This window comes from Lemur catta, chromosome 6, assembly GCF_020740605.2.
Source record: "Lemur catta isolate mLemCat1 chromosome 6, mLemCat1.pri, whole genome shotgun sequence".
Lineage (NCBI taxonomy): Eukaryota > Metazoa > Chordata > Mammalia > Primates > Lemuridae > Lemur > Lemur catta.
Genome location: NC_059133.1, coordinates 5,842,961 through 5,914,764, shown reverse-complemented (window position 1 = coordinate 5,914,764; position 71,804 = coordinate 5,842,961). Strand labels below are relative to the sequence as shown.

At 47.3% G+C, this 71,804-nt stretch overlaps 1 protein-coding gene across 1 annotated transcript; it reads right to left on the bottom strand.

Moving 5' to 3' along the window:
- Window positions 1–19,165: 19,165 nt before the first annotated feature.
- ARFGAP3 (ADP ribosylation factor GTPase activating protein 3) lies at window positions 19,166–68,987 on the bottom strand. The gene is made up of 16 exons (XM_045554742.1): window positions 68,747–68,987; window positions 63,737–63,855; window positions 57,416–57,488; window positions 55,034–55,165; window positions 53,577–53,660; window positions 49,630–49,717; window positions 44,550–44,609; window positions 43,120–43,166; window positions 42,009–42,151; window positions 37,378–37,506; window positions 36,781–36,903; window positions 31,232–31,363; window positions 29,568–29,691; window positions 28,067–28,157; window positions 22,107–22,228; window positions 19,166–20,253 (listed from the first exon to the last, which is right to left on the bottom strand). The coding sequence occupies exons 1-16, from the start codon at window positions 68,813–68,815 to the stop codon at window positions 20,236–20,238; spliced, it is 1,554 nt and encodes a 517-aa protein (XP_045410698.1). The 5' UTR covers window positions 68,816–68,987; the 3' UTR covers window positions 19,166–20,235.
- Window positions 68,988–71,804: the final 2,817 nt, after the last annotated feature.

The window sequence follows — 71,804 nt, the reverse complement described above, 5'->3', positions numbered from 1 at the left end:
CGGTGGCTCACACCTGTAATCCTAGCACTCTGGGAGGCCGAGGCAGGAGGATCGTTTGAGCTCAGGAGTTTGAGACCAGCCTGAGCAAGAGCGAGACCCTGTCTCTACTAAAAAAATAGAAAGAAATTAGCTGGACATCTACAAATATATATAGAAAAAATTAGCCTTGCATTGTGGCAGATGACTGTAGTCCCAGCTACTTGGGAGGCTGAGGCAGGAGGATTGCTCGAGCACAGAAGTTTGAGGTTGCAGTGAGCTATAGTGATGCCACGGCACTCTAGCCCAAGCGATAGAGCAAGACTCTGTCTCAAAAAAAAAAAAAAAATCTATGAATGTAATTCACCACATAAATTGATTAAAGGAAAAATCATGTGGTGCAGGAAAAAGCATCAGATAAAATTCAACAGCAATTCATAATTTAAAACACAAAACAAAACTAAACAGCTATTAGCCAAATTAGAAATACTATACTGGGAATGTCCAAACCCAGGCTGACTGCAGAAGCCATGTCTTCCGGGCTAGCCAGCAGGAAGGCCAATCCCAGTTATTCTCGAGAAGAGGGGATTTGTTTTCCCTACCCACCCTGCGTTGCATCTTATACAAACTAGAGAATTGATGAGGGACGCTTGATCTACAATGGTGTACACTGGCCCTTGGTCTCTGCTGACACATTTCTTGTCTAGACCCTGGCATGTGACTCTCTTAGGGCTGGAGTCTTGGCTGAGGCTGGGACCTGTGTGCCCAGGGTTTGGCTATCCTGGACTGCCCCGCAGCCATCCCGTCCAGGGCCTGCCGTCTCGGACTAGGAAGGGCCTCATCCCTTCCCACACTTGGGTGAAGAGGCCTCAGATCCCTGTCCTCTGGCTGGACCTGCCTCTTCCTCACTGCCCTCCAGGTCAGCCTGGCCTAACCCTCTTAGGGAGCCCCAGTTTCTGCCAACCTAGGACGTGAGGGTGCCAGTTGGGGAGGCTGTGCCACCATATCTGCTTTCAGGGGACAAGTGAGCTGAAGTCCACACTTCTGGGTTGGCCTGGGAAAGAGAGATGCCCCAGTTACAGGGTTAAAAGTTAATTAAACCAAAGGGCTACTGTAACCTCACAGTTAACAATGTAACAATGCTGGGAAGATTAACCTGTGGTCTGCTTGTGCTGGTTTGTTCATTCTCTTCTCACTGCAGCGGGTGGCTCAGCGGCTCAGCGGTCACAGGACGAATGGTGGAGAAACTGCAAGATTAGATCAGATGAGGAACAACTGAGCCACCAGGGCCGTGGGGACAGTGTGCGGCACAGATCACAAAGACCCTCAGTTAAGTAAACGACTGAGTACCTATAAAAGAGCCTAAACTCCTGTCAACAGGACGGCTGGTTCTTTAAGACGAGAGTCTGCCATCCTCCTCATTTGCTGGCAAATAATGAATCTTCCTTTCCTTTCTCCTCAACCCACTTGTTCTCATTTTTTTATTCGGCTTTGAGACAAGGTACCAAGCTTCCGGTGCCATCCCCAGCCATGCAGGCAAATGCTCCCTTAGTCACGCCCAGCTCAGCCGGCTTCACGGTCCGCAGGATGCAGGGGGACTTGCAGAGGACACAGCACCAGCTGCATCATGCCCTCCTGGCAGCTGCTTGTCACCCTGCCCAGCCATGTGGTCCAGGCCTGGCATTTACCCCTCCCGTGCTGGGGAGAGGTGCCCCTGCATTGCCGCCCAGACCTCGGGCTGACCCACCACTCCTGTGGTCCCTCTGTCTTCTGGGTCACGTCCCACTGCACTGTTCCCTGTGTGGCCCTGACCAAGTCGCTTGCCCTCCCTGGGCCTTAGGTTTCTCCTCTGGAAGGTGGAATTAGGCTCCCTGCCTGTGAGCTCACAGGGCTGTGGCGGCACAACTCCGGGGCAGCTGCAGGCCCCCAGGGAGGTTTTGATTCTCTGCTCAGGGAGGCGGAGGGGCTGCTCCAGGCCCTTCCCTCGGGGCTTAAAATTCTCCCCTCCTGCCCAGGCGTGGGCTGGCTGGGCGGGGCTGCGGGAGGAGCCTTTGGCCTTGTCCCCTTCCAGTGTCCACCGGCACCGCCCTCCAGCCCTGGGCCCCTCCCGTCTCCCGCAGGCCAGCAGCCAAGGAAGGCGGGCTCTGGTCCCGCCCCAGCACGGGGGCAGAAGTGGCATCAGTGCTGGACACGGCTCCTTCCCCGGGACGCGGGAGCGCCTGGCTCCGGTAGACACTCAACACACGAAGCTTTTATTCTTCCCTCCTTCCTTACAGCATGTGCCTCACAGCGTTGCTCTCAAGACAAAACGGGATCTCCCTGTGCAGCTCAGGGGCTGGCCCAGGGGTTCACCTGGACTGTCACCTCTGCATCCCCCACATGCAGGTGGCGTCGGCGGGGAGGGTGATGCTGAGCATGGCCCGTGCGGTGTCCAGCCTTCTCTCGAGACAGCTCGTCATTTCTCTCCGGGAAGACAAGCGTGTCCCCAGCGTGTCCTGTCTCACTGGGGTGGTCTCTCCAGGTGCCCGACTGCCCCGTCAGAGGGCGGGCAGACGTGGCCAGGCATCTCCAGGGTGTAGACCCATAGCTGATGATCGATGGCCTCAGCTTGTCACCCAGAGAGCCTGTCCATTGTCACTCTGACCTGCACCCCCCATGAGTCCCTGCTCTCCCACGGGCTGGGGCTGTGGCTCCTGTGAGAGTCCTGGCTCCGGGCCACTGAGCAGCTACGGGGCTGGCTGTGTCCCAAGGGCTCTGTGCGTCCACTCGATGAGTGGGAGAGTCTGGGAGGGGAAACCAGGAAGGCGACATGAAGGGAGCGTGACGCCTGGTCGTCTCGCCCTCACCACTGCCTCGCCAGGTGTGTGGGGGGGACGACCGTCTCCATTTGCAGGCGGGGACCAGCAGCAGCAGGGCTGCAGGGCTTTGGGGTCCAGGCTAGGGCGTAGGGGCAAGGTGCGGCCCCCGGGCTCTGTGAGGAAGCCAAGGGCCAAGCCCTTTTTCCTAACAGGGACCAGCAGGACCAAAGGAGGCCGTCCACGCCCCGCACTCCCCATTAGGAAACTCCTAGACTCGGCTTCCTCCCAAGGGCCGGGCCTCACCCCTCCCCAAGATCCTGGAACAAAGGGCAGGGGGTGCCTGTCCCCCCAGTGCCCCAAGTGGCTCCCTCCGGAACCCAGCGGTCTGTGGGAGGCCTCGGGCCGGGCTACTCTGCTCTGTCCTGTTTCAGCACCAGGAGGAATTACCGCCCCTGGGTCACACCTGACTCTGACTCCACAGTCTGAGCCAGCGGCCCTGACCTGTTATTTGAAGTAAAACGAAACAAAACAAAACAATCAGGAGCTAGAAATAGTCCCCACCCGCCCCAACTTAAAAGTGGTTCCTCAGGAAAGCAGAACAAAGGACAGTGCTGCCCACAGTGGGGTCAACAGGACTTTGAATTGTCCCTTGAATCACAGACACACGTGACAGGTGTCCCGGTAGCTCTCAGGCAGCACTGAGAAAAATCCAGCTCCCTGGACTGAATCTGTCCCTGGAGGGGAAGTGAGAAATACCAGGGCCCTTCAGTCCCTCCAGGCTGGAGGAGAAAGTGAGAGGAAGGGGCCGAAGGCCACAGCGGCGTCCCCCTGCCACCCCATGGTCCTCCTCCCTGAGCCACTTCCTAGCCCCCCACTCTTGCTGGTCTCCTCTTGGTCAGCTGTAGCAAGTCCCCAGGAAGTGACCTGGTCAGATGCCTGCCAAGGGCTCCAAAGGGGGTCTCTGGAAAGGGGGCCACCAGGCACTGCAAGGGATCCGCGGGAAGAGGGGCCTGGGGAGGGGCGGCCAGGATCTGCTCAGAGCCCCATTCCACGGCAGTGCTCGCCAGGCCGCGCCCACGCCAAGGGGCAGACCAGGCTGTGGACTCTGACAGCCCTGGGTTAGTGTCTTCCGGCTGCTCGCTCTCCAAGAGCCCTCAGTTTCCTCATCTAGGAGGAGTGGCTTGGGGTGACACACCAGTTACCTGGGCGTCTGCATAGTGGGAGTCTCCAAACCCCTGCCAGACAAGTGGGCTTGTGGTTCCGAGCCTGTGGCCCCTTCTGCCACCCGCCTAGGACACGGGTCAGGCTCCGCTCCAGCCCTAACGAAATCATCGGGGCATCTGGCTCCAGTCCCCGCAGATTCTCTCGCGCCACCCCTCCCCAAACAACGGGGCCAGCAGGTCAGAGATCAATCACACCCCGGTGACAATGGCTGGGTTCTCCTGGCCTGAAGTGGGATTTTCCTAAGTGAGAGGGAGAAGTCAGAGGCAGACCCCCGCCATTTCCAAAGCACCTGTGGGGTTCTGGGGAGTTCCAGGGAGACTTTTCTCACTCAAAATAGCACTGGGGGCCGGGTAGGAGCACAAGCTTTGAAGCCAGACCTGTCTGGATTGAAGTCCCAGTCTCCTTTGCTCTCTGAGCCTCCGTTTCCTCCCCTGCAGAAGGGGATTGACAGCAGGCTGGGTGAGCTCTGAGTGGGACAGTGAGTGGGTGGCCTGGCATGTGGCCGCCACCCTGCAGGGGGCAGCCCCTCCGCTATTGTCTCCCCAGCCCTGGCAGCACTCATGGTCCTTTGGTTTTAATTTTTTCCCATTTTTTTTTGAGACTGAGTCTTGCTGTGTCTCCCAGGCTGGAGTGCAGTGGCACGATCACAGCTCACTGCAGCCTCCAGCTCCTGGGCTCAAGCGATCCTCCCACCTCAGCTTCACAAGTAGCTGGGACTTCACAAGTAGGTGCATGCACCATGTCTGGCTAATTTTCAAATTTTTGTAGAGACAGGGGTCTCCCTATGTTGTCCAGGTGAGCCACCACACCCGGCCCCCCAGTTTTAAGTTTTCAAGAAGGCTCACATTGTTAAAAGAGCCATTGAGCTTCACTGCCTGCCGCCCACCGCGCCCTCCACCCGCTGATGGTCCACGGAAAAATTGTCTTCCATGAAACTCAGGAAGCAGGTGTTCACAGCCACGCCCCATCACTGCATCCCCGCTGTCGCTGGTGCCCAAAAGGCTGGGAAACGCGACCCTACAGTCATCTTTATCTGGCTTTACGACGATGTGGAGCTATAGATCATGATATTAATAGATCATGTTGACACAGGAGTGTGACTCCCAATGCTGAGAATCACTTGAAGTCCAAGTGGGTCCTTGGTTTCACACAAGAAAGAATTCAGGAGCCAGCGAACGGTGTCAAGTGAAAGTGAGATTTATTCAGAAACTATAGAAAATCTACTCCACAGACAGGGCAGAGGCCAGTGCTCCCTGTGGAGGGGACCCGGCCCCATGGCTCCTGTAGCCCCTCTGTTTATGCCGTGGCTTAATTATAGGCTAAACGGGGGAGGGCTATTCATGTATGTCTTGGAAAGGGGTGGTGTTTCCCTAGAATTAGGGTGACGCCCTCCTTGTCACTAAATACGGTCAAACCAGAAGCACCATGGTGTCAGGTGCATGATGGGAGAGGGAGGTTCCCTAGACACTTTCGTGGTAATGAGGTATATAATGATGTTGCAAGGTTGACAGGGGGCGATTTCTCCACCATCTTTGTCCTAACTGGTTGGAGCTTGTCCTGCCTCCAGCTTGCTTTGCTCAGGGTAGTTGGAGACTTCGGAGACTTCCTGACTCGGGCAGGGCCTGCCAGTTCCCGGTCTCGGTGCAGTTTCTGATGCTTCACTCCCACTAGACTGGGAAATCCTGACTCCATTTGTAGCTATCGGGTTGGCCCGGGGGCCTGTGTGGTCAGTTTGATTTGCTCGCCCCTAACCAGGTGCTGCTGTGAGGGGATGTGGTAGGCGTGATCAACGTCAGGACCAGCTGGCTCGTGTAAAGGAGATTACCCCGGAGTGTCCTGACCGTGTCTCCCGAAAGGCAAGGCTGAGGTTCCCCGAGGAGGAAGGAGCTCCGTCTGCGGACGGCAGCGTCGCGCCTGGCCAGGAGCTCCGCCTGCCCTTGGGGAAGGGCTGCCAGCACAGCGGGGTTGCGGGCCCTGACTGACACACGGCCTACTGCGGACTGAACATCTGTGTCCCCCAGATTCATATGTTGAAACCCTGACCTCCAAGGCGATGGCCTGAGGTGGGGGCTTTGGGAGGTGGTTAGGTCACGAGGGTAGAGCCCTTGGACAGCATTAGTGCCCTTATAAAAGAGGCCCGAGAAAGCTCCCTTGCCCCTTCCACTATGTGAGGACACAGCAAAACGACTAACTCTATGACCTGGGCGTGGTGATGCCCAGCTGCAGGCCCAGCTACTTGAGAGGCTGAGGTGGGAGGATCACTTGAGGCCAGGAGTTTGAGGCCAGCCTGGGCAACAAAGTGAGACCCTTCTTTCCAAAAAAAATAAATAAATAAACAAACAATAAATAACAAGACTGTCAGACTGAATTCGGAGGCCAGTGGAAAAGTCCCTGGGGGCTTGCCGTTTGGACCCTCAACCCTTCCCCCACTTTGGGGCCCTAGTGCATAAACAGCCAAAACTCGGTATCCTGCTCTTGCAAGGCATTCCGGCTTCTGCAGGATAGTCCCGCACTCCCCTTGCCGGGGCAGGCCGCCCAAATCGCCCATAAGAAACACGAACACTCCCCATTTCAGGACTGATGCCATCTTGGACTCAGCCCGTCTGTACGCAGACATTAAAATAAACTTTTCACGTAGCCCGGCCTCGTGCGTTCCTAACATTGGTGCTGAAACCAGGGAGGGCTTCCTGAGGGAAAGGACAGCAGAGCAGAGCAGCAGGCAGCGGTGGCTCGTGCTGGGCTGACCCCAATCCTGCCCTGTGCTGTGGGGTCGCCTGTATCGCTCCCCCCCCCCCCACCGCAGCCCTCCCGAGCCGGACGCAGGGCATCCCGCCTTTCCACCGCTCACCTTGCATCCCACAGCGGCCCCTCCTGGGCGAGGGCCCCTGCCCTCTCCCTCCCTCCCTCTCGCAGCTTCCCGCTTGCCCTCGCTCGCAAGTCCTAGCGTCTGTATAGATTCTCCAGACTCTGAGGACGGCCAGTCTCACTCTTTTGGAATCTCGCATCTGCAGGACACTTGCACATGAGAGAGTCCCTGGGGGTAGGAAGGTCTGTCTGTCACCCGCACACTCAGTGTCCTCTCGCCTCTATGACGGGCAGCAGCCAGCCCGCCCCTCCAAACACCACCCCGCTCGGTGTCTCCTCCGGACCCTCGATAAACTCAGTCTCAGGAAAGACATTAAACCCAAACGATTAATATTTTATTGTAACATGGCCTGGCCACTATATAAATTAGACAATGGCTCTCAATGGCCCCAAAATGACGCCTTTGATTTTAACACATTACGAGACTTAGACAATTGTCACCATGATAGAAAATGGTGCGAAGTTCCTTATGTCTGGGCCTTCTTTACCCTCAGACCTCACCCCTCTTTCCAGTCTTGCCCGACCTGCCCGACCTGCCAGGTCCTACTCTTATCCTCCAGCGCCCCCTTCCCCCTCCCCACCCCCGCCCAACTCAGTGAAGGCTTCCATCCCGCCTCCCCCACCAAGCTTCATCCCCGGAAACCCCCCAAATCTAGCCCCAGCCACCCCAGTCCCCCACAAGTCCCCTTCCTCATACCCCTCCCCCCGGGCCGGGACTGTCCGCCACCCTTCGTCTCTGAGAGGTGGCGGGGCAGAGGGTATCGTTCGGGTTGGTGTCCCTTTCTTTGTGTCTGACCTTTCTCAAATAGAGAAGAGATTAGGTTCCTTTTCCACACCTCGCTACTTACACCGAAGAATTCGAATACCTCACCCTGTCCCATGACATGACGTGACAGGACCTCCTTGTCATCCTCTCCCCTACCTTAACCCCAGAGAAGGGAAGGGCCTGGATGGCTGCCCAGGCCCATCTGGTGATACCCATCGGCAGGGCTGCGCCCCGGGAAGACCCCGGTGGGGACTGTCACACTGGAGCACATGGCCGCCGCCACGGGCCCACGCGACCTCACGCCTTATCGCAGGCCTTGGAAAGGCTGGTCGAAAGGCCGTCAGTCATGAAAAACTTAAAGAAGTCAGCCCAAACCCAGACGAAACCCTGCTCTTTTCTGATCTCGCCTAACGGAGGCCCTACTAACATACACCACCATAAACCCGACCTCGGCAGAGGGACCTTAGTTTCAAATATGCATTTTATCTCCCAATCCGCTCCAGATATAAGACGTAAACTCCAAAAATTAGCCGTAGGCCCTCAAACCCCACAAAAGGGTCTCCTAAACCTGGCCTTCAGGGTCTTTAATAACCGAGACCAGGAAGAAAAATTGGAGAAACAAGAGAGGGACAGAGCTAGAGACCAGCTGCCGGCGGCAGCACCTGGGGCTCCACCAGCAAGGCGCCCGTCCGTAAAGGCACAAGGGCCAAAGCACCCGGGACAAAAATGCCACCTGTACCGTGCTTCAGATGTGGTAAAGGGGTCACTGGGCAAAAGCTTGCCCCGACCCTAGGCCTCCCCCTGGCCCCTGTCCTAACTGTGGCAAAAATGGCCCCTGGAGGATGGACTGTGACCAAAGCTCTCATGGTAGAGACCCATCCCCTCCCTCTGGACAACAGGACTCCCCGGCCTCGACCTTCCTGACCTTAGCTTAGCCTCTGAGGACTGAGGCTGCCCGGGTGACACAGCCCCAGCAGAATAACTCCAGGGAGCCCAGCGTGACACTGACAGTGGCAGCGAGGTCAATTTCCCTTCTAACAGATCCAGGCACAACGTACTCTGCCCCCTGCAAATACAGGCCCCACCTGCCCTTCAAAGACAGCCACCGTGGGGGTTCCCTTCTCCACTCCACCTCCCCACCGCTCACTCCTAACCCGCCCTTCGCCCAGTCCTTTTTAATCATCCCCAGCTGCCCAACCCCTGCTCTAGGCTGAGCTATCTTATCCAAGTTCCCAGCCTCCCTACGCTCACCCCCTTATCACACCCCCTTATCACATAGCCCAGACCTCTCCCTCCTCCTCCTCCTCCTCCTCCTCCACTTCCTCCTCCTCCTCCTCCTCCTCCTCCTCACCACACCTGGCTCAAAAGAACCTCCTCTTCCCTCCTCTCTAGTTATCCCTATAGTCCGGGACACCTAGTCCAGATCCACCTAAAGGACCCCACCTCTTACCCCTTCCTACGAGGGACAACCCAACACAACTCCTTCCCAAGCCGATGTCAGGAAAAGCGAGAGAATACCTTGGTGTGTTCCCAGCCACCCTCAAGTTGGCTCCCACATTGCCCGGGGCCATCAGAGGCCCCATGGGCACCAACACCCACAGTAAGTCCCAAGCCCCTCTCTGTCCTTCCCGCACACAGCCATGGGACGGTCAGTTGGCTCCCTCAGCACACGAGCTTGCAACGTAACTATCACCATCACTTCCCCTCAGGTCGCAATACCCCTTCCTCCACGCCGGCACGCCGGGTTTACCACCTGCTACGCTATGCCTCTCCACCGTCCCTCTCTGCTCCGGCAACCCATTCTACGAAGTCTTTCTTCTGTCAAGGACAAAAGCCCAAACCTATTAACCTTCCCCCTTGGCTTTTATCTTCTGGAGACATTGGTATCACTCGTCTTTCACTACCTGTCCCCACTGACTCCACTTGCTTCTATTTAGACACTCACAAATTTTTCCTCTTCACGGATGTGTCAAACCAAGCCCTACCCTGCAGGCCCTCGCTGGGGCCACCCTAGCTGGCTCCTTCTCTCTCCGGGACAAAGAACCTCTCCAGGAAAACAGTGGAACACTGGCTCAGCTCTCTCCATGGATTTTGCAACGCTACACCACGTAGAAGGTCAATCAGGTTCTCTAGCGCCAGTGGTCCTACGAAGCCGTAGGGGACTAGACCTCCTAACAGTGGGACGGGGGTCTTTGCATCTTCCCGAGGGAAGATGCTGTTTCTACACCAATAAATCAGGCTTAGTCAGGGAAGCACTTACCAAGTTGTGAGAACAAGCTCAAAATCTCCTAGACAGAAAAATACCACCTGGACTAACCCCCTTCTGGAGGGATGGCTGCCCTGGCTCTTACCCTTCTCGGGATCTTTAATCATCACAATTCTCACATTAATGTTTGGTCCCTGTATCCTCCAACGTTTCTCTAAATTGCTTTAAAATAAAATTCAAACCTTTACTAATCAATCTTTGGGAGAAATGATGTTGTTACAGGCCTCAACTCCATACCAGACGCTAATCCAGTCCACGAAGATCAATATCACCAGCCTACCGAGGGCTGCCTGCCCCTTCCTGCCAATGCCCCTGTTCAGCAGGAAGCAATTACAGAAGAAGAGACATCCGACCTGATTCCATAAAAAGAAAAGGCTGGAATGTTAGGCTGAATTCGGAGGCCAGTGGAAAATTCTATGGGGGCTTAACCTTTGGACCCTGAACCCTTCCCCCACTTTGGGGCCCTTCTTTGTAAACAGCCAAAACTTGGTATCCTGCTATTTCAAGGTATTTCCCGCTTATGCAAGGTAGCCCCGCACTCCCTTTAGTGGGGAGGGGAGGCCTCCCAAATCCCAGAGCACTCGACATTTTGGGGCTGATGCCATCTTGGACTCAGCCCGTCTGTACGCAGATGTTAAAATAAACTTCTTTTCACTTAGCCTGGCCTCGTGCATTTTCTAACAAAGACTAGCTCTATGAACCAGATGCTGAATCTGCCAGTGCCTTGATCTTGGACTTCCCAGCCTCTAGAACTGTGAGAAATAAACATCTGTTGTTTATAAGCTGCCCAGTCTGTGCTATTTGTTATAGCAGCCCGAATGGACTAAGTCAGGGCCCTTCTGGGTGTTCGGGTCAAACCCGGCCTCAGTAGCTGGTGACGCTTTCTCAGAAGACAGCCTGGGGTGTGGCCCTGGGTGCCACATCAACAACATGTCACCCTCCTGACCTGGGTATGTCTCTGACAAGCAGACTTTTAAGCTTCTCTTGTGGCATTTGGGTTTGGAGAAGGTTCCTTCTTCTGCCACAGCATTTAGATACAGCTAAGAATGTCATTAACTCGCTCCTCGGCCCGGTAAACAAAACCAAGAAGTAACACTTGTGCTGTTGGGGACAGGTGGCCTGGGTCCCTGTCCTGGGAGCCCACGTAGCCATCGAGTGTCCGTGGGCTGCTCCATGCCTGTGGCCTCATCTCCCTCGGCCTGGAAATCAGGGTAAAAGCACCCACCTCAAACACGCATGGTAAGGACTAAATGAGCACAAAAATATAAGGCGCTTAAAACATGCCTGGCTCGTAGTGAGGCCTTGCTAAATTTTACCTATTATGTTGTTTTACCTTTATTATAGCAAAGTATCTGGGAAACAGCCCAACTTCAGTTACTGAGCTGTCTGCCTCACACAGCAGTTTTCTAGAGGTCTTTGTAGCTTCCCTTTACATGAAAGTTGTGATATTTGGCTATAAAATAAATTTGTGCTAAACAACATACTGTTAGAAATGTCATGTTGGCAAACCGCTTAAAATCAGAGAAATGGCTTTTACTGGAATTATCAGTGTCAGGAAGAAAAAAATACCACATCCTTAATGTCACAGCGTCCCATGCAAGGCTCAGTCCCACACGTGCGAACCATCGGGGCCTCCCGAGGAACAGAATCAGTGGGACGTATGTGCACACACACCAGGAGATTTCCTGTGGGAACTGGCTCACTGCGTGCCGGGCCGGGGGGTCCCGGGGTGTCTTACCTGCAAGCTGGAGTGGCCGGCGAGCCGGCCGAGTAATTCCGTCTGGGTCTGAGGGCCCGAGAACCAGGAGCTCTGACGTCTGAGGGCAGAAGATAGACATCCCGGCTCAGGGAGAGAGAGAGACTTCTCCCTTCTTCCATCTCTTATTTCCGTTTGGGCCCTCAAAGGACGAGATGGTGCCCGTCCACACTGGTGAGGGCAGGTCTTCTTTACTCAGTCTCCTGATTCCAATGCCAACCTCGTTCAGAAACACCCTCACGGACACACCCAGAAATAATGTCTTACCAGTTACCTGGGCATCCTGTAGCCCAGTCAAGTTGACAGATACAATTAGCCGCCACAATGTGGAAATTGTGGGCCATTTTAGCACGCAAAGAAAACGTGTCCTTAGTGGCTACAATTGGATTCATCCACAGTCTTCCCTGTTTTCTTCACCAGACCAAGGTGAGGTGTATATCCTTGCCTGCCAACAGGTCTCCGTGAACAACAGGATGGGGGAGACATGCGCACATGAGATCTCACCGAATGGACCCGTGCATGTCGTTGGTGACCCCCCGAACTGACGTCAAAGTGTCTTTTCCTGTTTCCAAAGGACGACGAGGCAATTAACACACACGTGCAGACCCGTCTCCACCCCTGCGCCCTGGTGTCCGGTGACAAGCAGAGCAAAGGGCTGCCCGGGCCTGAGCGCTGAGACCTCGGTGGCTTCATCCGAACGGCAAACAAAATGTCAACTAGTCCCTTCCTGTGGCCTTGACCGCTGTTCTTCCTGGAGGGTAGTTGACATTCTGTGACCTCCAACCTTGTCTTTCAATCAAGGGATTTTGCCGAGAGCATGTCGTGCTTTCTGAACAGAGCATCTGACGTGACCTCTGCAGCATCATGTTATTTTGCTTGGGCTGCCGTAACAGAATGCCACAGGCAGAGTGGCTTGGACAACAGAAAGGTCTTTTCTTACAATTCTGGAGGCTGGAAGTCTGAGATCAAGGTGTGGGCAGGGCTGGTTTCTTTGGAGCCCCTTCTCCTTGGCTCGTAGATGCCACCTTCTCCTCCTTGTGTCCTCACAGGGTCATCCTCCTTGTGTCTTCACATGGTTGTCCCCCTGTGTGTGTCTGTGTCCTAATCTCTTCTTATAAGGACACACGTCCTATTGGATTAGGGCCCACCCATACGGCCTCAGTTAACTTATTATAATTAGCTCTTTACCATATCCCCAAATACAGCCACCTGCCAAGATACTGGGGGTTGGGATTTCAACACGAGGCCCCGGGGCTACCCAATTCAGTCCATGAGGAGCAGGTTTTCCTACCTTTTCAGCAACAGCCTGCGGTTTCTCTGTTCCTGTAGAGGAAGAGAGCACTGAATACTGCCTCTCTCTTCTCTTCCTGTAGTGTCAAAATTAATCGGTTTTATACTGACAAGAATTATTTTTTGCTGGTTCTGGAAAAAACAAAACACCCTATGGATTTACCTGGAGAAGCCAAGGTTAGGTCTTCTAACTGGCAAAGCGGCCTCGTAGTCACTGCTCCAGGCCGGGGCTGGGAGCTCCAACAGTCAAGGTCGACCCTGCCCCGAGGTCGCGGTGGACCCTGCCATCCCTGCCTGGCGCCTGCGGCCTGGCTCTGGGCATTTGCATCTTCCTGGCCCTGGTGTTGTGTTTACAACCTCTCCCAAGTCACTGGGGCCACATGACTCCTTTCTGTCTCTGTGAGTCATTTGGAGCTGTGTATTCCAGCTGAGTTTTGGGGAGAAAATGCAACACCATAATAACAAAGAAAATGCAAATGTAACACATGTACACTGTGAGAGGCAAATGACATGCAAATGCACCGGCTCAGGTGAGCTGGCCTGGACGGCCTCGCAGCTCAACCTAGGGGCAGGCGGTGACTGTGCCGAAGGCGGGCGGCTTCTGGGAATCTCCATGATCAACCTCACTGTGCGCGTCTGTGAAATTGAGTCACAAGTGGGCTTGTGGCTCTTTCCTCTGTCGATGCAAACGCCCCGGAGGACCCCTCGACAGATGGCCAGGGCCTCTCAGACCAGCGACCGCACTCCAGCCTGGGTGACAGAGCAAGACCCCGTCTCAAAAAATAATAAATAAATAAATAAATAAATAAGTGAATGAAAGCTTGATGAATGCACGCAAATGTGTGACAGCCACTCTTACCGTCTGCCATGCAAGGAGATGGGGCCTTTCCGGAAGGTTCTGTGGGCAGATGGGGAAGATCATATTACACCCACCCACTGCCCCCAGCAGCTTCCCTCAGCTTCTTCCTAGGGCCTCCCCCCTCCAGTGACCACCCCCTCCCGGGGAGCCGGACTCTGGCACCCGCTTCTCTCTGACCCTGGCTCCGGCCCTGGGGCCTTTGACCTTCACTTACAGGATAAGCCCAAGCTCCTCTCCTGTGTTCCTGGGGAGCAACTATCACCTGGCCCCCTGGACACAGCCTGCCAGGGGCTTGGCCACGGGAGGCCCGAGAAACACGCGTCCCAGGAAGAGCCGGGAGCCCTGGGTTCCTCCCGGCCGGGCAAACCTTTCTCTAGGCTTCTGGTTTAGCTCCTGAGAGAGCAGAGGGCACGCAGACCCCTCCCAGCCCGGCAGCAAGGGGCAAGGGGAGGCCCCCGCGTGGAGGCGGGAGGGGAGGCTGAGGGAGGATCAGAGCTGAGGGGGCGCACCACACCCCCACGCCCCCACGGTCACCGCAGTCCATGGCCCCAGCCAGAGCTCAGCCCTGAGCCTGGGAGAAGCGGTTTCTTGTGTTGGCCAAGACAGAGTCTGGGCAGGGTACTGGGGTCGTCTGTGTGACTGTGAGCAGCCTCCTTAATAGCTGGGAACCTCAGTTTCCCCATCTGTGACATGGGGAGTTGCCGCTGCCTCTGTGGAGTTCCTGTGGAGGTTAAACGGGATCTGCGTGTACTGCCCTTTACGGCTGCGGTGGGGGCTGTCGCATGCCTGGCACTGTTCACCTGTTCTTTGCTAACAGAACAAGGAGTACCTTCGTCCTGGAACGTAATGTAGCCGGCTCAATAACAGTATTTTCTAATCCCCCTTGCCACTCAGAGTGGACCTGTGACAATTTCTGACCATTAAGATGCAAAAGGCAAAGGTTAGGGATCTGACACATACTCTTTTGTCCCTTCGTCCTTCCCTTCATCCTTCCTGGAATGCAAACTTGGTGGCTGGAGCTAGGGCAGCCACCTTGAGAGCATGTGGATGAAGGTCATGCCATGAAGTGAGCAGAGAAAAGGATTCCAAGCAGGGCCTGGTCCCTGATGTCACTGCGGTGTCACCTCATCAACCCCAGACGGCTCACTTTGAGGTGCTGTGATGTGGAAGAAAACAAACAAACCGTTCTGTACCTGGAGACAGTTTGGGGCCTTCTGTTACCAGCAACTGACACAAACCTTAACTGACACGTCGTACTGCTCAACTAATGGCAGCACTGTTTTGGCTTTGCTGGACCCCATGGGGAGATGGGTTTAGACTTTATTTAAATATCATTTACTGTCCTGGAACATTCGAAGCCTTCCTCACTCGGCCCTGGGCTGGGACTCCTCTGTGTCTGGACTTCTCCCCTTGGCTTGTCCTCTGTCCCCCTTGCTGTGTCCTCCTTGTCTCCTGACCTCTAAATAGGTGGATTCCATGGTCTCTCCTTGCTGTCTACACCCCCGCGCTGGGTGATCCCCCAGCCATGTCTACCCTGAGGGCTCCCAGAAGGGACCTCCAGCCCTGCCGCCGCCTGAGCTCCCGACTCACAGACCCCCTTGGGTACTTAGCAGCATCTCAGGCTGACACACCCACAGCCAAGCTCCCGTTTCCCTCCCAGCCCCGCTGGCCTCTGCGTCTGCCCCATCCCCGCCGTCCTGCGCCTGGAGTCAGCCCCGACTCCGCTCACCCGCCGAGTCCGCAGGTCCCACTGGCTCAAGGTCCAAAACAGAGCCGGACTCAGCCGCCCCTCCCACCTGTCCACCAGCCCTGGCGTCACCATCAACTGTCTTCCCCGGGCCATGGCGGGGCCTTCTCACCGGTCCCCACCCGTGCCACCCCTGCGGGCTGTGACGGCAAACCCTGCGTTTCCAGTGACCCCCCAGCGCTCCCGCGGACCAGGCGTGGGTGTCGCTGCCCAGAGCCTGTTAGCCTGCAGAACCTGCTCTTCACGCCAGGCTCCTCGGGGCAGAGGCGAGGCCCGGCAGCCCCTGGGCCTCAAAGGGCAAAGGGTGAGGGGGTGCCGGGGTGGGCTGGAGACCCTCGGGGGTGCTGAGGAGCTCAGGACAGCAGCTGAGGAGCAATGGGTGGAGGCCACGGGGCTGGGGACCCAGGGGGAGGATCTGCAGGCCTGCTGGCTCTCTGCATGTGGGCAGTGAGGGGCGGCACCTTGGCGGGGGCTGGGCAGGGGCAGGTGGGGGCTGCCTCTCACGGAGGCCACGGCCCCATGGGCAGCTGGCTTGGGGCGAGGTGGGGTGAGGGGGGCAGCCCGTGCTGAGCTGCTGGGGCTGTCTGGCATCCCCACAGGAACATCAGAGCTGGACTCCAGGGACAGTGATGCTTGACTCACACCGAGCCCTGGTGTCCCTGCAAACAGAGACCGGACGGTGCAGCCGAGGGCGCAGCTGACCACAGGAGGAGGAGGAAGGTCATGGGGTGGGAGAGGGTGACCGAGGCTTGGGGGAGCAAGGTCATGTCTGGTGCAGGGGCAGCAGGGTGCCCAGGGCCTGGGGAGTCAGCACCAGGCCCCAGGGCACAGATGGGGTTCCCAGCCTGTGGGCAGCACCCTCCCTGCTGCCCCACGCCCCTGCACGACCCCATGCCTCGGTGGGACCAGCAGAGGGAGCCAGAGGGAAGGGCCCACATATGGCAATGCCGCCACTGTGCTTTTGTTTTAGGCAAGACAAAGGACCTGGCAGAAGAATAAGAACTACAAACAGAGGGACATGCCAGAGTGGAAGGAGAATGCACGTGGCCCTGTGTAAACTGACCCCAGGACATAGTGCAAACAATGACTCTGAGAGACCACGGGAGGCAGCCCCCTCCCGCAGCAGCCTGACACACAGCAGTCTGACCCTGGGAGGTCACAGTCACCCCAGTCCCCAAGGCAGGCCCAGAAACCATAGTTGGGGTGCTTGAGCCATCGTCCTGCCCCTGACACCATCCCCCACGAGGATGCCCTTGCTGGCCCACTGGAGCCACCTGCCTTTTATGGCACTGGATGTCCATGCATGTCGGGGCGGGGCAGGGACAGGGAAAGGGACCACGTGAGCATAGGGCTAACAAAAGCGCCTGGAACAAGAGTGAGGGGTAACTGCGGCTCCGGGCGGGCTCGGCCCCGGCGTCCTGCCGGCCATCCTCCGGCCTGTCTTTGCCACCCCTGCACATCAGCCTCCGCTGGCTGGGAGGACAACATTCCTCCACTGGAAATACTCTCTGAGGATCCACTGTGTGCTGGGCACACTTCCGGGCAGCACCGGTGAGCAGGCGTGTCACAGGGCGCTTGTGTTCCGGGCAAGGAGGGCAATGGGCAGAGGACCAGCGAGGAGCTGAGTGGCAGGAGGGGCACAGGCAGGGCGGGCGGAAGTGCCAGGAGGGCTGCAGCTTCACGGGGAGACCAGGGCCATTGCGTGAACTGAGGTGGGAGCCCTGGCACCTCCGAGAACTCCCGGGAGGCCAGTGTGGCCAGGGAGGGGGCAGGACCTCAGTGTGTGCTCTGAACAGGGCCCTGCAGGTTCTGGAAATGATGTGCCCTGACCCTCTGGCCACAGCGAGGAGAGGGCAGGGGTCAGCAAGGAGGCACCAGCTCTGGCGTGGTGGCATGTGGTGGCCTGTGGTGGCCAACGCTGGGCGCACTCCGGGGGTGGTGCCCACAGGGATGCAGCCTAAGCGTCGCGAAGAGTGGGAGGACAAGGGTCGGGGAGCAGGTGCTCGGCGTGTCGGTCTGTGGCTGTCCCAGGCCTTCAAGCCGGGAGTGGGGACTGTGGTGCAGGGGTTGTGGGGGTGGGGGCAGTTGAGGGGCCTCAGTTTCCCTGGGGCGGGAAGCCCTGGCCTCCCGGTTGTCAGAGTCGCTGGCTCCTCTCTCCGTCCTGCGGGTCCAGGCGCACAGGGAAGGCTCTGAGGCAGCGCCCACGGCTCCCGTTACGCCTGTTAGCCGTTACCTACCTTCCCAGCAGCACTTTAAGGCGATTTTAAGAGAATTTATTCTGGGAAAGGCTGTAAATCAACCCCACCCCCTTTGCCCAGTCCCTCTAGGCACAGAGGTCCAGAGCCACCACCGGCCCCCACTGGCTTCGTTCTCAGGAACAAACGCACGATAAGCACCACTTGTGGGTGGGGAACCTGCGGCCTTGGGGCCACACGTGGCCTCTGGATCCTTGAGTGTGGCCTTTTGACTGAATCCAAATTTTACAGAACACATCCTTTTAACAAGGCCGGTTTCCACCAGGTCCTTGGATTGTTACTTCACCATTTTCTTCTTTAATCAATAGACCAAAATGTATTTTGATACAAATATTAACTAACATCTTTAATAATATGAAGCACTCATGAAAAACGATTACATAATAAAACAAAACACGGCCCAAGGATAAGTGGACCAAGAACACAAATTCTCTCTCTCTCTCCCTCTCACACACACACACACACACACACACACACACACACACACACACACACACACGTGCGTGCACACTTGCACCTGCGGGACCGTGCCAGCCCCTGCCCCGCAGCGGAGGGAGCCCCCTGCACAGTCCAGCACTTGGCCCCGCGTCCTCTGAAATGCCTGTCAATGCCGGACCCTGAAGACATTGGATAGAAAGCTCTGGAAAGGTGTCCCTGCAAGGCCTGGGGGCGGCAGGGCTGCCCAGCCCCTCTGTGAAACGGGAATATTATTGACACTGCTCGGAGGGTTTCTGGGAGAGAGAACGAGAACATGGGCAACAGGCCGAGCCCAGGCCCAGCCTGGAGCTGGGCTACCCCGTGTGCTACGGAGGGAACTGTGTCCTCAACCCCACCCCAAAGTCACATGTGGAAGATCTAACCCCCAACATGACTGTATTTGGCAATAAGGCCTTTGCGGAGGTGATTAAGGTTAAATGAGGCCATAAGGGTGAGAGAGACTCCAGAGACCTCTCTTTCCCCCTCGAGCACACAGAGGAAAGGCCCCGTAAGTGGCGCCGCCTACAAGTCAAGAGGAGGCCTCGCCAGAAACCCACCCTGACGCACCTTCGTCTTGGACTTCCAGCCTCTAAAATGGGGAAAATCAATTCCTGCTGTTGAAGCCGCCCAGTCTGCAGTATCTCTCTCTAGCGGCCCTCCTCCCAGGAGACTGACTCACACACTCTTTTTCAACGAGGGCACCCACCGTGCCACTGATACCAGCAACATCCCAGCTCACGACAACGGCACTTCAGGCCCCAGACATACAGTAAGGACAGATCCATCTGTAATTGAATAATTCAAATGTATGGCAGTGTTATACTGTGAACCCTGAGTTACCATGATTTATCACCAAAGCTTCTGCAAGAAAACAAAGGCAACACAATCTGCTGCAACTGTTTATTATATTTAGAAGTCTACAAATTCGAGCTTTTAAGAAAGATTCACAAAATATTCATTTGAAACCACATTTTTGCTTCATCAAATTTCAAATATATTTTACTGTGCTGAACAATATATTCTAATGCTGTCTAAAACACAGCCAAATTATTTTTCTTTATTCATTTATACATTCTATAATTTTTTGCAAACCAAGATTAAGATAAAAAATATTAACAAAACTACCCAATTATAATTACTATTTTCCCATACACTGAACTATTTTCTGTAGCTTTATCTCTTACCTTATTCAGTTTTAATTCTGTACACTATATCGATTTATAAACACACTTAGGGAATTCTCATCTTACATTTCTCATAAATTCAAACAGCAACACCTTGTCAAAAGATAAAATTAATTCCCTTGGCAATGTGGAAGCTTAGGTTTGTTAAAAGCACTTACTAAAAAATACTTTTAAATTTATAGATCATACAAAATAAACAATTTACAAAGGGACAAATAACTTTAAACATTATTTTGAAATCACCTTAGTATGCAGAAACAGAAATGAAGCCATCTATCCAATCAGACACCAGTCATGTTTGGTCTGTTGTTGTTATTCTTTGCTCGCTTTCTAATGACGTGTGTGTGATCAATGTCGTTTCTGCAGGCCCATCTAGCATCAGATGAGCTGGTGGCCCATGTGTCACCTGGAGACCTCTCCTCCCCCACACGGAGCCTCTCAGTCCCTAGAGAGGTGAGAGGAGCCGGTGCCTCCAGGCCCGGCTGCTGGAACTAAGGACTCCAGGACCATAAAGCAGGACATGCCCGGCTGTGCCAAAAGCAGGGCGCCGAAGGGAGTAACGCAAAATAGAAATTACAACAAAGCCTCTACTACATCAAAAATAAGAATTTCTCCGAAGAAATATTAAAAATCAGAAACGTACATAAACCATGTGAAAAAGTAGCAAAACAATCTGCAAAACTGTCTGGTCTTCATCGCAGCCCGTGACGTGGTTGCTGCTTCATTTAAAGAGGAGGAATTTCTCCAGGAAACACACATCATGACATCAATATTAAGAACCATAGCGATCCTAAGGAGAGAACCAAAGCGAAAGTTTATCAGCACTCAGCATCAATCCCTCGTTCCCACAATGAATGCTCAGCATCCCCAAAGCTGACACTGAATGGCACAGAGCACCCCACGTCCGGCCCTGACGCAGCGCTGCATCCTGAGGGTGCACGTGGCTGCATGTTGGCACCGCCGCAGCGTCCCAAGGCTGAGGACCGCGCTTGGGCTTTGGGACCCGCCTGGGATTCACATCTTGCCTCTGGCACCGAGCCACGGCCCTGGGCTGTTGTGCAGGGAGCAGAGCACCTGGGCGAGCAGCGGCGCCGAGCAGGCCCAAGGCCACATGCGGAACCCTCTGAGAAGCAAGTGTGATGGGAGGACAGAGGAACAAATCGGAGTTAGAAACTAAAATTTTGGCTCAGCTGGTGATCTTGTGGAAGTGACTTAACCTCTCTGTGCCTCCATTTCTTCACCTGTAAAATGGGGATATTTTAATAAAAAGGGAGTAACCTATAAAATGGAGATGATTGTCTATAAAATAGGGATGTTTCTACCTGGAAGGACTGACATGGGCTCAGCTGACTTAAGGGACATGAAAGAGCAGCGTGTGTCTGGGGTTGGGGGCACGCCCACGGCAGGAAGCGCCTCCACACGCCGCCAGCCCACAGCCGGGGCCCCACCACCCAGGACGGAGCCTCCCCTCCCTCTAGCCACTGTTTGCACTTGTAACAGAAGCCTGCAAATGACTCCACGGAGACAACAAGGTGCAGGAAACAAGCCTTTTGTACGTACAAGTATGTCCCCTCTTCCTTTTTTCTCTTTTTTTTGCAAGTGTGAAATGACATTTATTGAGGAAGGACAAGATAGATTTACAGAGTGAGAGCAAGGTACATTCACCACACAATGGCAAACAGGCCTCTTGTCCTAACAAAAATGCCCCATCGTCCCTTATTTAAAAGACTGAAATACAATCTAAATGCCCAACTTGGGGAGTAGATAAATTACATGTATTTTCACTCAAAATGTCATTTCAGAAGATTTTTTAATTATATGAAAATGCTCATAACATTATGGAGAAAAGTGAGATATAAAACCACATATACAATATAATGGCTTTTTAATTTTAAGAAGATAGGTATAGAAAGATATGCTTAGAAATCTATTTTTTTGCCAGGTGCAGTGCTTCACAACTGTAATCCCAGTGCTCTGGGAGGCCAAGGTGGGAAGATCACTTGAGGTCAGGAATTTGAGACCAGTCTGAGCAAGAGTGTGACCCTATCTTTACAAAAAATAGAAAAATTAGCCAGGCGTGGTGGTGTGCGCCTGTAGTCCCAGCTACTTGGGAGGCTGAGGCAGGAGGATCACTTGAGCACAGGAGTTTGACGCTGCAGTGAGCTGCGATGACGCCACAGTACTCCAGCCTGGGAGACAGAGGAGACTCTGTCTCAAGAAAACCCACAAAACTATTTTTTTCTTTTTTTATTTTATTTATTTTTAAAGAGCTGAAAGAAAATCTTTTTTAGATATGCTTAGAAATCTACAACTAAAAATATAGCAAAATATTAACAGAAGTTATCCCTGTAAAGTGGGATTATAAATAATTTAAATTTTCTTCTTAATACTTCTGTGTTCCAATTTAGAAAAAAGTGGGATAATGATCAATTCCTGTAATAATTCCCCTAGAGTCATAAATTAGAAAATTTTAAACATATATAAAATTGTAATTTCTGACTTTCATAATGTCCTGGGTTATACTGTAGTGAACACATAATATGCAATTTAATTTTCCAGCAGTGGAAGAGTAGGCTAAATTAAATCTCATTTTCAAAATGATGAACCGTCACACTCAGTGAGCGCCACCCCCGTTTCACTGACCTGAATTGAAGTCATGACTCCGTTCGCAAAGACAGAGAGTTTTCCAGCAACAGACCTCACTCCTTGCTTGAACTGCGCCATGTCGGGGGCGTTGGGCAGCACATTGGAGAGGCTGTAGTTCCCTGCACACAGAGAGCAGACGCTGGCGTCACTGCCAGGGCACTCGATGGCTTCAGAGAACCCAGATCCCACCCCTCCTGCTTCCTCACAAGCAGCGGCTGTGGCTGAGGAAGAGGGGCCCCACAGTGGGGTCAGGCCTGGGGTTGAAGTGCCAGCCCAACCCCGAACTACCTGCGAGACCCCATGCGAGAGAAGGGGTAGTACAGGGGTCTTAACACCACCATGGGTTCAAATCCTGGCACTGCCTCTGAAGAACTTCCTTGCTGGCTCAGGGCCTGTTTCCTCAAGGTGCTTTGCACAGTCCTGGCAGGTAAGGACTCCCCAGGGGCAGACGGGCAGATATTGATGGCTTCAGTCTGCTCAGCATTGCTTCCTCCTCCTTTAGGTAAAAGTACTCTTCACCTCCTCTAGGGACCCCCCTCCCCTCTCCCCTTCCATAGGGGTGGGCACATGATCCAGGCCTGACCAATCAGAGCCTTCCCTGGGATTCATGTATACTCAAAGGAGAGGAGCCATTTGTTTGCTCTGGGGTTACCGGCAGGGACAAAGCGAAGCTGCAGCTGTCTGTGACTATAGCTGCCTCCCTCCCACTCACTCAGACAGAGGAAGCTTCTACAAGTGAATGAGGCTCATCCTGGGAGGTGAGCCAAATAAGCGAGTCTGTCCCCTTGATGCTGTATGACTGTGACTCGGTAGCCAGACTTCCCAAGCACTGAAGTCCACACTTCTGCCTTCTTTACTCAGGCTAGTGTTAGCTGGGTTTCTCTTGCTTATGTTTTGGTTGCCCTGACATAAACATCACCGTTATTGCCACCAACGTAGGTAAAGCTTGTCAGTGTCATCACACATAACCAAGGTTCATAATAAACTTCTGTCACACAGTTGTCAGATGCGAGAAGGGCTCAGCGACTGTGAGCTGAATGCAAGTCCTGGAGGCCCTCAGGGGTAGCCAAGCCCAGCTCTCCCCTGGGCCCCACACGACACCACCTGCCCCGTACAGAACAGAAACCCTCGGCCAGGTCTCTTGCTAAGAACAAAACAGAACCAACGGGTTAACCTTCAGCACTGATCTCGCCTGGAAGAGACAGTGTACCCCTCACAGCACCGTGCCCAGGCCCACCACAGCCGCGGGGCCCTCTCCTCCCCACCTCCGGCTGACGGCTTACAATTTCGCAGGCCTTTGCCAATGACAGCACAAGCCCAGCACCGTTCACAGGCTCTGGGTGCTGTCTCTCCTGAGGGCTGCGCAGGCAGGCTGCAGGGGACACGTGGCAGCAAAGACAGCCCAAGTGCATTTGGGTTCTACAATGGCCTCTGGGAAATGACACCTCCAGCCACCTGCTCGGGAAAAGGGTCGCTGACCTGTCCCCATAATGCCTGCAGTGTGCCGGGTACTGAGGACACCGCCACAGGTCTGCTTTTCCATGGCCCACCACCCACTGGGGAAAACGACAATGAACTGATAACATCACTCGAGCATGACCTGTGTTGTCCAGAAGGGACACAGAGCAAACACAGGCGGGCAGCTGGGAGGCAGCTGCAGGGGTCCAGGCAGGTGGGGCGGTAGCTGAGCCTAAGCAGTTGCAGGTGGCAGTGGGATCAGGAGTGAACAGGTCTGCGTGTCCTGAGGAGGCAGCTGTCACGGGGTGCACTGACCAGGTGGCAGAGGGAGGCTGGGAAGGACAGAGATTACGGATGGTTCCCAGGGTTCTGGTTTGAGTCCCCAGGAAGATGGGGGCTCCTTTCTCTGAGACGGAGGGGAAGCTGAGCCCCGCAGTGGTTGGCAGCTGGGGGGAAGGCTCTGCATCAGTCAGGACAGGACAGGTGACACCGCACTAACAAAAAACTGCAGCTGAAGTTTGCTGTGCCCAATATGAGTCGGCAGGGGTTCTGCTTGTCACAATCACTTGGGATCCAGGCCCATGGGGCCACCTCTTAATTCGAGCTTCCTTGGCAACCACACAGGGAAGAAACATGGTAACACACACACTAGCTCTTAAAGCTCGTGCAGGAAGCGGAACACGTCATCACTGCAGCCTGGCCGGGGCCACGAGACCAGCCTGCGCTGGATGGTAGGCAGGCCCCTGCTCAGCGAGACCCTTGGTTCATCTGTCACCACCCATCCCTGCATTCACCAAACGCTTGCTGGGGGCTTCCTCCACCGGGCTGTGGGGTGCCAAGGGCACAGAAATGAAGAGGGCACAGGTCCCACACCCAGAGAACTCCCAGTCCAGCTGGGGGAGACAGTTGTTGGTGGCCTCACTGCCAGGGTGAGGCACAGGCTGGCACAAAGGGCTTAGCCGGCCCGGGTGCGGGGGTGCAGCTGTCTGGATAGATGGGGAGGAGCGTTTCAGGCTCTGAGGCCCAAGAGAGCCCAGTGTGCCATAAACTCAAGCCACCAAGCTGGAGCCAGCCACAGGCAGCAAACCACGATAACGATAACGAGGCTGGAAAGGCCAACGGCAAGATGGTCCTGAAAGACAGGTGCTGGGCGGGGAGCCGCGTTCCAGCCCAAGGGCGGGGCCTGGACTGCGCTCTGGAAGACCCCACTGGGAGGAGTGAGGAGAGGGGTTGGGGGCAGGCAGGATGGAGCAGGAGGACCAAGCAGGGGGCTGTGGCCATAGTGCAGGCAGGTGTGGGGACTCATTGACGCCTGGGAGCGACGCAGAGGCCTGTGGTGTGCTGGCGGTGGGTGGAGGGGGGAGCAGTCCAGGAGGACTCCCAGGCTCCTTAAAATATGAATTTTTAATGGATACCATGTTCCAATTTCCCTGAAATGGAGACAAATCAAGAGAAAAAGTATTTCCAAGATTATGAGAATAACAAGTTTAGTAACGAACAAAAGCTCTCTAATGGCTACTTCTGCGACAGGTGTAACAGACAGCCACTTGCTGAACCCGAAGAACCTGCACCTCAGCTGCCAAGGCCACGCACAGCCCTGATGTCTGACAAGCGCGTGCAGCAGCAGCCAAACCAATCACCCGGCTGCAGACGAGCGCGGTGCTTCGGGGGCCTGGAGCCCGCAGAGGCATGCTCCCGGACTCTGGGCCACAGCAGGGAGACAGGGAGTGTCCAAGGGGCCCTCGAGATGCAGGGGACAAATGCAACAACCCGCCGCGTGCCCAGGAAGGAAGGGTCTGCGGCGCCTCTGGCTCTCCCAGGCAGACTGGAAGGAGACGTACGGAGGGGCAGCTGGGTTTCAAGCTTCTTTGTTGTGATGTGGCTCTCACCAAGCTACCTCTGCTCTGTCACCTGGGGCCCGAGTGCCCCCTCCCCACCCGCCTGAGCAGTCCCCCGGCCCCCGCCAACCCTGCTCCCTGGAGTGACCACACGGGCTGCCGCTGGGCCAGGCCGGCTGTGGGCACTTACACGCATGTCCCACTCGGGCCTTCAGCGACTCTGAAGGGCATGACCGTGCTCCTGGGTTAGACCACATCCCCAGAAAGCATCTTACCTTACCAAAAGGCATTTCAAATTGGAACTTCCTTTTTTATTTCTTCCCCTTCAAAGGAATTATAAAGGTCTACTATGATCTACTTAATGATACTGACATTTCACACACAAGGGGAACATTCAAAGATTAGGAACACAGAATAGTTTCAGAATAGTGTCTAAAGACCAGCTTTTGCTCTTTGCTGAAATGCACTCTAAATAAAAAGTAAATATTTAATAAAGGCTGTTGATGTGCTTACATTTCCGGCGGTTACTAAAGCGTCTTTTTTGATGACCCCCCTCCACCCCCCCACGGAAGACGCAGCAAGAGGACAGTACAGTCTGAACCGTTAGGGTCTGGGATGGAGGCAGGGGAGGGAGGACGAGCCCTGCCAGGCAACCGACTGGCCGGCAGGGGCAGGGGACAAGGTCTCTGGATGGCCTCGCACCCCACTGACCAGAGTTTGTCTGGGACCCACACATGGTCAAAACACTTAACAGACCTTTGTTTTCTACTGTTCCCTCCAAGGGAAGAGGAGGGTAAACACAGGCTGGCCACAGCTTTCCTCCGACAACTGGGAAGGCTGCTCTCATTTGATCCCTAACCTTTTTTTTGTTTTGTTTTAAACAAATAATAATGTTTCAGAGTAAAACTCCCAGCGACTTGAATTACAAAAGCATGCACCGAGGAGGTGGATTTTCTACAACACAGGTCTCTGGACTGACCTGTCAGCTACCCCAGGGCTCTGCGAGGTGGCCCAGCACTGACCCCTGGGGACAGCGGGGCTGGGAGTGGGGTCCCTCTGAAGGCAGCCAGAGCATCTCTTTGTATGGGGTGGTCACAAAAGACTGACATCCTGACAAAATGCCAGGGTACGGAAAATTTGGAGATGAGAACACAAGCCAATGAGCCTCACTGTCCCCACCAAGACGCAGGGAATGCCCAGTTGGCACACGGCTGACCAAGGGCAACAGGTCCTTCTGCTTGAGGTTGGGGGTGGGGAAGAAGGCACAGGGTGTGCGCCTGCCCAGAGAGTGGCTCACAGGAGCCATGGCCTTGGCTGTCCCCCCTGTACCCCCCACCCGCCCACACTGGTCGCAGACATGCTGAGCTTGCCCACTGGCCCGGGTCCCTGGCTCCTTGAAGGGCCACCTGCCTCTCTGCCCACCGGCTGTTCACTCTGGCAGCTGCTCTGCTAGTACACAGCCCTGGTTCCCCGGGTGCCACCCAGCTAGAACACTCCCTCCCACTGTAGCACGGCAACCTGGCGGTGCACGCCACAGCCACACGGGTCTCTAACATCCCAAACCTCAACACAGAATGTCCCAGACACTCAGACCTTCTCTGCTGAGGCTGTTTCTCTTTGGGCTCAGAAAACAGTTGTTTTCTGTGCTGTAAGGCCAAGTGGTGTCCACGTTGGCCACCTTATGGCCTTCCTAGAGCCACACCCAGCTCTTGGGCTGGAAACAAGGGGCGCAGAGGGCACCAGGCCCAGAATGCCTGGCTCCTGAGTCCTCCCTCCCCTTGGCTCTCCTGCTGACAAGTGGATTCCTGAAATGACCTCAGAGGGCGCTGCCCCTTTAATGTCAACCACAGAGCTCCCTCACCCCTGCAGCCTGGAAGGTGGGTGTGGGGCCCTCTCTCAAGGCCTTCCTGACTCTAGGGGACGCCGAGGTGCAAGAAGAGGGTGGTGCAGGTGTGTGAGGGGCCTGCGCTCAGAGGACCCCACCTGGGCTCACAGGCCGCTTCATCCTTGCCCAGCCCTGGGATGCCCAGACACCAGCTCACTGGGGTCTGAACCCTAGAGAGGGATGGGGGAGACAGGCAATTCCTCTCCGCCTGCCCACTTCCAAAGCTGTGTCCTGCCTTCTCTGGAGGACTGACCCTGGTGGAGTCACCTCTGTCCAGCCTTGGTGCCTACGAGGGAGGCACCTGCCGTGTGCCAGACACAGGGCGGGACACTTTACACACAGCATCTCACCTAAGCCTCACAACCCTGCGCCGTAGGCATCATCCCCCCACCTTACAGAGGAGGAGACTGAGGCTAAAAGTGCCATGACACCCTCCAGCACTCACAGCTGTGGAGTGGTTGGCGTCACTGGGAGCCCGGGGCCACCCACCTCCAACGCTAAGACACTACGTGGGACGTGATACCACGTTCACGCTATGGCAGAAAACACTCATCTCTGACAATGACTTGCCAGGTCACGCTGGGGATATTGCTTAAATTTCATGGTTTGGTCTCCTCACGCGTGAAGCCTGGAATACTAACTTCTGCTCTACCTGACTTACAGCAGAGATAAGAGCATCAAGTAACGGCTGCTAAAATGTCCTGGAAAAGGGAAAAGTCCCATCCAAACCAATGTGTTCATGCTGCAGACCAACCCCCACCCGGTGCCCCCATCACCTGCTGGCTGCTTCCTCTGCTCATCGAACAGGTCAGCCGAGCTTATGGAGGAACTCGCCGAGAGCCGCTCCAGCCGGGCCCTGGTTTCATACTGGAAAAGACAAGGAAAAGGAAACATTAGAATCCAAAAACTCATGAGCAGTCTTACAAAGAGAATCACCAAAGAGCTGTCATTTGAAATATTTGTCCTCCTAGGCTCTCTCTCTCCAACAGTTAGTGAATGCCAACCCCACGGCCAGGCCCTGGGGACAGCACGAAGCTCACGTCCTAGACAGGAGGCAGGTCACAGGTGGACAGATCACCATACCACACCCAGCCAACAGCGCTCGGTGTGAGCGGGGAGCATGGCATCTCTCTCCTGTGCTGCTTCCAGCAGCTGCCAGGAAAGGCCACTCCCAGGCTCTCTTCCAAGCCTCACCACAGTATTTTATAACTGAACTTGAATGTTATCACCCTTAAAACAAGGCAAATTATAGGGGCTGGAGGAATGGCCAAGAGGCAACTCTATCCACAGAATGATGGTGAAAGTTCTACTGCTGCAAAATACACCCAGTACACGTTAGGAAATCATTCTCCGTGTAGTCTTCGAAGCCTGGCAGTAACACGTGTCTCCAGGAGTTCTGCATGAGCACGCCAGTGCTGCAGGGTGAGAGGGGAACCCGCACCTTTCCATGTCCACTTGAGTCTTACAGTATAGCAAGACTCCACTAAGACGAACTCATTAACATTTCTGAGAAAAGACATCCACCTGAAAATAAATATATCTACTCCCAAAAAACGTATCTGGCTGGGCACGGTGGCTCATGTCTGTAACCCTAGTACTTTGAGAAGCTGAGGTGGGAGGATTGCCTGAAACCAGAAGTTTGAGACCAGCCTGAGCAAAGTGAGATCTGTTTATACAAAAAAAAAAATAAAAATTTTTTTTTGAGACGGAGTCTTGCTTTGTTGCCCAGGCTACAGTGTCTCGGCGTCAGCCTAGCTCACAGCAACCTCAAACTAAATTCCTGGGCTCAAGCAATTCTCCGGCCTCAGCCCCTAAGTAACTGGGGCTACAGGCACAAGCCACCACACCTGACTAATTTTTTCTATTTTCAGTAGAGACGGGGTCTCACTCTTGCTCAGGCTGAAAAAATTTTTTAAAAGGAAAACATCTGTGTGCTTCATTTAACTATGCTTAAAAAATTATTAAATCACAGCTGTATCACTGTATCAAAAATCACCCACAATCTGCTCAGAAGATACTGAATAATGGCTACACTGAGAGAGGAGTAAGAGAACGATGAGACTCGGTCCCTGCCTCCCAAGCTCTCCTCTTGCCGAGGCGACAGGTAGAGGATCAGTCAGACAGACCTGGGTTCGAGTCCTGGCTCCAGCACTCTCCAGCCAGGGGTCTCCAGCAGCCTGAGCCCGTCTCACGCAGGGTCCCCTCCTCCCACAACGCCCACACCCACACTTCCTTCATGCTCCATGGGGCCCCCACAGAAACTCTCTGGACCCTTACGTCAGCCTGGGCTTGCCTTCCAAAGTACATATCTGAGGAAATGGCCTTGACGTTTCCAAATTTCTTCTGGGCCTCATCTGTGTTTTCAACTGGCTCATGATCTGGCTTGCGGCGAGCAGTAGGTCTACGGTGAAAAACAGCCAACGTAGGTCAAACTCATTTCAAGTGAGGCAAATGTGCTTCTCATTTATAGTGTATATATGTGCTGGGTTTTTTTTTTAATTTTTCAATTTTTATAGACTGGGGGCACAGTTTTGCTACATGGATATAGTGCATCATTGCAAAGTCTGGGCTACAGTGTACACTGCGCCCCTTAAGTAATTTTTCATCCCTCACCCCCCAACCCTCTCAGCCCACCGAGTCTCCAATGTCTATTATTCCACTCTGTGTCCATGTGTACACATTATTTTGGTCCCACTCATAGACTGAGAACATGTGGTAATAAAAGCCAACGGCAGTAAATTTTGTAAAAGGATTTCAGGCCACTTAAAAAAGCCTGAAAATTCTAATAAAAAATGAACAAATATCCAAACCACACAATATTTGAAGGATTTCTTATTTAGGATGGGCCTATTATTTCAAATTTCAAATCAGCTAATACATACTGAATACATTGTAATATCCATAGGACACTGCTCTATATTACATAGGATTGTAACATGAGGAACCCGTGCATCCCAGTTACCTGGGACAATCTCAGGTTACACCTGTTGTCCCAACATATTTGTAGTGTCCCCTTGCACTCTCAACAGCTCCCTGATTTGGGCAATAAATTACATAGTCCTTCATTCATAATCACCAAAAACTGGAGACAGTCTTTCAACAGAGAACAAATAAATGAACATGGCAATGAAGAAGAGTGAACGCAACAGCACGCCTGAGTCCCCATCAATGCACCAGGACAAGGTAAAGCAGCCAGACGAGAAAGGCAGCTACCGTATGACTCCATTTACGTGACATTCTGGGAAAGGCAAAATCACAAGGCCAGAAAACAGACCAGTGGTGGCCAGGGGCTGGGGGAGGGGAGGGGTGACTACAAAGGGCACAGGGCAGCGGTTCCCAACGTTTTTGGCACCAGGGACTGGTTTCATGGAAGACAATTTTCCCACGAATGGGGGGGCACGTAGAGCTCAGGTGGGGATGTGCAGACCAGCTCCTACCAGGCTGAGCACCAGGCCAAGGCCCAGGGGTTGGGGACCACAGGCATAGGGGACTTTTGGGGTGTGATGGAACTGTTCTGTATCTTGGTTTTGGTGGTAGTTACATGACTGTATGTGCTTTTCAAAACTTGCAGAACTACATAAAAAAGAAAAAAAACCTTGCAGAATTATAATCTAAAAAAGACAAATTTTACTATGTACACAATACCTTAAAATGGGGGCAAAAGTGACACCTTCCTACACTAGGCTATCCCTGACCCACGGATCAGAAGGTCCAGGGCAGAGGCCTCCACATACATGTTTCTTACAAGGTCCACAGGAGATTCTGATGTGCACCTCCAATTTAGAATCACTCATTTAAAATAACAAGAATATTCCTGAAATAGTAGAACGAAATCATTTACTAGTCTTACAAGAGATTTTCATGTCATCATATTGTCAGTCATTTTTTTCCTACAGACGTATGGGTTTATCATTACAAGCCCAAAGTTTTGCCGTTCATACCTGTCAGAATAGCCTGTGGTTTTCAGAACTGTTTCCGTATCTTTGCTGGTTTCTTTTTTCCAGTAGGAATCTGAACTGTCATCCCAGCTAGAAAATGAACTGCCCCTTAACTCCAATGGCTCGTCAAAGTACCTGTGTGAGCAAGAGTACAATGGTGACTTCAGAGGCCCTTACTCACACTCACTAATGTCAGTTTCTCTCACTTCCGGGACCAAGAGGACGACCAGGTCTGGCCAGTGACACAGGAGCAGACTTATGGTGTGTCATTTCCAAGCCCTTCCAGGAGCCCATTCTCAACCCGCCCAGTCCTCTCTTCCCTTGCAGCATGGAAGGTCGTGTCTTCCAGGTGCTACAGCCTCAGGCAGGTGAAACCTCCATCAGTCTGAACAATCCAGGTGCCACCTGGAAGACAGGTACTCTGGATAATCAGTCCCCTGCACCGTCAGCTGACTTCATATGAACAATAAACTGCCATTGTGTTAAGCCCTTGTGATGTGGGGGGATGTTTATTATCCCAGTATAACCCAGCCTATCCGGACGTGACGTCCCCAGATGTCATTCACCACAGGTTACATATTGCATTTCCTCAGGTCTAGCTCTGCCTGGCTAGGAAGTCACAGACAATGGTGCGGGGCCTGGAGTGCTGACCCCATCCAAGGAGCTGCGTGCTGGCAGTCCCTTCTGTGTTAAGCACGTGAAATGAAAATGATAAAAATGATGGTGATTAACCTCCTCCTGGAGTTGGATACAGTGCTATGGATCATTGATCCCTGGACCATTCTGCAGATGCTCTTCCAGTCCGGAGCTTGCAGTGAATCTGATGTGATCTGTAAGCATCTCAGGAGAGGCTGGCCCCCGGGCCTGCCTACACCTTCATTAGCCGAGCACCACTGAGCAGGGCTTTGCTCAGAGAGCAGCACTCAAAGGCAGCTTTTGGTCCTGTGTGGTGAGAGAAAAATTTTTGACCTAGAGCAGCAATGTCTGCCTGGAACAGGACAGAGATTGCTAGGTGAGGTGGATGTGCCACGTCAGAACTGACAACAGCTCAGGATGGAGAAGCAGTCCAGCAAGACAGGCTCTCCTTCTGAGGGCGGATTCCAAGGCGTTCAGAAAGGCAGATCCCAGGGAGGGTCATAGGAGAGGAAAGGTGACTTGGAAGAGAATACAGAGGCCTTAAAAAATGTCATCCAGGCCTTCCCCAGAGAGTAAGGACAGGGAGCACACAGGAAAGAGGGTGAGCACCAGGATCCTCTGCTGTAAGGAGTTGCACCAGAGGCGGTCAGAGGGGCCGGTAACCAAAGATGAATGTGAGAGGACAGCAAGAACCCCTGAGAATAAACAGGCCAGGGACCTAGGTGAGCTAAGATCTGGGGGGGAAATGCTAAGAGCATGTATACTCTTTTTCCCGAGAAAAAAAAAACAAAAACGCAACAGGGGATAAACCTGCCGTTTGGAGCAGATAGTGTGATTTTATATCAGTAACAGAGAAAAAATAATTTCTAAACATGGTTCCTGCCTTCTTTGGAAAGAAGGTCATTAAGAACAAATCTTGTTACACCCGCCTCTTTGCCCCAGGAAGGAAAATGCGTGTTCAAAGCCTCTGTATTTCAGCTAGAAACCGACCAGGCGCTCCCTGTGGCGAGTGGACCTGCGCTGTGCCCTGCAGGCTGCTTGGAGGAACAGAGACTCCCATCAAAGAAGACAGAGCAGGATGTCACAGGGACTGGAAGTCACATCAGAGGAAGGTTCAAAAGATGTAGGATGCATGCTGGCCTGAAAGGTGAACCTCACATGTTTGAGGGATTTATTTATAAGAGCCTAGGGAAAGAACTAAGACCAACTCAATGAGGAATTTAACACACTGACTGCCACACTAGAAAAAAACATCTCCCACGGTGTTTTATTAAAACAAAACAATCTTTTCTAATTTGTTATTTTTTTTATTGTTTTCTGTGTGTTAAGTTATATGCAACGCAATGCTCGTTTTTAGAATTGTCAGTATTAACTATAACAATAAGGACATCAACAAGTTAAGATTTTCACAAACCAACTGCAGGGTTTTACTTCACGAGGCCCTGGGCTCAAAACTAGCCTGAGTTAAATACAACTCATGTGGCAGTCAATGTGTTAAAAACTACTTAATAAGCAAGGGGTCAGGCACTCTGCTCGGGGAAGACATGGGGCAAGGAGACATTCAGTCTCTGCCCGCACAGGGCTTGCAAACTGTTTTATGGGAGGGAGGCTGCTGTGAGTGCAGAAGCCCAGGGAGCCGTGTCAGTTCAAGGCAGCATTTCTCATGGAGCGTCCCAGCGACCAAATGGCTGCCCTGAGGAGAAGGGAGGGTCCAGCAGAAGCTGGACAGCCCTGGAGGGTGCAGAGGTGGTTCAAGTATTGGCCTGGTGTAGGGTGGGGGTGGGTTGGAACTTCTAGGTTCTCCACAACTCTGAGATTCTGGCACTTAGAATTTTGCAGATTTAACACCACTCTAAGAAAATATCACTCTTCATTCATATAAGCCAATGTGCTTATCCTAGAATGTAGAGGCATCAGATTATTTTTAAATGACTGGACTATTCAGAAGTCAGGAGAGAGCCATCTTGCATCCCCCAGACTAGGACCAGCCTGTGGGGCAGCAGCCCAGGCATGGGCTGGGTGGGGCCTTCTCTTCTTACCCTTCACCCAGGAGGCTCTCTGTGCTCTTCTCGCACCATGCAGGAGGCACCCAGCAACTCACTGCGGGGACAGACAGACCCCAGCCGGGCCTCCAGTGCCCTCACTGAATGGCCATTAGTCCCTCTTCGGAAACACAACAGCCTTTCCCCATCCCCAAACCTTATTCACTTTCTAACGTTTTGATTTCTAGATCCTAGTTCTCAATACATTTTTACTTTTATTTTTGCCTTCCCACTCTGTCTTCATCCAACCCTGAAAACATTCTTTAAAATCCCTTGATAAAAGCATCCTAATATCACATTATATCTGATTTACTGCTATAGACAGTTTTCTATTCCAGTGAAGCCCACACTGACTTTATAAGGCTGAGCACATTCTTCTAGTTTCATTATCTTGTACTCAATATATAATTATACTGTTTATGTACTGGAAATAATGGAACTCAATAAAAAAAAAACCCAAGGATATGTTTGATTTTATTTTTAATAGAGGCAGAACTATTTCATAATTTATAACATTCAAGTCCTAATGGGCTAATGAATAATTTGGAAGCAGTAAGAGCTCTTCATGGAACTAATATGCTTGCTTTCAGAGTCCATGTTTATATTACCTCAGTTGCCAAAGTACCTAATAGCACCCTTGTTCTACCAGTGTGGTTGTCCTCCCAAGGAGGGCTGGAGAAGGCATTTATGTTCCTATTAGACGACCTGCAGGTCATGATAAACAATGCAGCAAGGTCTCTCTGGCAAGAGTGGGGAAGTGGAGTCTATTTAAAAAGACCATCTGCTCCCAGATTTCAAACTGTAAATTACTGTTTCATAGCAACAAAGGCCTTTAAGGCTAACTCTTTTAACTAAGCCTTGGAAGAAGGAGAAACCTAAATGATTCCTAAAGCCCCTACAAGGCAGAGAAAGCCCCACAGGAGCCTGTCGGTGACCTGGAGCTGGTGAGGATCTCTGGAAGCACCCACTCAGCAAGTGACCCCACCTGGAGCCGCTTCTCTGACCAGCCCTGCTACCAAGGACCAGAATTTAAAGTCAAAGTTACCTTCTCCACCTTCCTACACTACCGCCCGCGGGAGTCACTGACCAGCAATGACAGTCAGGGTTAGGGTCACTCAGTGCTGTGCCAAGAACAAACACGCCAGTGCAGAACCTGCCCTACCAAGAGTTTCCTCTGACTCAGTCTGTCTTTTAATATTCATGTCTGAAATGATCTGACATGCATGAGTTTCCAAATCAAACTACAAATTTAATTTAAGCCCATTTAAAATCTATTTAAATACTTTAAAAGGCATGATTTGGGTATAACCTCTGAGTAAAGTGAAACCTGGTGCATTATACAGGTTACAAAAGATAGGCAGAAATAAAACCAGTGACATGGAAGATCACTGAACTCCATTTTTTTTTTTTGGTAAAATACCTGGACTTGAAATAATCTGGAGCTATGCTTACAGAAATTTTTAAGGCTAGTACTCTTTATACAATCCCTTATCTACAAACATTGATAGGAATATATATAATTTCATAATTTGATTCTAGTTAATATATTTATACCTGCTCTATATATGAAATCTATCTAGGTATCTGTTGTACATATGAAAACCCTTCAAACCCATACAATTGCCAGACAACTCTAAAGCCCTCCAAGATGCCAGCGATGGAAGCTCCTGGTAAGCACCGTCATGACTGACAGACATGAACCCCTGACTTGGAGTGGTCACAATGTGGTTAATTTAACTACTTAACAATAGTAATTAAACATTTAGATTGTGTCACATGTCTCTTGAACTGAGTTCCTCTAACAGCAGCTAAACATAATAAGATCCAAGCACTATTGTAAATGCCATATCTCATTTAATCCTTATATGGCCCTGTTAGGTAAGTACTGCTAGAACCCCTGATTTACAGATGAAGAAGGTGTAGCACAGAGAGGTTAAATAACTGGGCTACAATCACACAGCCATTATGCGGCAGAGCCTAGCTTCAAATGCAGGCCTTTTGGCCCCTGGGCCCATACTCTGTTCCTCAGCTGTGCCCAGCTCCAGGTTCACTTAGTGACTTTTTAGCAGGCCTCTCCCTGGGTGGTCAGGTCCTTGGGGGGACCTCACAGAGTGAGTCAATTCAAGTTTAAACATGTTTTTGCTGCCCCTGTAGGCTGCTTGAACCTGAGCCACTCTCCCTGGTTGGCTTCACCCACAGTTATGCATCTCGCCCCAACCAGACAGTGAGCGCTGCAGGAGAGGGACCCAGGCTTTCTCCTGGGATCCCCTCAAAGTGCAATCATGTTCCTCATTAATAAACATACACACACAAATAGAGTTAATTTAATACTCCCCATCCTGCCAGCTGGAATTTCCTGCAGCTGGTATTCGGAAACAAATCTGCTGAAGCCTAAGCCATGACTGTGAAATATTTCAACTGCTGGGCTAAGACTAAACAACTTAATATATACCTTCATGATTCTTCAGATTTCTCAAAGTTCACATTTTATTTATTATTTTTTATTTATTTATTTATTTTTTAAGCAACGAGGCTTTATTGGAGCGTTCCTGGGTGAGGTTCACAGGTCCCAGGAGAGAGAGACGGGCCTGAGAAATGGCCCAAGTTCACATTTTAGATAAATACATCTCTACTGGCTCTAATTTTAACTCTCAGTTGATTTTATTATCAAAAATTTTAATACTAGCAAACATTGTCCATTTATAAATGTTTCACCAATTTTTATTCCAAAGGACAGTCTTGGCTACAGCCAAAGCTTTTAAGAACAATGAAGTAAATTGATTTATACTTGCTCCTAATGCAAATAAACTAGTAAGTCGATACTAGTCACTGTTTTTCAAAATGACACTTTAATGATGATTTTTAATAGATTACCTTGAGCTGGAAGTAAAATACGAATCATCATTGTCATCAGTATACTTTTTTCTTGGTTTTGCCATGATGGGTGATTCTTGTTCTATGGTCTGCATGTCTGAAGTCACTGAATGTGAAATTGCGCTTGAGAAAACAGAATAAAACAGAAACAGAATTATATCAGTTGGTTCACACAGACTTCTGTTTCACCAAAAAATGAATGTTTTAATCTATATTCTGAACATAGATAAATTTATTAGTGGGGTTAAAACCATCAACAATAAAACAATACTTCTTTGGAACAAGCTTCCAAAAATATGAAATCTTTGTGAGAGCTGTAATTACACCAAATACCGTCGCGTACATCGGAGATGTCTGCGGCGCCCACCCTGGCGGGTGCTAAACGATGAGCTGCACCTATCTCCTTTTCTCTAAGAACCAAGTTTGGAATTTTTCGTGCTATACTGAATACTTGGGTAAAGCAAAAACAACTGAAGAAGGCAAGGAATAACGGGAAAATACCTCTAAAGGTGGAACTGACACAGTCCAAGGAAAATCCACTAATGATTAGCAAACTGGTTTACGTTCTGAACACCAAGAAAGCAGAGTCTCACCTACCTTCTGCCATGTCCAAATCCCATGCCAAGTCTCTCTGATTCAACTTTATTTTTGCCACTAATGTTCATCTTTTCATCTTTCTTCATTTGAATTTCAAGATCCTTATAGGCTAATCGTAATGATGAAACCCTGCCAGAAAAACCAAATGCTCTTTAATTTAGCTTTAATCCCGTGTTCTTAGATTAAAATACTAAACAAATTTAAAAATGTAATTTATACTTTTAGCTTCACGCCTTCTTCCATAATTAACAATTCTGAAGGCAAACTGGCCTTTTTTAACCTTTCTTTTTTGAATAGATGCTCAAGAAAATTTGAATTTTACAGCCACTTTTTCAATGCTGCTGAACCTACACTAGTGTTTAGTTCATATTATTTATTATTGTCTAATAACATAATGTATACCTAAATTACTTCCATATGGGATAGCAAAAAGCAATATTTCTTACTTAGATTAATATTTTATTATTACACTTCCATATTAAATATCAAAGCATAAGGTTAGTCCGACTGGTCTGCTCTAAGACAAAAATAGACTTTACAAACAGATTAATTAAGGAGGGGTTACTTAATTGTAAAAGGATTCTTCAGTTTACAAAAGAATTTCCTGTGGGGTCTCTTTATGTAATCAGGCTTCTGAGAGCATTTAAAACGGCACACTCATCAGCCAATGTCTCTCCAGCACGACCAGTCATACACTGATCTTCTACTTATCGAATGCCTGCACAAACAACGCACCAAAGGGGGGAAAGGTGTATAAAACATTGTCCTTACTCTCAGATTTCTAAACATGCAAAATATTAATACTTAATTTTTCATAAAGGAAACTATACCAATATTAGCAATAATAGCAGTATATCACATTAGTGAGACAGCAACACAATTTCAGGGCCCTGAAAAGTGATATACGTCACTTATAAGGATTTCTAAGTTATCATCCATTTTATAAAGGCATGTAAAATGTCACAAATTCCTTATAAGAGAAGAACCGTATAAATTCTACAGTAATATAAACAAATGTTCATGTAGTAACAGGGAATGACAACAGAATTTCTTATGAGGAAAAAACAATCTTGCTTTTGCTGTTTCCTTTCTTTAATGAGTCAAGCATGATTTCTTTGGTCTGTTTTAATCTGGCAGTTTATTTTCCTTACTATTACTCCCACAAAACAGGTTATGGCTATTTTATTCTTTAGGAAATAAATGATACTCTTTCAAGTATATTAATAGTTTTTTGGAAACAAACAATGTATCTGTTTAAAATCATGAATAGATATAATGGTAACAACAGATTCTTCTGGAGAAGATGAATGGATGGGAATGAAAGGGGTCTACTAGAAAGATATGAGATGGAAAAGTTTTCCTTCTCAGGCTATCTGACATGGGTCACTCCTTACAAGCACGCACTTGGCTATCCAGGCTCACTGAACAGTGCCCTGGAAGCACCAGCAGAGTGCGGTAGGAACACCGCTTCTCAGCACTGCGAGAGCCTTACAGGTACTGGCTCCAGGGAGGACTGCAGGACGCCCAGATCAAATGAGCAGGTCTGGGGCAGCTCTCCCTCTTCCTACCCTTCCTACCATGTGTGTACACAGAAAACCTCTGAGGATGCTCAGAGAAAGTGCCAGAAGGCGAGGATCAGGGCACTGCATGGGCCCTTTGGTTTACTGAGCTGAACTATTTATAGCCATTAAAAAAAATTAACTTGGAAAATAACACTCTCACATTTTCCTAAGCATAAAACCTGTGTGCCTTCTCCTAGCCGACATAGCACTGGTTTGTGAAACTGTGACAGGCCTGAGTGACAGCAACGGTGATTATGGCACAGTGGTGTGGTGGTTCTAAACAAGGCAAAAAGTTGCCCCATCGGGTTCCCGAATCAAATTCATAGAATCCCCCCGATGTGCATCTTTGCTGCCATCATGTATGGAACAGCTGTGCTGAGGGTACGAGTGAAGGCTGGCTGCTGCTCCCAATGTTAACACGCCACGGCCGCAGGAGTTTATGCTTCCCCGTCCCGCTTACGGCAGGAAGGGCGCTGGTAGGCTCAGGGAGACCTCAAGCGTGAGCACTCTGGGCACTCCCAAACACCAAGAGAAGCTATTTAAACACTCAAATTTAATCTTTCTCTTTGTCCATGGTCAAAAACCTAACTTATTAAGAGAAATTAAAGTCTGTGACAACTCAATGTAAATCTTGCATAAAACATTTCAAACCACATTTAACCTAAATACAGTTTAGTGCTGCCCCCTATGTTCTGTGAGTTAAACGACAAGGAGAAAGAATTTCAAACTATCTGGGCTTACCTGATAAATTCCACTAACTGTCAGTATGAACGGAGAAGTTACATGGATTGAGCACCTATTATGTGCCAGGCACTGTTTGATGTGTTTTAATGAGCATTAACTAAGATAATCCTTAAAACAGCCTCATAAAAGAGGTGTTATTATTTTCTTCATTATACAATTCACAGTAACTTAAGCTAAAACAGAATACACATGAAAATAAAACACCACGAAAAGAAACACACATAAGAAATAGGGATGAAGTTGCCTTTCCTTTCTCTGTTGCACGCACCCCTCCTTTCTTCTCTTCTTCTGGTGTTTGATACCCAGTCACACACAGTTGCCAGATGGCCATCTTTCTCTTCTGTTTTCAACACAAACAAAAACCTCTCAAGAGCTTAAAAATGCCTACTAAAACCCAGTGTCCTAGGGCAGGTGCTGTGGCTCATGCCTGTAATCCTAGCACTCTGGGAGGCCGAGGCAGGAGGATCACTTGAGGCCAGGAGTTTGAGACCAGCCTGACCAAGAGCAAGACCCCGTCTCTACTAAAAATAGAAAAATTAGCCGGGTGAGTGGTGGCATGCACCTGTAGTCCCCACCTACTCAGGAGGCCGTGGAAGGAGGATCACTCGAGCCCAAGACTTTGAGGTTGCAGTGAGCTATGATGATGCCACTGCACTCTAGCATGGGTGACAGAGCAAGATTCTGTCTCAAAAAAACAATAAATGAAAAACAAAAAGCAAAAAAAACCCCAGTCTCATAACTGGCTCCTGGCTTCCCATTTTCCAGTTTTTCTCATTCCTCCTGTCCTGGGTATCACTACCACACTCCTTTTCCTGAGAGAGCCCTTCCTTCAGCACTGCACCCCTTAAGGAGCTCTTTCTGCCTCTCAGGTAAAATGTAAATTACCAGTCAGACTATAAGGGGCTCCACATTATCATTCCAACCTCTCCAACCCAGGCAATTCCCTCCAAGACAAACGTCATCATTCCCTTTTCTTCATTCTCTTAAACTCTTCCTTCTCTTTCTCCTTCAAGGCCCCGGCTCAAAACCTCTGGAGAAACCACTGCAGCTATGGCCTTCCATCATGGATTTAGAATTTAGTCTGTGCCCCCAATAGGACTTCATTTTATAATTACTTTTTCATTACAGAGATGTAATGCACATTCCATAAAATTCACCCTTTTAAAGTACACAATTCAGTGATTTTTAGCACATTTGCAGGTTGTGGCACCATCACTACTATCTAATTCCAGAACATTGTCATCACGCCAAAAAGAAACTCTATACCCATTAGCAGTCACGCCACATTCTCTCCTCCCCCAGCCCCTGGCAACCACTAATCTGCCTTCTGTGTATGGATTTGCCTGTTTTTGGACATTTCATTGAGATGGAATCTTAATATGTGGTCTTTTGTGACTGGTTTCTTTCTTAGCATCAACTTTTTTCTTTTGCTTTTCTTTTTGCGATGAGGTCTCACTATGTTCTTCAGGCTGGTCACAAACTCCTGAGCTCAAGGATCCTTTTGCCTCAGCCTCCCCAGTAGCTGGGACTACAGGTGTGCACTGCCGCACCCAGCAGCATACACCTGTCAAGGTTCATCCACGTCGTAGCATCTATCCGGACTTTATTCCTTTTCACGGCTGAACAGTATTTCATTGTACAGATACACCACATTTTGTTTGTTGTTCATCAGTTGATTGGTATTTGGGCTGTTTCTACTTTGGCTCTTAGGAGTAATGCTGCTATGACCATTCCTGTACAAGTTTTTGTGTGGATGTATGTTTTAATTTCTCTTGAGTATATACTTAGGAGTGGATTTGCTGGGTCACATGGTAACTTTATGTTTAACTTTTTGAAGGACTGCCAAACTGCTTTCCACAACAGTGGCACCATTTAACGTTGCCACCAGCAATGCATGAGGGTTCCAATTTCTCTACATCCACATCCTAGCCAACACTTCTCACTGTCAGTCTTTTTTAGTATAGCTGCCTTAGTGGGTATGAGCAGTATCTTACTGTGGTTTGATCTGTGTTTCTCTAAACTAAGAGTGCTGAGCATCTTTTATGTGCAAATACCTCTCACACATCTCCACCTTTCCCTTCTCACTGTCACTGCCCCAGTCCTGCCTCACAGCTTCAACCAAAGATCCTTGCTGCCCCCTCGCCACTAGTCCCTTCCCTTCCAATCCCCACATCAATGCAATATCAGTTTTCATAAAACTAAATTTTGCAGTACTCTACTCATGCAGACTTAAAAATTAATGGCATTTGGAAAGCAAATCTTGGAGTTGTTTAATTAACAGTTTTATTCCCCCAAAACATATTACTATAAAAAAATTAAACTTACATTGATTCTTCCTTAGGGGCCGCCCTGGCCAGAAGGTCTTCCTGTTCCTTCATTTTATCTACAGCTTGAGCTTGTTTTTCAATTTCATTGAAGGATGTGTTCGCCAGTTTCTGGGCTCCCAAACTTCCTTTCTTGGCCCCAAGCTGGAAGATATATAAAGTTATAGTCTATCGAAGTTGTTTGAAAACTTTTGTAACTACAACTAACATTTACTTAGGTTTACTGCCTGCCAGACACTGACAAGCACTTTGCATTTGTTCTCTTGCTTAGCCCCAACTCTGAGAAGCTGGCATCATTATGGTCCTCCCTTGGTATCCTCCAGGTACCGGCTCCAGGACCCCCTTGGATACCAAAATCCAAGAATGCTCAGGTCCCTGATGTAAAATGGCACCATATTTGCATATAACCTAACTATATCTTCTTGTGTACTTTAAATCATCTGTAGATCGCTTATAATACCTAATACAATGTAAATGCTATATAAATAGTTGTTAATTCTGTATTTTTTCATTTGTATTATTTTTATTGTTGTATTATTATTATTTTTTATTAGTTTTTTCCCCCCCAATATTTTCAACCCATAGTTGGTTGAATCCGAGGATGTGGAACCTGAGGATGAGGATGTGGAGGGTTGACTGTACTATACCCAGTATACAGATGAGAAACTGAAGCTCAGGCAAGTTAAGCAACACGGCCAAGACCACACACAGCCAGTAGGTGCCAAGGCCAGGATTCAAACCCTGGACCCCGCCTCCAGGGACGGGACTCTAAAATGCGTCACTGTATCTGAAAGCTCACCAGATGACTACCCTCTAAGCCTCCCAAGATGTCACTGCTTATACAACTACGCAAGCAGCACAGAAATTTCCAGGGGGCTTTTGTTAATGTTTTGCAGAATTTTATCATAGACAGAAGAAATGTTAAACATTCATTCTAGAAAAAATTCACTAAGTATAATATTCATCTCTTTAAAGAAAACATAGACTTTTTATCAAAGCCACATTTATTATAATATGGCTCAAAATAAAAAACAAAACTAAAATGATAAAATGGCTTTTTAGTTTTAAAGCTGAACTACCAGACATGTTATACATAATTATGTAATACTCACTCCTTTTTTAACTTGATTTGGTTTCTTTTTTATGATAGAGGAAACTTCTGCCAAAAAATAAAAGTTAAAGTGTCAGACCAATAGAAATCACACATAATTTTTCTTTTTAGTGTATCTTTTAATTGTAAGATACTGTACATCATTAAGAGACTATCACATTTTTCACATTAGTTTGTCAGACCGAAGACTCAGCATGCAAGTGTATATTAGAGTAACAGAGCAAAGTCAAAGTGGAGTCCTCAGTGATTCCACGCAGGGTCCAAACTCAGAGAAAATGTATTTTTGAACACCACACTGAAGAGAAATAAAGAGCCTGGGCTTGCCCCATTCAGTATTTTCTTCAGGAGCATTTTTAAGTATATATTAGAACAAATTCTTCTATTAAGCTCTACTCTTCAAAACTTTGAAACTTACTTTACAATATAAAGTTAGCCAGGTATTATGTGTACATCTAAAGCAGTCAGTGACGTGCTTTTTCACCTTGGCTTATATATATATTATCATATTAGCCAAAGGAAGTACAGAGCATTCTGTTATTTTAGTAGTGCTACTTTCTAAATTGCCACAAATATATGGTGCTTTTAGAGAAGGTTTCTTAAAAATCATTTTCTGGGTAAATTTTAATCATAGATTATATACTCTGTTTTTAGAATGATGTTTAAAAAACTCAGCAAAAATAAAATCTTAGTTTTTTTCCACCCCCCCTTTTTTTTTTTTTTTGGCACAGGCTATTACTGTTGCAGTTCAAGACTACAGTGAGCTATGATAGCACCTCTGCACTCCAGCCTGGGTAGCAGAGCAACCACCTGCCTCAAAGAAAAAAATGTAATTAAAAAAATAAATAGGGAGGTTTGGGTAGTAATAAAAAAATAAATAAACAAACGAACAAACAAAAGCAACAACAGCAATCTTGGTTAAGTGCATAGACTGCTGCAGCTTATATTCATAAAGCTGGCTAAAATACAGCAACTTTTGCTTAATAAAATCTCATTAATAGATTCATGATGCTATAAATAGAGACACCTAGGCAGAATGCAAAGACAGGATTCACTTTTTTCTTTTTTTTTTTTTTTGAGACAGAGTCTTGCTCTGTTGCCCGGGCTAGAGTGAGTGCCGTGGCATCAGCCTAGCTCACAGCAACCTCAAACTCCTGGGCTTAGCGATCCTACTGCCTCAGCCTCCCGAGTAGCTGGGACTACAGGCATGCGCCACCATGCCCAGCTAATTTTTTTTTTCTATATATATTTTTAGTTGGCCAGATAGTTTCTTTCTATTTTTAGTAGAGAGGGGGTCTCGCTCTTGCTCAGGCTGGTCTCGAACACCTGAGCTCAAATGATCCACCCGCCTCGGCCTCCCAGAGTGCTAGGATTCACTTTTTTCTTAATGTGTCTCACTCTTTAAATCACAGTATAGGGTTTTGAGCATATTACCTAAAGCAGCTTTTGTTGGTAAATTGAGACCTTCCACACTTGGTCCTTCTTCTGGTCCACCTGAAAATTTAAAACATTGATATTAATGCAGAAAATATACTCATCAAACTTGCTCTTGAATGTATAATAATTCAACTTGCTCAATATTAATATATATCTTATGCAATTCTGTCAATGATCATCTTTCTTTTTAGCTCCATATTCTATCCTTCTAAGAATTTTGATTTAAAATTCCATTGAGGTAGAAGTATAATTTTTTTAAATTTCAGCTTATTATGGGGGTACAAAAGTTCAGGTTATATATATTGCCCATGTCCCGCCCATCCCCCCGAGTCAGAACTCCAAGCGTGTCACTTCCCCAGACAGTGCGCATTGCACTCATCATATAGTTATACCTCCATCCCCTCCCACCGCCATCCCCCCAAGTCAGAACATTCGAGGGTGACCGTTCCCCAGACGGTGTGCAACGCAGTCATATGTAGGTATACACCCATCCCCTCTCCCCTAGAAGTATAATTTTTATCCAACACCTTTACAAAATAGAAATGTTAGTGGTCCCTTCAACGAATATCATTCAGAATTCTCACCATCTGGTGTTTTAAAGTGACCTGGTATAAGATACCTAGAACAGGCCGGGCGTGATGGCTCACGGCTGTAATCTTAGCACTCTGGGAGGCTGAGGCGGGCGGATTGTTTAAGCTCAGGAGTTTGAGACCAGCCTGAGCAAGAGCGAGACCCCGTCTCTACTAAAAATAGAAAGAAATTATATGGACAGCTAAAAATATATATAGAAAAAATTAGCCGGGCATGGTGGCACATGCCTATAGTCCCAGCTACTCGGGAGGCTGAGGCAGAAGGATTGCTTGAGTCCAGGAGTTTGAGGTTGCTGTGAGCTAGGATGATGCCACGGCACTCACTCTAGCCCGGGCAACAGAGTGAGACTCTGTCTCAAAAAAAAAAAAAAAAAAAGAAAGAAATGTTAGTGGTCCCTTTAACGAATATCATTCAGAATTCTCACGATCTGGTGTTTTAAAGTGACCTGGTATAAGATACCTAGAACAGGCCGGGCGTGATGGCTCACGGCTGTAATCCTCGCACTCTGGAAGGCCGAGGCGGGTGGATCGCTCGAGGTCAGGAGTTCATGAGACCAGCCTGAGCAAGAGTGAGACCCTGTCTCTACTAAAAATAGAAAGAAAATATATGGACAGCTAAAAATATATATAGAAAAAATTAGCCGGGCATGGTGGCACATGCCTATAGACCCAGCTACTCGGGAGACTGAGGCAGGAGGATCGCTTAAGCCCAGGAGTTTGAGGTTGCTGTGAGCTAGGCTGACGCCACGGCACTCACTCTAGCCTGGGCAACAAAGCGAGACTCAGTCTCAAAAAAAAAAAAAAGATACCTAGAACATATGTGGACTACACACTCAATGTGTGTTAACATTTGGAAATTCTAGCACCAATTACATCAATGATCGAAACCTAAATTTTCAGTTGCCAAGAAATCTGTCCTGTGGTGTTTTTTTTTTTTTAAGAGACAGGGTCTCGTTTTGTCACCCAGGCTAGAGTGCAGTGGTGCAATCATAGCTCACTATAGCCTCAGCTTCCCAAATAGCTAGGATTACAGATGCGCACTACCACACCCAGCTAATTTTTAAATTTTTTGTAGAGATGGGTTATCACTACGTTGCCCAGGCTGGTCTTGAACTCCTAGCTTCTAGCAATCCTCCCCCCTCAGCCACCCAAAGTGCTGGGATTACAGGTGTGAGCCACTGCACCCGGCCTGCCCTGTTTTCCAGTTTGCCTAGCTTGTAATCCTTAAATCCTCAAGTGATCCTGGTTAGAAAATCCATTAAACCTTCATTAAAAATATATTTTGTTATTTTATTACTTTAAAAATAGGTAAACATAGTATATACATTCAATGGAATATTATTTGGCCATAAAAAGAAATGAAGTACTGAGAGAGATGTTACAACATGGATGAACCTTGAAAAAATTATAGCTATAAGAAGCCAGTCACAAAAGGCCACATATTGTATGATTTCATATATCTTACATGTCCAGATTAGACAAATCCAGAGACACAAAGTAGACTAGTGGTTGCCAGGGGTGGAGGGAAATGGAAGTGACTGAAAATATTCTTAAATTAGATAGTGATGGTTGTGCCACAACCTTGTGAATATACTAAAAACCACTGAATTATATATATTAAAAGGGTGAATTTTATGATATGTGAATTATATGTCAACAAAGCTATTATTTTTTAAATGTCAGCTCCAACAGTGGTTTACAATGAAACTCTACTGTTTCATTTTTATAAATATTTAAAAGATAAACTTTGATTAAGGCATTTAGATAGGCAAAGCAGGATGACTAAGCACAATGACATTTTGTAGAGAAAACAACTGACCACATTTACTGACACCTATTATGGGCCAGGACCTGCTCTGGGCACTGGAGAAACAGCAGCGCACAGGGATACAGAAGCAGAGTATTTCATGCTCCACATTTCTGTTTGTTAAAGTTCTTTTGTTTTCTCCTTTTCACTTTGTAATCCTTAAGTTCACTCAAGACTGCACTTTGTCACCCATGGCTGACACATGAAATTCTAGGTGAAGCCTCAGGCAACAGGTCTCCCTAATTAGCAGCTGCTTAACAAAAATTCTGGACAAACGAAAGTGCTATTATAGGTGCAAAAGGAAATGGAATTATAAACAATAAATCCTTTTAGGAGAAACTCTTCAGTTAAGAACGTAAATTACAGGAACAAAATCTCATTTTGTGTTTAATTACTTGGGTTTCTGTTAGTAAAACAAACTGAGACATCTGGAATTCAGAGGTTACACATATCTCCTGTGGGAAGTAACCTTGAATCTCAAAAACCTCTTCTGCTAATAAACTGTAATAGTAACAGTAATAGTGGTGGCTCACACCTGTAATCCCAGCACTTTGGGAGGCTGAGGGAGGAGGACTGCTTGAGGCCAGGAGTTTGAGACCAGCCTGGGCAACATAGTGAGATTGTATCTACAAAAAATGTAAAAATTAGGTGGGTGTGGTGGCATGCACCTGTAGTCCCAGCTACTCAGGAGCCTGAAGCGGGAGGATCACTTGAGCCCAACAGGTTGAGGTTACAGTGAGCTATGAGTACAACACTGCACTCTAGCCTGGGCAACAGAGTGAGACCCTTTCAATTAAAAAAAGAAAAAAAAATTTTTACAGTAACAATAGTCAAATTATTACCTGTACTTTCATAGGATATATAATCCACTGTTTCTCTTTGTTACTTAGGAGAATGTTGGAATTAATTCTTCTCTCTTTATAGATAATATTAAACCAATAAATGGCTCAGGTATATTTCTCATCTTAAAAAAGAATCTCTCCCTGGAGGAGTACACAGCTCAGTAGCAAGGACACACAGTGGACATGCAAACTAATGGACACAGTAACTTCCAGAACTGGGTGTGCTGTGCTGAGAAAGAAAAAATACATAAACGTAGTTGTGACTAGGAGAGCTTGCTGGCTGGACTTAAAGCTGAAACTCCAATAAGGAGGCAGCCCCTTGCCAATCAGGGGACAAGTGTCACATTCCAAGCAAAACAGAAAGCAAACACAGGAAAGAACCTAAGGGCCGGTGTGGCTGCAGTATAGCATAAAGCTAAGAAATCAAAAAGCTAAGCTCTAGTTAGAGTTGTATAAATGTCTTCCTTGAAGGCATCTAAGGTCATATGCCTAAAAAATGAATGTGAAAAAAATCCACAGGATCCAAATCATACACAAAACAGCCACATCAGAGTTCTTTGCATATTAAGGAAACAAGCCTTTTGTCTAGATATGAATTGCAAATGTTTATCATTTGTCTTCACTTTAAAGTACTTTTTCAAAACAGAAATGTTAATTTATCTGTAGTCGGATTTATTAATCTTTTCTGAGGTCTGAATATGCATAGAAGGGCTTTCCCAATCTAGGATAGAAGAAAAGCTTTACACATATTTTCTCCTAGGACTATCATATATTCATTTAAATCTTTGATCCACCTGATTTTACTCTGGTGTAAATAAAGAACTCTCCTTTGTTTAACTATTTTTTTCTAAAATGCCCTGGCACTTGTCCAAATTCCATTTATTAAATAACCCATCATTCTCCAGGATATGAAATGTTCCTAACCTGATCCACTGATTTGTCTACTCCCACACCAATAAGATGAGAAGCCAGCACTCTACAATCTGTTGTGTGATGGAAATCTCAGACAGTCCTCCCCTTACGCCTACAGTTCCACACGAAGGAGCGACTCCACTCTGGGAAAGAGCTGAACACTCCTCTCTCCTTGGACTCTTTTCTTGATAAACACTACTTACTTTCCAACCCCCTAGCAAAATCCTTGTCAGAAATTTTCTCAGTACTAACATCCAACCTGAAGTTTGGTGACTGTTCAGTCTTTCCTGTTACAGTAAGTTCCTTAAAGTTGTTCCAGGTTCAGTTTATATAAGCCAGCACTTCTTACGGTACCACATCCCATGAGTTCACTGCTTAGTTGTCCAAAGTTACATTTTTGTTGTAAACTCATACTAACGTGCTGGCTAACAAAAGACGCATGATTTTAAAGCAGGAAGAGCTGACTATTCATATCACATAAGTGACTTTTAATATGCAACTGATGTAAGTATATTTACAATAAATGTAATCTTACAATAAATTCACCACATGTGAATCATTAGGTATCAACTATTTATATAATAGTTTTTAAGTTGAAATCTTTTCTGATTATAAAAGTAAAACACACTCATTATAAAAGTTCAGGAACTTCAACACTGTGTCAAGCGGAAACTAAACCTCCTCAGTAATTTCATTCTTTACTTAACAACTTGGTGTGCACCTTCTAGAATATTTTCTGTGAGTATATGTTTATTTCTTTTTTTACAAAAAGGAGATAATATTCCATGTTCAGTAATATTTTTCCCTACTTTATAATCTATCATGGATATTTCCTCCTGTTAATATAGAAGGGTCTACATCTTAATTTCTAATAGTTTCATAGAATGGCACAGAATAGCAACATACGACAAGTCTAAGGACTCCACCTTCGCTATTTTCTGGAGTGGTTTCCATGGCCCTTGGTGTAAAAGAAGACAGTTCTGATGATGCTGATGCCCAAGCTGTGCCACTCACCTGAAGCAAGACAAGAAAAGTTGTTAGCAGACAAAGCAAGGAAACAGTCATAAAAAACAAATCAAAGCAGGCGAGAAACCTAACAATTTAAATAGCCCCCTTCTGAGTCCCTGCTTAGTGGGCTTAGCAGAAAGATAAAACATGTCTATTCTTAAATCTCTGTTTCCATGATCAAATTTCTTATTTTCCCTCTTTTTAAATAACAGTTTTATTTTGGAACAATTTCAGATTTACACAAAAGTTGCAAAGATAGTAGTTTCCATATGCCCTTCATCCAGCTTCTTCTAACATTAAAATACTTGTGGTAAATCTAAGTCAAAACTAAGAAATGATCACTGGTACAACACCATCGGCTAAACTCTGACTTCATTTCGACTTCACCAGCTTTTCTGTCAATGTGTTTTTTCTCTTCTAGGATCCAGTTCAGGATCCCACACTGTTCTTGGCTGTGATGCCTCCTTGGTTGCTTCTGGTTTGTGACAGTTGCTCAGTCTTTCCTTGTTTTTCATGACTTTGAAATTTTTGAAGGGTACTGGTCAGGAGTTTTGTAGAATGGTCCTCAATCTGGGTTGGTCTGATGTTTTCTCACGATTAGACTCAGGTTTGGGGGAAGAAAACCACAGAGGTGAGATGCCCTTCTCACATCATCATGCCCTAACACGTGTTAACCCTGATCACTTGGTTAAGGTGGTGTCTCCCCGTTTTTCCCACTGTAAAGTCATTGTTTTTCCCTTTCCATACTCTAGTCTTGGGAAGCGAGGCACTAAGTCCAGCTCATACTCAAGGGGAGGGGAAGTTAAGCTCTGCTTCCTGAAGCGGAGGTACAGTATATACACGCAGTCACACACCACATAGAATGTTTCAGTCAACGATGGACCCCATATAAGATTATAATGGAGCTGAAAAATTCCTAGCACCAAGTGACATCGTAGCCATAGTGATGTCCTATTGCAATGCATTATTCACATGTGGGGATGATAATGATGTAAAGAAACCTCCTGTGCTGCCAGTGGTATAAAAGTCTAGCACATACAATTATGTATAGTACCTAAGACTTGATAATGAACAACTATGTTTCTGGTTTATGTATTTATTAAACTGTACTTTTTATCATTATTTTAGAATATATTCCTTCTACTTATTAAAAATAAAAGGTAACTGTAGAACAGCCTCAGGCAGGTCCCTCAGGAGGTATCCAGAAGAAGGCATTGTTATCATAGGAGATCACTTCTAGTGGGACTGCCCCTGCCCCTGAAGACCTTCTAGTGGGTTAAGATGTGGATATTGATGATCCTGACCCTGTGTAGGCTTAGGCTAATGTGTGTGTTTGTTTCTTAGTTTTCAACAAAAAAATTTAAAACATAAAAAAAGTTTTTAATAGAAAAAAGTTTATAGAATAAAGATATAAAGAAAAATATTTGTACAATGTATTTGTGTTTTAAGCTAAGTATTACTACAGAACAGTCAAAAAGTTTTTAAAAATTTAAAAGTTATAAAGTAAAAAAGTTACAGTAAACTAAGGTTAATTTATTATTGAAGAAAGAAAAAAATGTTTTAATAAATTCAGTTAGTGTAAGTATAGTGTTTACAAAGTTTACAGTCGTGTAATGTCCTCGGCCTTCACATTCACTCACCTCTCACTCGCTGACTCACCCAGAGCAACTTCCAATCCTGCAATCTCCATTCATTGTAAGCGCCCTATATAGGTGTACCATTTTTCATCTTTTATACCCTATTTTTACTGTACCTTTTCTATGTTTAGCTATGTTTAGATATACAAATACTTGCCAATGTGTTACAATTGCCTATAGTATTAGTACAATAACATGCTGTACAGGTGTGTAGGAGGCAGTACCATCTAGGTTTGTGTAAGTACTCACCATAATGCTCAGAGTATCACGAACGTGCCTAACAATGCATTTTGCAGAACGTATCCCTGTTGTTAAGCAACACATGACTATATATGATTCAGAACTCTTCTACAAGGACGATTTGCCCTTCTTGCCCATTCATTTATTTATTTATTCAATCACTTATTTATATCGCTATGGACTTGCGAATATCTATTTTATTCTTCAGATTACAATCCAATACTGTCATCATTTATTTTGTTGTTCAAATTATTCCGGTTTTGCTCATTGGGAACTCTTTCAGGTTAGTTGCAAATCCTTTGGACAATGCTCCCATCCATTTTTTTCCAGCACTTCCTTACTTTCTAGTATTACAAGATGCTCCAGGCTCATCTACCGCCAGCATCCTCAGCCTTAGAACCTGCCACTTCTCCAAAGGTAGCCCTGGTTCATTTTCTTAGAGAATGGTATTTAGAAACCAGGATCTGGGTGCTGGTTATGCTTGTTGTACTATGGTGTCACTGTCTCTGGGTCCTCCTATTGGACAAAGCTAGGTAATCTATATATGTGTGCGTGTACTAATCTATGTGTACACATATATCTATAATTAGCTTTCTACCTCTGCATGCATGTTTGTACATATGTATACAGAGAGACTAAAATAAACATTAATTCATACTAATATCTCCAACTATAATCCACACTACACTGTTCCTATTTCTCCACTTTTTAGCTCATCATTTCTATTCCTAACATTTCTCAGCTACTAATCATGGATATTCTATATCTAATTCTATGTGAAACAACAGAAAGAGATCATAAGAGAACACTTTATCTTTTGTTTTCTGTTCCTCGCTCTTTTGATCACTATTTCTGGTAACCACTCATTCATTTAGTAGAGTTGGGATCTCTGTAGGTTGCCCAGGCTGGACTCAAACTCTTGAGCTCAAGTGATCTTCTTGCGTCAGCCTCCCTAGTAACTGGACTACAGGCACACACCACCACACCAGCTTTCTGATAATTATTGACTGCAATGATGATAAATGTGCAAATTATAATAGCAAAAAAAAAATATCAAGGTTTAGCAATTTATCCAACTTTATACAATTTTAACTTGAAAATTAAAGAACGGATTGAAGCAGTTCAGCAAATAGTGCCCCTGCCCTAACGAGACTGGGAGGAGGCAGTCGGCCAACAGAACAGCGTGAGGCTCAAAGCTAGAGGTCAGCATCTGTTACTGTAAAGGGCTAGACAGTCGATATTTTAGGTTTTGCAGGCCTTGTCATCCCTGACCTAAGCGATCTGGGGGAAATCCACAGAAGTACTGTGGAGTTTGGTGTCACTGCTGCTATCAGTGATGAGGATAATGAGGACAATGATACTTACAGCATTTACTGAAGGCTCACTCTGTGCTAGGTACTAAATACTTTTCTTGTATTAACTCATTTAATTCTCATGATAGCCTCAAGAGATGTACAATGTACACAGCAAAATCAGGGCACTAACATTCAAACCCCTATTAAAACCGTCTTCATTCTTTGTCATTTCCAAAGCTGTGAATTAAACTGTGTCAGACTACTAGTAATAATTTCTCAGCTTTCCCTGGCAGATAGGTATAGACATGCAACTAAATTCCAGGCAACAGGACTAAACAGAACTGACGTGTGCTACCTCTAGAATTTTTCTGCAAGAGGACAGGACATTTGGTTTGCTGAATTTCTGTCCCCTTCCCATTGGGTAGGAAAGATCTTAAACTGGAGCAGCCACTTTAGACCCTGGGGTGGAAGCCCCATGTTGAGAACAGCAAGATAAATCCATCAGTCAACCCTAGACAGCCTACCTCTGAACTGTTGATGACAAACTCATTTCTCTCTTGTTTAAATGACTGTAGTTTAGAGTTGTCTGTTACAATAGCTTAGCCTGTATCCTAACTGAAACACATTAAATGTATATCTTTTATACCTGTCAGAATAGGCAGACTTTAAAATTACATGTCGTATAACACATACCTCAGGAGAAACATGAGAGGCAAAAAAGTCTTCCTCCTTTGGTGGAGGGGATGAAGGTGGAACCACACAACTATCAAGCCACAGCTAGAACAAACACACAAAATGGGGCTTAGCATGTCATCTGGGACAGGGTTTTATTTCATACTCTTCACTCCTCTTCTAGAGACTGTTTTCTAAAGATTGATGCTTTCCATCATTATAAAACCAGTATCATGCCTATAGAGGTCCTCCGAGTACATTTTAGTAATGTATCAAGCCAGTAAATTTTGCTTCCAGACCTTGAGGAAGTCAAGTACCCCAACTCCACAAACCATTTCTGAAAAGGAAAGATAAAGGGTTTCATATCTTTTTTTTCTTTGGCTCTGTTGCCCAGGCTAAAATGCAGTGGCATGATCATAGCTCACTGCAGTCTCGAACTCCTGGGCTTAAGCGATCCTCCTGCCTCAGCCTCCCAAGCAGCTGGAACTACAGGTGGGTGCCACTGTGTCCAGCTAACTTTTTAAATCTTTTGTAGAGATGGGGTCTCACTATGTTGCCCAGACTGGTCTCAAGTGACCCTTCTGCCTTGGCCTCCCAGATTGCTGGGATTACAGGTGTGAGCCACCACACCCAGTTGGATTTCATATCTAAGTGCAGGTTCCAAACTAGTGTCAATCTTCATTGTTCATGGATTCCATATTTATGAATCCACCTCCTTGCTAAAATTTATTTGTAACCCCAACATAAGTACTCATGGTGTTTTCATAGTCATTTGAAGACAAGCACAGCGCAGCAAAAAACGAATCCCCTGATAAGCGTGTTCCCAGCTGAGGTAACACAAGGCACACTCTGCCTACTCGTTTCAGTTCTCATACTTGTAAACAAGTGTCCTTTTTGCAGTCTATTTGTTGCCATGTTTTTCACATTTTTGTGCTTTTTATTTGATTTTATTTTTTTTCTTTCATTCAGCAGCTGCTTCTGAAGTGTGCTTTTTATCGATGACTTGTTTAAAATGTCCCTCGACTGCAGTGTGAAAAGCTGTCTAATGTTCCTAAGCACACAAAGGCTGTGATGTGCCTTATGGAGAAAATGCAAGTGTGAGATAAGCTTCATTTAGGCCTGAGTTATGAGTCCTCAGCCGTGAGTTCAATGTTCATGAGTCGACAATATACATTAAATAAGGTGTCTTAAACAGAAACACATGTTAAATAAGGTTATGTATTGACCAGTTGATGAAAATGTGACTAGAGGCTCCTAGGAACCTAATCCGGTGCCTCCCATAGGAGTGATATTTCGGTATTCACTAACTCAGTGCTCATGGCAAATTTATAGAACATAATACCTCAAATAATGAGAATCAACTGTACATTGTTTCCTTGTAAAAGAATTCAGGTAGAAAAGTTTTACAATAAAACCCATTTTTTATGCTGAAGTGAATGTTCATCTAAAGGAGACTGCTCAATCTTCCAGACACTTACATCGGTGCCATGTTTCCGCGTGGCTTGGGAGGCAAGCGACTTGATTTTCTCCCTGTAGAGCTGAGCAGCACGACTGTTGTACTTGGCATTGGTGTCATTGGTGGCACACCCATGCTGATGGAAAAAGGAAGACTACCAAGGAAAGCATGCAGATTAATAGAAATACTGCATTAAATCTAACATGGTGACCGAAAATGCTACTTGATGTAATGAAGGATTTTAAAAAATTAGTAGTAAAAACCAAAACAATTTAAACAACATAAAAAATTCTAAAATAAAATACTAACAATGTTGCCTCAAATGTAACCTTAATAGTTTGGTAAAACTAGATAGGAGACTTGTATTACAAAATGAAATAACTGTTCCTCATTTCTCCATTAAATCACCTGTCATTCTGAACTTATAATTTGGGGGAAGCTTTCTACTCAGGACTACTTTTAATTCGTGAGTAATCAATTTCAGTTTGGACTCCACTAGATCAGAATTTTTGACAAACTGTTTAGGAGCTATGCTAACATTTACTTTATTCACTATTTCTTCATTAACAGAGACTACAACATAGGTAAAATGATAAAGCAAGGTTTAAACAATTGGAAGAAACTGCTTTCAACTACCTCCTGAAGATCCATGTATAGACATGAAGTATAGGATTTATATCTTAGTTAAAAAACTGTATGAGTGATCCTTTTCTGAACCTAATTTGAGTAATAGTGGTATCAATCACCCACATGTGCCAGGTCCTGACCTAAGTTCTCTGTGGGCATCACCTCATGAAATCCTCACAGCAATAGCATCAGACAGTCACTATTACTACATATACTTTACAGGTGGGGAAACTGAAGCACAGAGAGGTTCAGCAACTTGCCCAAGGTCACACAGTAGCTAGGGGCAGAGCTGGAATTCAAACCCAAGCAGGATAGTTCCAAGCCCATAATTCATAGCTCCACTGCTTAGGTGACCACTGGCCTGATCCTTACTTCCCATCTCCCGCTCCCCCTCCCAGATGAAATGAGAAAGCTGCTCTCTGGAGTTGGGAGGAGGACTCTGCAACCTTGATAAGGCTTAGAGATCAGGACAGGCAAATCAAACCCACAGCATCAAGTTTAGGGACAAGTGTGTGAACGTCACCACAATGGGCAAGGGTTTCTGATTAGATGCTTGAAACATCTAAGGCACATATTCTTAAGAGGGGCAAAAACTGTTTCTTAGAAAGTGAAAGAGGTCTTAGTTATTATTACAATTGGTTTATGTCCCTCTAAAGCTCACCTTTACCTAACAAAATTGCATTCCCTAGTATTTAATTTCTCTCAGGGAAATTAGGAAAACATTAAATCCAATTTAAATTTAAAATAATCTAATTAATTTTCTGCTTTGGGGACAATGGTGAAAAAGGGTTGAGAAACACTGATCTAAGGAAATCCAGCATTTTGGAAACTATTATTTTAGATGTATGATTTTAATTTTAAATATTCAATTGATACTGAACATAATTTTTATTTTAAATGTTTACAAAGTTGATTTCTTATACTTTAACACATAAGAAATGTCTAAGGGAATTCCATTTACTCAATCTATACATACATTTGGCATGATAAACAGGCTAGCCGCACTGCAGAAGATTTTGCTGGCTAGATTTGTAAGGTTGCCAGTCTAGTGTCTGAGAGAATCAGATACGTTGAATTTGTAAATAAAGCTAAAAACATTTGAGGATCTTTAATTAGGTTTGTAAATGGGGTTCAGGAAATTTGCTCTTTTAAAATTATACATTAATTGAACATTTTAAAAAGTTATTTTCTCACAGAAACTACTAAGTTTATAAATTAATATATATTTATTATATTTGAAGATACGAAGAATAGGGTTTTTAATTTGTAGATTTAATAAATTAAATAGTAATTCCTGGGTTAAAGCAGCAGCCAGAAAATAAAAAAAATGAAAACAACAACAACAAAAATTAAATAGTAATTCAAATACAAGCATTCCATTCTAAGCACAAAAGTCACCCTCAGATATGAAAACACTCCATTGTCATAAAGAAACCTCTGATTTCTCTATATCCGCATTGCCTATTTAATTTTCTTCAAAGCACTTACCACTGCCTGTTATTTTCTTGTTAATTTAATTCTGTGATTACTCTCTGTCTCTGCCCCACAGGGGATCTGGCATGACTTGTCACTATATCCCCAGCACCTGGCCCAACCTTCATGTTTATTAGGTATTTAACAGATTTTCGAATAAACAAGTTAACCAGGTCTGTCCAACTCAAAACCCATCAGGCTCTCTCCCGTATCCCACAAGGCCTCCCAAACATGCAAGCATTAAACTTCTTCACTAGTGAAACAAATATTTATAGAAGAAAAATGGCGAGTCTGATGAACTTACTGCGTTAGCGTTTCCTCCAACTTGCATGCATCGCAACTGAAACCAAGACCAGTTAGAATCCAATTCTGTAGACCTAAATGGAAAGAATATTCCAAATGTGAATACTTTTCTAACCTAGAATTGAACCACTAAGCTTTTGAGAACAAAGTTTCCTTGAGCTTCAGGATCCTAAACAATTCTAAGTTTGCGTTAACAGGGACACACACTTCAGGGATGCCAGGACTCCAGGGTGGAGACAGCTGGTGCGAGCAGCCCTGGCCCCCCTCATCCTTCCTGGAAGCCAAGGCCAGGCAGGCTCTGACGGCCTGCTCTCCCGTGCTCCTGCCCATGGGCAGGCCATGCCAGGCCAGCAGCACTTCTGCCACACTGACTCCAGCCTCCCCTAGAGCACAGGGACGTGATGAGCTTCATGGGGCTGCTAGAACAACTCCAGCTCTTTGAGTCTCCTCTTTGGTGAGTTATGATCTAAAATTTGGTAATGTGTCTCCACTCAAAATAGAGGTACGGTTTGGATTTTTTCAGGTCAGCTATCTACTTGTCCAGTTTGACTCCTACCAGGAGACTGGAGGATGCGCATACTCTTATGGTCAACATCAGCCCTAGCAAGGAAGGGAGGAAATGCAAGTTTTAATGCTCCTGAGTGAAAGCTGCAAGCGCCTCCTGCCCCCGCCATCCTTGTGCCCTACTTATCTCCAGTGTAAGATCAAATCAGAGCCAGGTAAAGGCAGCAAGTGAGCCCCAACAATGTGCATTCACCAAGGGGCCAGCTGTAAAGCAAGATCTGACTACAGCAACGAGTCTTTACACAGAATATACAGACCTGAGCAAGAAGCAAGGCCATCCTGTTATGCAACCATAGCTTGTCCTACACTAACTGCAAAGGAATGTGGACATTTTAGAATGGGTATAGGGTGAAGAAAAGAAAGGAAACTTCAGATCCACCCAAAATACTCTTTTGTATTGCCCTTCCATTTACTAATTTCTATGCCTAATGGTATTCTTTAACCCTAGTAAATAAATGTTAGGAAGTTATTTTGAAGCCAATAACTAACTTAAGATTAATACTAACACACATATAACGACAAATCCACTTCATGGTGATATAAAAAGTAAAAATTAAAGCACACTATAAAAAAACAGATTTCCTAAAAGACAAAAAAAACCTCCCTTTAGAATTTCTGATGACCAAGCAAGATGAAATGATGTATCTTCCATTTAGTAGCAATTAGTTGTTCTAATTGCTTTCTGAAAGCTCTTACCAAGGCACCACATTTTCGCCAATGCCCTCAATTGATTTATGTCACATGCCCATGCTCCTTTGTCATAGGGCATCAGTTAACAGCAAAGTCTGTGGAGACTGACTGGGAGAGTACAAGTCTCTACTCTGCCACTTAATAGCTATATGACCCTAGAGAAGTGACTTAACCTCTCTGTGCCTTACTTTTCTCATCTATAAAGGGATAATCATAGTATTATTTCCTTTGCTCTTGTAGAAATTAAATAAGCTACTATCTGAAAAGTGCACGGAACAGTGCCTGGGTCATGGTGAACACCATATGCCTACAATTCTCATCGTCAGCACCGTCACGCAGCCCTGCCGTGCTGTAGGTCTTGCAATCGCTCTCCCCTCTACTCCCTAATGAGCACCAAGCTCCAGAGGGCGGGGAATGCCTCACATTTGTCTTTTATGCTCCTAGCACAGGGCCTGGCACATAAGAGGTACCTGAATAGGAGCTGAATTAAAGTATGTCCTAAAATTGAGGCTATTGCTTGCTAATCTACATTTTAGTCTTAAACTTTTAGTCCTAAATTACCTTAAAAAAATAAAGCCAAACGTTTCTATATATATTTCTTAGAAAGGAAGGTAAAAACTAAAAACTAAATGTTCTGGAACTCAGTTGCCAGGAATTCTCTCTATGATAACATTGGAATTTCAAAGTAAAAGGGTTTTTTTTGTTTGTTTTTATTTTCTTCCTCTTTTTTTGTTTTTAAGAGACACGGTGTTGTTGCTATGCTGCCCAGGCTGGTCTCCAGGGCTCAAGTGATCCTCCTGCCTCAGCCTCCTGAGTAGCTGGGACTACAGGTTTTGATGATAAGTGACTCTGAATATGTACTACAGTAACCTTAAAAAGAAACTTAAATTGCTCTTCAGTGTCCATTCCCATGCAAGGAGATGGTTCCCTGTAGGTAATTCCTCATTTCTAATTTAGTGTAAGAGTATATTAAAGGTTTGTAATAGTGCTAAGGAAAAAGTAAAGCAGAGAAAGTAAGAAAATTGAAGAATTAGTGTCACTTTAACAAAATGGCCTCTGTTAGCCAATTAGGTAAATGAGAAATAGGTTTTGCCTCAACCTCTATAATCCTTCTATGAGTCAAAATATAACCTCCTTAAAAACTCCATGAATTAGTTTCACTAATGGATGCCAAAGTCAGTATTTTTTTTGTAAGTAGAGGATTTAAAGAAATTTCAAAAACTTATGAAATTAGAATTGTAACAGAGGGAATGGCCTGGAAAAAACAGCAAAAATATTTTCTGTCTCTTTAAAACATCCGCTACTCCCTTTTGAGAACTAGAGCCTGCAACCCTGCCCCAGGCCAGGCAAGTCTTTTGTTTATTTGTGCAACAGGAGACGGCCCAGCCTGACCTGGTAAAGGTAGGTCCTGGGTAGAGGAGGTCACGAGATTGTCTTCAGCAGAGATGGGAAGATCAAAATCATCAACTGTAGTTGAACAGTAATTGTCTGAGGCTGAGAACTCATCATTTAAAAGCTCTGTATTTCTACGAATGTTCAGGAAATTCAAATTTTGAGACAAGGCCTACCATTTTTCTTCCTTTGCTGGCAAAGTAACAAACTTTCTCTTTCCTCCCCCACAAACCACTTGTCCTCATTCTGATTCACCCTTGTGGACAATGCCAAGTTTTTGGTAATGGAATGAATCTCACTAAGTAAACAAGACAATGTTTTCATGTAATCAGAATTTTAAATGGAGTACACCATACCCAATTAATCTTGACTTTTACACACAGACAAGCTCAGGAACAGCTTCCAGGCAGCGCTTGGTTTATAGCTCACTTGAATGCTTCATCCAAGTGCTGTCTTCCCACTGACATTACGAAAAGCTTCTCCCCACAGGTCTATCAAGCAGGTGCCCATGTGATTCCCACCTGGTCCTGGTGGACATGTCCTGGGGTTCCCATGTGCCAGGCTGTGTGGGATTCACTGGCTCACTCCTCCTCCCAACACCCTCTACAGTGAGTTCTAGTACTCTCAGCCCACTTTCAAAAGAAGGAAATTAAGACACAGGTTAGGAATATGCCCAGAGCCAGGAAGGGATGGCGTGGGATTCAGCCCCCACCCTGCACCTCCCCCACTCCCCACCTCCCCTGCTCCGCCACAGCCAGCTCCAGTGTTCTCACTCCTCTCCTCCCACCTTTTGCTCCACCCAGGCAGAGTCAGCCTCCCCACATGCCTCAACCTTCCAGAGCCTAAAGATCTAAGTATAAGCTCCCAGCCTGACAGCTAAGACCCTCCACAACACCACACAAATCTTCCCCTTGAACCTTATTTCCCCTCATTTTCCTATGTATACAAAAACTAGCTATGAAGCATTTCACTTTTTTCTGCCTCTGTAGCTTAAAGTCTGAGTGTCAACCTCCATTTCCCTGCCTTGTCTTCATTATCAAAGTCTCACCAAACCTTCCACGTTCACTGCAAATGTACCTCCTCTTTTAAATTTTGCCCAATTTTCCAACCAGAAGGAGGCGCAGTGCTTAGTTTCCATCTCTTATGTAGAACTTTACAGCCTCTTATTTATGTTGTATTTAAGCCCATCTCTAGCCCCATCCCAACAAGATCAATGCAGGGATTCCATTCACTCTTTTTTCTTTTTTTCTGAGACACATTCTAAAGTGCAGTGGCATCATCGTAGCTCACTGCAACCTCAAACTCCTGGGCTCAAGCGATCCTCCTGCCTCAGCCTCCCTAGTAGCTGGGACTACAGGCACGTGCCACCATGCCTGGGTAATTTTTTAATTTTGTGTAGAAATGGGGTCTCAGTATATTGCTCAGGCTAGTATCCAACTCCTGGTTTCAAGAGATACTCCTGCCTTGGTCTCCCAAAGTGCTAGGATGCATCTGGCTTCCTGGCCTAGGGGTATGATTCTCACTTTGAGAGCCAAAGTGCTGGAATTACAAGCATGAGCCACCCCGCCTGGCCCATTCACCTTGAATAAGCTCATGAAATACTTAACAGTAAACTTGAGAAGAAACAGAGCTAGAGGGAGAGGAGCTCTCAAAACAGCTTGTCATTTCTATATACTCCTAATCTGCCTTCCCCCTTTTGCTTGGCAAAAGCCATAGTTTATAAATTCTTTTTTTCCCTACAAATTTGTTGACTTGAAATTTTACTTAAAAAAAAAATCCCTCCAATTAAATAAATATACCACCCACGTCACCCTGTTAACAGGGATCATGCCTGGGAAGTGGGACTCAGTATGTGTGGAGCTGGTGGCGGGGGGGACGGGTAGGAGAGGAAGAAAAGGGGAAGAGGATTCTAGAGGAGGGACTTTCATTTCTTACTTTATATACTTTGGGGCTGCTTGGATTTTTTCCCAATGAGCTAGTGTTTTTAATTTTTTAAATCAATAAAAAATGTTTAAAGAGTAGCTCCCCCAGGTCAAAAAAATCACACACACACAAAAATTACAGAGTACCTTCTCATCTTTGACTTTCTCTTGCCCAAATCCTAGAGTCTTGCTCTCTGGTTAAACAGTGAATTTTAATCGTTGTTTTTGAATCCTTTATAAGCACTGTTATTCATACAGTTCTATTTATCTGACTTTCAAAAGGCTAGTGATTAAATCTGCAATGGCCCTAGAGCCTGTCCACCCTCCTCAGGCTCTAGGTCAGTCCTTCTCTCAACAAGGAACACTTCAAAAAACTATCTGATTTCCTGGAATTGGCAAAGTGGCAGTATGGTTTAGCCGTGAGGAAGAGGGAGGGCCAGATTACATGGCAGAGACTTGGCAGAGAGAAAGAACACAGTAAAGAGAGAAAGGAAGAGACCCAATTATGTATTGTCTTTTGTCTAGTCTTCACCCACTCTGGGTAGAGTAGGTTACTGTACGCTAATTGGTAATGATCAATTCTGGGAAAACAGTCCATTAAAAATAAGCCTGATTCAACGGGGGAAGAAAAGTCTTTTCAACAAAGGATGCTGGGAAAACTGGATATCCATCTGCCAAGGAATGAAGCTGAACTCTTACATAACATTGTAAACAAAAATTAACTCAAAATGGGTCAAAGACTCAAATGTAAGACCTAAAAAACCATAAAATCCTGAGAAGAAAACATAAGGCAAAAGCCTCATGACATTGAATTTGACAATGATTTCTTAGATATGACAACAAAGGCACAAGTAACAACAACAAAAAAGTCCAATAGATAAATTGGACATCATGAAAATTAAAAAATTTTGTGCATCAAAAGAATATATCGACCAGGTGTGGCGGTTCACACCTGTAATCCCAGCACTTTGGGAGGTTCAGGTGGGAAGATCACTTGAGGGCAGGAGTTCAAGACTAGTCTAGGCAACACAGCAAGACCCTGTCTCTACAAAAAATAAAAAAAATTAGCTGGGCGTGGTGGCTCCTGCCTATAGTCCTAGCTACTCAGGAGGCTGAGGCAGGAGGATTGCTTAAGCCTAGGAGTTCAAGGCTGCAGTGAGCTATGATGGTACCAATGCACTGCAGCATGAGTGAAAGAGCAAGACCCGGTCTTTAAAAAAAAAAAAGGAAAGAAAAAATTGAAGTAAATAAAGAAATAAACTTGCCCTGGCAACTAAATCCCTCAACATTTAAAAAAGAGACAAGGGCTGGGTGAGGTGGCTCACGTCTGTAATCCTAGCACTCTGGGAGGCCGAGGCAGGAGGACTACTTGGGCTCAGGAGTTCTAGACCAGCCTGAGCAAGAATAAGACCCCATCTCTACTAAAAATCCAAGAATTAACTGTATGTTGTAGAGCACACCTGGAGTCCCAGCTATTCAGAAGGTTGAGGCAGGAGGATCACTTGAGCCCAGGAGTTTGAGGTTGTAGCAAGCTATGATGATGCCACTGCACTGAGGTTGCTGTGAGCTGGGCTGACGCCACAGCACTCTAGCCCAGGCAACAGAGCGACACTGTCTCAAAAAAAAAAAAATCTCCATAACTAACAATTAACCTGTCATTTTACTTGATGTCAAAGCACACATAAAGAAAAAAGGGAAAGTACACCCTTATAACAATGTAATCACTCCCACGTCACGAGGGAAGATTCACTTACCGAATAAAACTCAAGTGAACACCAAGTGACCGGTGTGACCCTGAGCAATCAATGCAAAGAAACACTCCATAGGTTATGCTTGCCCAGCTAGGGTTTTTGGCACCACAGTCAAAACACACCTGAAAGAAAAATGTTAAATTCAGTTATTAGTTAATTTATATTAGCCAAATGAGTCATCCTAGAGGATACAGTACATGACTTACCTTGAAAACTGCCTGACCTTTGCAATTTAAACTGGTTATTAGGAAATATCTTAGATTTTTTAAAAACCCTCAAATTTTAATTTATTTTGTTACAATAATATTATACACAACTATATTAATCATATATTATTTGTACAATTATATTACAATATTACTTATAAACTATAATGTACATACTGTAACACTGCACGTTACAGAGTGCAGAGTGAAGAGAACCTGGGTTTGTACACCATCTCAAACATTACTTATCCCTGAAGCATCAGCAGGGATCCTACCAGTCACGTAAATGAACACCAGCCAGGCATGGCACCCTGCTTGGAACATGCTAGGCCTGACCATGCCCCTGGGCAGTGGCTATACACTCGTGCATATTTCTTCTCTTCCCAGCCAGAGGAGGGTGTGGCCGTCAGACTCCAAGATGGCCCCAATGACCCCCTACATCAAGGTATCCACACTCTTGCATTATCTGCCCCCTCACTTTACCAAGGTGGTCTGTGTGACCAATAGAATATGGCAGAAGTGATAGTATGTTACTTTTGAGATTAGGTTATAAAAGACATTGTGGCTTCCCCCCCAACCTCTCTCTCTCTCTTCTTGGGATTACCAGGTGTGGGAGAAGACAGCTGCCATGAGAGGACACTTGGGCAGCCCTGTGGTGAGGCTCAAGTGGCAAGGAACTAAGGCGCTCAGTCCAACAGCCAGTATGGAACCTCTGTTCCTCTGGCCAACCACCACGTGAGTGAGCTTGCAGATGGCGGCAGCCCCATGTGAGACTCTGAGCTGGAACCAATCAGCTAAGACACCCCCAATTCCTGACTCTTAGAACCTGTGTGAGAGAATAAGTGTCTGTTGTTTTACGTGCTAAGTTTGGGGGTATTTGATACACAGCAACGGGTAACAAATACAGAGAGATGCTCCTCTGTGAATTGCTGTGCCATTCTCTACCTTTGTCCCCTCCAGCCTGTCAAGGTCACTTTGATAACTCCTAGACACAGCTCATAACCAACGAATGTGTCCCCTGCCCACTGAGGCCACTGAGAGCTCCTACAGGGGTGGGACCTTCCCAGTCACCTTGCTTTCCTCTCTACTAGCACAGAGCCTGTACATGGTAAATGCTCACTCAGTAAGTATTTGCTGAATACATTTGTGTTTTTTTAATCTCACACAGAGCCTGGAAAATAGCACCTTACTCATAGCAAACACTCAGTAAATATTTTTTAATCAAGCAAACAACTTATAAAACTTATTGCCAGCTTAAAAATTATCACTAGCCCCTTCAACACTGACATTGAAGCCAAACATTCTTCATCTGATAACAGGAGCATAAAAGTATTAATACTTTAAAATACACAGTGCTTGTCTTAGAAATTAATATTTATAATTAAAGTCAGAATAGAATAGTAAAAATTCTTCTAAGAGGAGAATTGTTTTTAAACTTTTTCCAGGAAAACAAAAGTATTTTAGATACACTTTATGTGCAGAGCCACCCATGAGAAGGTTGTCCAAACCAGAATCACCAAGAAAGATCTGGTTTCTCCCCTTTTGAGGGCAATACAAGAGAGCAAGCACGCGTGGGCTTTCCAAGGCCCCTCACCGTGACAGACTCACACTGATCAGCATGAGTAGCGGGGGTGGAGTGACAACTGACACCAAAAGGGGCCAGAAGGGTTCACGTCAGTGTTTACCAACTGCCTGCTGTATGCAGACGCGTGACGGGGCTGAGGTATGAAGTAGAGAGCATGATTGCCTGACACTCGCTCAGCCCCTGCTCCCTGCCAGACCGCCTGCTGGTCTTGAAAGATCTCCCTGTGAAGTGGGGGAGACAGACGTGGAAATGAGAACACCCTGTGGTAACAGCCATTAGAGAGAGGAACCCTGGGACATCAAATAGCATGATGGACTCTGCCAAATGGTGCTGTTCTTCTCTGAGAAGCCGTTTGTAACCCCTCACTCACTCACTCAACTAACAGTGGCTGTGCACTTACTACTAAGTGCTGTACCTGGCACATAAAAAGTGGACATACCAGGGTGGTCCAGGAAGAGTCTGCCCACATGGAGCCCATGGTCTAGCGGTCTAGTGGGCAAGACAACTGGTTACGAGATTGTATCTTAGTAAGCAATGACAGGATTCAGAGGGTTTTTGGTGGAGGTGACAGCAGAGATTTGGTTGTACGGCCCAGAGCAAGTGTGAGAGTCACTTCTGAGGTAGTCACAAAGCTGGCTACAAGAAGAAAGCAGTGAGGTTTCTCATGTGGTGGCTTTAGCATCCTCCAGACCCACCAACTAAGCCGTGGAATTGCTGGAACATAGCTCCATGAGGGCGGGAGCATGTCTGTCGTGTTCATCTGAGCTTAGTACCAAGCCTGGCGCGGTACAGGCACTCACTAAAGGCAAATGCAGGCGGTGGCACAGTCTGCAGGGGTGGGAGAGCTAACAAGTTGAGACTGGGACCTGCGAGGTCAGAAGGCAGTTAGAACTACGGGTCTGGCTCCCACAAATGCTGCCTTGATTCTCCTGTTGGAGCAGAAGGCTACGCTTTGAGAGCAGGGACTGTAATTTGTTTTGATATGCAATCCCCAAGTCAAGATATGATTTTCTAAGCAGAACAGTCAGTTCTCACGGTGAATAATAAATAGCTTTTGACTGACAATTTGTTTTGCCTAATGATAGGAATAATAATTATTATAGAAATAATAGCTACTAATATTGAGTGTTTATGTCAGACACTGTTGTTGGCACTTTAGCCAATTTCATCTTCATAACAACCTTCTTGTTAGCAGGGCACTAGCAGAAGGTACTCCTGTCATCCCATCAGGGCCAGCTTCCCGGGCATGTGTGCGATCTGGGCAGTCGCACAGGGCCCCATGCTTAGAGGGCTTGCGATTAGTTTGATGCAAATAAAAGATCTCGACCAAGAAATATAGCACATTACTATGAAAGATTACCAGAAAATATTTTTGTTCATTGCTTTTATTAATGCTATTACAGAATATAAAATTTTCCATGGATGTGTTCTTCATAATAAAAATAACAACCAGCAAAAGTAGCTGACATTTACTGAGGACTAGGACGTATACGCAGGTCCTGCTCTAAATGCTTTTTTTGAATATCTCATTTAATCCTCACCAATAACCCTCTGAGTTAGGTTCATTTTATGTCCCCATTTTCAGATGAGGAAAATAAGGTACAAAGAGGCCATACAACCTGCTCAAGGGTGACACAGCTAGAAAGTAGCAGTCTGGGCAATAATTTACAAGCATGTCCCTCAAAAGTATCTCTTGGTATAAAGACACTGACTTCTTATTTAAAAGGGGCACCTTCCCTTTGATGAATTCAATCCAAGAGAACACATGTGGATATGTTTTGAGATAAAGCTGACAAAAAATACAGTTTACACCTTGCTAACTGTAGATCCTAATCTTATCTAGTTACACAATAACCACTCTTTAAAACAGATCAATCTAAATTTGAAAATCAAGAAAATAGTAAAGCCCTTTTTGTACCCTTCCTTTTGCTCTCCCTTTGCTGCGACAATGGGTTGGGTCATCATCTGTGGCATATGTATCACGCTCTGTTAACCTATATCTTGCTCCTGCTCTATAATCCTATCTTTCTCTCCTCAATAAACTTCATTTTGTGCTTGCCTTAAAAAAGAAAGAAAGAAAGAAAACAGTAAAGAAATGGGAACTGAAGAATTCCTGGAGCCTTTGTCCTCTTAACTTGCCCACATCCATCATACATCACCTCCAGCAAACTGTTTCCTTCCTCAATTCTCTCAGGCTGTAAAAAATACGGGCTTCCCTCTACCTACCATCAAGACTTAAAAACACCTAAATTTTGTAAACCTCAGGAACTTTCTATGCCATCACGTCAAAGCTCACGGCCAAGCTCATTAACAGCTGTTGCCTTTGGAGATGACAGTGGGGACCAGACAGAACCCCTGTCCCAGGAAGGGTGCGGAAAGTCTGCGCTGACGCGACAGCCCTTTGCACTCTCCAGGATCCTCTCCGACCAGTGACCCTCCGCCCAGAGTGTCACCTTAGCCCCCTGTGTCATCACAACACCTCCAGCCAGTTGCGCAAAGTGTAAAAGTCTGGGGCGGGGAGACAGCTTCTGGACAAAAAAGGAGAAAACCTCAATTCCCAAGAGAGCCCAAGGGAGGAAAGAGAAAGGATATGTGGTGGGCTTTCTTGGCAAAAGAGAAAATCTGGAAGCCATCGCAGACCCCCTAGCAGCTTTATCAGACAAGGAAACTGAGGCTGCCACCAAAGGACAAAGGGAGCCAACCAGGCTCCAACAGGCAGCCCCAAGGAACTTTAGGGCGAGCTCCACGGCGTCCAGGGATGAGCCAAGCTTCCCCACGCGCCGGGTGCTACCAGCTGGAGCGCCTGACGCGGGGCCTGCTTCCCGCGGGGGTCCGGGGGCCCTGTGGTGTCCGCCCCCACTCGCAGGAGCCGGCTGTATGCCCCCCGCCCTCTCTAGAGCCCCCAGGCGCCGGCCCCCTGCAGCCCCGGGAACTCACACGTGTCCGCTCCCCGGCTCGGCGTCAGGAGCCCCGGGCGCCCCGGCCTCCGTCCCCGGCCTCCGGAGCCTGCCCCGCCCCCCGGGGGGTAGCCCCTGCCCCGGCCCCCCTGGGCAGCTGGGGAGCGGCGCGCCGTCCCGACCCGGGCGAGGCCCGGAGGCCGCGGCCCCACAGTGCGACGTGTCACAGGCCGGGCCGGCTCCTCCTCCCACGGCCGCGGCCCCTGGCGCCCGTGGCGTCCGGCAGGGATCCCGGGCAGGCCCGAACACGCCCGGCGGCCGCTACCTTGTTAGTGGGCACCGAGCGGAGGCGCTTGAAGATGGTCAGGATGTCCTGCTTGCTGGGGTCCCCCATCGTCACCAGAGAACCGGGGTACAGCTGACCGGACCAACCGGGAAGAGCTGACGACGAGCGGTTGCCGCCTCGGGGAGAGCGACGAAGGGCGAGGGGGCGGGGCCGCGCGTGACGGCCGGACCCCGCCCAGCTCCGGGCAGGACCCGCCCATGGCCGAGCGCGGGCACCGCCCTCTTTCCCAGGGGGCTCCGCAGGAGCGGCGCGGCGGGCAGGTCCTGCTCTCAGTGCGCGTGCGCAGGAGGCTCGCACGCTTTCGGGCCTTCGGCTCCCCTCCGCGCTGGCGGAGAGCGGCGAAGCTGGGCCCGGGCGGGGCTTGCTCTCGCGCGCACAGCGGAAGGATCCAGCTGCGTTTCGGCCGGCTGGTCGCCCTTGCGCCGACGGAGTGCTTCCATGGCCGGGTTGTCACATCCTCCCCGCGAATGGCAAAGCCCGAGACTTGCGGGGAAGGGGCCGCACCGCCCTCCACAGACACCCGGTAGACGGGGCTCGAGCCAGACGCAGGGTTTTTGCTACTCCCGTCTTTATTCTTGCGTTCAGCTTAGACCATGCCTTGCCTGGGACGCATTCTCTTTTTTTCTTTTTTTTTCCTTTTTTGTTTTTGGAGACAGAGTCTTGCTCTGTTGCTCCTGCTAGCATGCCGTGGGGTCAGCCTAGCTCACAGCAACCTCAAACTCCTGGGCTCAAGCGATCCTCCTGCCTCGGCCTCCCGAGGAGCTGGGACTACAGGCATGCGCCACCATGCCCGGCTAATTTTTTCTATATATATTTTTGGTTTTCCAGCTAATTTCTTTCTATTTTTAGTAGAGACGGGGTCTAGCTGTTACTCAGGTTGGTCTCGAACTCCTGACCTCCAGCGATCCTCCCGCCTCAGCCTCCCAGAGTGCTGGGATTACAGGCGTGAGCCACCGCGCCCTGCCCTGGGAGGCATTCTCCACCAGAAATCAGTTTTACTACGGAGAGACTGCAGTGCTGGTTGAGGCAAAGAGCGCTCCATCAGAACTGATTATGCCTAGACCAGAAACTTGACTTTTACCCCAGGCTGCATCTTACCCTTTAACATTACTAGCTAGAAGGGTTTAAGCCTCTTTTACAATAGTGGGTGTGGAGCCACTGGAAATGTTGCCTGAGGTTGGCTTTACAGTGGCGGGATAACAGGTTTTGGCGTTGAGTGCAATACCTTGGCGCCCGTCCCAGTGCAGCCACCTGCTTCCCGGCTCTGCGGCCTTGGTCAAGTCACTTCGCTTAGAAGCGTGGTTTGCTCATCTGTACAAAGGAGTCAAAGATGCAGAATCGATGCTGAACAGCGCAGGACAGCAGCTGCCAGATAAAGTCCTGCAGAAGCCTTGGTGCTGGCCTTTCTACCTTTAGAGGCTAGGAATGTTCACTTACCCTGTCTGGTTAGATACCCTCAGGGGAACTTACTTGGAAGCTTGCAGAGAATGTGGACTCATAAACCCAGGGTTGGAACTTTTCCAAGGAAAGGAAATTTACTACCATCCAGAACAGTACATTACTTTTGCAGGCAGCTGTGTTTGAAGTTCTTCCTTATATTGAGTCAAAGTATATGCCCCGGTACTTTGTGTCCATTGGGTACTGTTTTGACCTTACACCAAGCACCTGGCACGTTTACAAGGAGCAGTCGTATCCTTACCAATGGGAATGGGATGATGTTCCCATTTACTATTTGGAGCTGAAATCTTGCTCTGTTATATGTCGGGTTAGGGCAGGCTAGTCCCCTTTCCACCGCAGAGATCCCCGAGGAGAAGAAAAAAAGCACAATGAAGTATCGACAGTATTTACACTGATAGGCACGTGGGGGTAGGTACAATTTATACACCATCATCTTTTCTCTCATCTGCTTCAGTGTTCTTTGTAGAACTTATTAGCGCCTAATATTATATGATATTCTCTCTCCATATACATATACATATATATATATATATATATATATATATATATATATATCTGCCTCCCCTCTTGAATGTAAATTTCTTGAAATTGGATCTGTTTGGTCTACTTCTCTGTCCCCAGCACCTTTTTTAAAAAAATAATAAAATAATTGGGGTGGGGGAGAGTCTCGCTATGTTGCCCAGACTGGTCCCAAACTCCTAGGCTCTAGAGAGCCTCCCACCTCAGCTTTCTAAAGTGCTAGAATTACAGGCATGAACCATCCACTCAGCCACCCTTTTTTATAAACCTCCACCGGTAATCTTCCTTCACAGGAAAGATGGGGACTGGCAAAGAGACTGGTGAGAGGCCTCTCCATGGGGCAGGCTTCCAGCTGCTGGGAAGCAGGCACACGCTCCACCTGCCTCCCCTAGACCTTTCTCTCCTAGAAAGCAAAAGCAGCAATCCTAATCTCTCTTTCCCCACCTCCCCACCTGCCAGGCAAAGATCCATTGCTGCAGGGGAGGAGTAGAACAAAACCTAGTAATCCAAATTCGAATCCAGAAAAGGATAGGAAATCCTCTCACCCCCCTCCAAGAGAGGATAAGCAAAAATTCATTGCTGTGGGGGAAGGACAGAAGCAAAATCCCTCTACCCCCAGGGCAAGGTCAGGCAACTCTCGGACTCAGAATCCTATCCTCATACCAAACAGAAGTTGGTTACCACTGGAAGGGGGCAGGAAACTCCCAGCCAAGACCAACCACAGGTACAATGCAGGGTTTGCCGTGAGGACGGCAGTAATGTTGAGAAATCCTCACCCCTGAGCACCCTAGCAAGCATTCTTAAGCACAAGTTTACATTAGTTCACTGCTAAAGGAATTTGAATCCTATGGTCAACTGAACATAAATAGAGCAACAACAAAACCAAAACCAAGCTTAACTCCTGCCCAGATTGACCTCAACCCCCCACCTAATGGCCTGACAGAAGTGTGCCCATTTTCAAATATAAATGCTATTTACTTCTGAATGAGCTCAGGAAATTTCACCCCAAAATGTGACTCCACTGGAAGGGGATTTCCCTCTATCTGCATAAACCGGACTG

What these genes read in the sequence shown, in the direction of transcription:
- ARFGAP3 (XM_045554742.1), bottom strand. Translation starts at nt 68,815, where the DNA reads ATGGGGGACCCCAGCAAGCAGGACATCCTGACCATCTTCAAGCGCCTC. An exon ending in GCCCCTAAGGAAGAATCAAT is followed by an intron (nt 37,507 to 42,008) that starts GTAAGTTTAATT and finishes TTTTTCTGGCAG; the next exon opens with GGTTTCATCATTACGATTAG. An exon ending in ACCACAGGCTATTCTGACAG is followed by an intron (nt 29,692 to 31,231) that starts GTATGAACGGCA and finishes TTTTCACCGTAG; the next exon opens with ACCTACTGCTCGCCGCAAGC.